The sequence below is a fragment of the Triticum aestivum genome, chromosome 4B (assembly GCF_018294505.1).
Source record: "Triticum aestivum cultivar Chinese Spring chromosome 4B, IWGSC CS RefSeq v2.1, whole genome shotgun sequence".
NCBI classification, from domain to species: domain Eukaryota; kingdom Viridiplantae; phylum Streptophyta; class Magnoliopsida; order Poales; family Poaceae; genus Triticum; species Triticum aestivum.
Window position 1 is genome coordinate 615,126,498 of NC_057804.1, and position 71,476 is coordinate 615,197,973.

The 71,476-nt window shown below is 47.9% G+C and overlaps 2 protein-coding genes, 1 non-coding gene and 1 pseudogene across 7 annotated transcripts; 3 read left to right on the top strand and 1 right to left on the bottom strand.

Annotated features, from left to right (window-relative positions):
* The first annotated feature begins 8,162 nt into the window (after nt 1–8,162).
* On the top strand, nt 8,163–13,845 carry LOC123093598 (probable serine/threonine-protein kinase PBL21). Of its 2 annotated transcripts, none has more exons than XM_044515587.1 (5): nt 8,163–8,941; nt 9,066–9,235; nt 9,344–9,533; nt 12,731–13,122; nt 13,215–13,845. In XM_044515587.1, exons 1-5 carry the CDS (start codon nt 8,845–8,847, stop codon nt 13,524–13,526), a joined length of 1,161 nt encoding a protein of 386 aa, XP_044371522.1. In that variant the 5' UTR covers nt 8,163–8,844; the 3' UTR covers nt 13,527–13,845. The 2 variants fall into 2 exon arrangements, with proteins under 2 accessions (XP_044371522.1, XP_044371521.1); XM_044515586.1 differs by having other exon boundaries at nt 8,164–8,941; nt 9,326–9,533.
* Nucleotides 13,846–15,981: 2,136 nt separating this feature from the next.
* On the top strand, nt 15,982–16,062 carry TRNAL-AAG (transfer RNA leucine (anticodon AAG)). The gene has a single exon. It is a non-coding gene; the product is annotated as a tRNA-Leu (tRNA).
* A 334-nt stretch (nt 16,063–16,396) lies between these two features.
* Nucleotides 16,397–34,922, top strand: LOC123093600 (uncharacterized; annotated as a pseudogene).
* A 97-nt stretch (nt 34,923–35,019) lies between these two features.
* LOC123093599 (protein NLP1) lies at nt 35,020–40,529 on the bottom strand. Of its 4 annotated transcripts, none has more exons than XM_044515591.1 (6): nt 40,406–40,529; nt 38,814–39,701; nt 38,547–38,594; nt 37,421–38,453; nt 35,481–36,885; nt 35,020–35,376 (listed from the first exon to the last, which is right to left on the bottom strand). In XM_044515591.1, the coding sequence occupies exons 2-5, from the start codon at nt 39,576–39,578 to the stop codon at nt 36,014–36,016; spliced, it is 2,718 nt and encodes a 905-aa protein (XP_044371526.1). In that variant the 5' UTR covers nt 39,579–39,701; nt 40,406–40,529; the 3' UTR covers nt 35,020–35,376; nt 35,481–36,013. The 4 variants fall into 4 exon arrangements, with proteins under 4 accessions (XP_044371526.1, XP_044371523.1, XP_044371527.1 ...); XM_044515588.1 differs by having other exon boundaries at nt 40,264–40,527; XM_044515592.1 differs by lacking the exon at nt 40,406–40,529 and adding an exon at nt 40,007–40,156.
* Between the last annotated feature and the right edge of the window lie 30,947 nt (nt 40,530–71,476).

A 71,476-nucleotide genomic window follows, 5' to 3' on the forward strand; every position in this document is an offset into this window, starting at 1 on the left:
AATTAACCTTAATTAATTAATCTAATTAACCTGTTAGCTTAATTAAACAGTAATTAGTTTAACTAAATCCTAATTAACCTAACAGAGTATGACAGGTGGGTCCCATTGGACCCACGCGTCAGTTTGACCCAGTCAACCCCTGTTGACTGCTGATGTCAGCATGACGTCATGCTGACGTCATAAATCCATTTTCCGAATTAATTAAATAATTAAATAAATTCCAGAAATTAATAAAATATTTAGAAAATCATATCTTTTAATCCGTAACTCGGATTAAAATATTTTCAACATGAAAGTTGCTCAGAACGACGAAACGATTCCGGATACGCAGACCGTTCGTCCGCCACACCCCCCTAACCTATCGAACCCGCAACTTTCCCCCTCCGGCTCCTCTGCCCGAAAACACGAAACACCGGGAATACTTTCCCGGATGATTCCCCCCTTAACCAGTACCACCTTATCCCACGTTAGGGCACGCCTAGCATCGCTTCTTGTCATGTCATGCATCGATATGCATCTGTTTACTTGGTATTCATTGTTTCTTCCCCCTCTTCTCTCCGGTAGACTACGAGACCGACGCTGATGCTGCCCAGTTCGACTACGGAGTTGACGACCCCTCTCTCTTGCCAGAGCAACCAGGCAAGCCCCCCCTTTGATCACCAGATATCGCCTACTCTTCTCTATACTGCTTGCATTAGAGTAGTGTAGCATGTTACTGCTTTCCGTTAATCCTATTCTGATGCATAGCCTGTCATTGCTGCTACAGTCATTGATACCTTACCCGCAATCCTAAATGCTTAGTATAGGATGCTAGTGTTCCATCAGTGACCCTACACTCTTGTCCGTCTGCCATGCTATACTACTGGGCTGTGATCACTTCGGGAGGTGATCACGGGCATATACTATATACTTTACACTGTTACATTACTGGTGATACTATTTGGAGATGGGGGCTGAAGGGGCAGGTGGCTCCATCCAGGTAGTGGTGGGCCTGAGTTCCCGACGGCCCCCGACTGTTACTTTGTGGTGGAGCGACAGGGCAGGTTGAGACCACCTAGGAGACAGGTGGGCCTGGCCTTGTTCGGCATTCACGGATACTTAACACGCTTAACGAGATCTTGGTATTTGATCTGAGTCTGGCTACGAGCCTATACGCACTAACCATCTACGTGGGAGTAGTTATGGGTATCCCGACGTCGTGGTATCAGCCGAAGCACTTCAGACGTCAGCGACGGAGCGGCGCGCGCCGAATTGGACTGGAACGCCACTAGGCTAGGTCTGTTTTCGGCCGCGTACGCAACGTGTAGGTGTGCTATGGGCGATGGGCCCAGACCCCTGTGCGCTTAGGTTTAGACCGGCGTGCTGGCCTCTCTGTTTTGCCTAGGTGGGGCTGCGACGTGTTGATCTTTCGCGGCCGGGCATGACCCAGGAAAGTGTGTCCGGCCAAATGGGATCAAGCGTGTTGGGTTATGTGGTGCACCCCTGCAGGGAAGTTAATCTATTCGAATAGCCGTGATCTTCGGTAACAGGACGACTTGGAGTTGTACCTTGACCTTATGACAACTAGAACCGGATACTTAATAAAACACACCCTTCCAAGTGCCAGATACAACCGGTGGTCGCTCTCTCTCAGGGATACGAGGAGAGGATTGCCGGGTAGGATTATGCTATGCGATGCTACTGGAGATGCTACTTGAAGATGCTACTTGGAGGACTTCAATCTACTCTCTCCTACATGCTGCAAGACGGAGGCTGCCAGAAGCGTAGTCTTCGACAGGATTAGCTATCCCCCTCTTATTCTGGCATTCTGCAGTTCAGTCCACTGATATGGCCTCCTTACACATATACCCATGCATATGTAGTGTAGTTCCTTGCTTGCGAGTACTTTGGATGAGTACTCACGGTTGCTTCCCCCCCCCTTTTTCCCCTTTCCTTTCTTTCTGGTTGTCGCAACCAGATGCTGGAGTCCAGGAGCCAGACGCCACCGTCGACGACGACCCCTACTACACCGGAGGTGCCTACTACTACGTGCAGCCCGCTGACGACGACCTGGAGTAGTTTAGGAGGATCCCAGGCAGGAGGCCTGCGCCTCCTTCGATCTGTATCTCAGTTTGTGCTAGCCTTCTTAAGGCAATCTTGTTTAACTTATGTCTGTACTCAGATATGGTTGCTTCCGCTGACTTGTCTATGATCGAGCTCTTGTATTCGAGCCCTCGAGGCCCCTGGCTTGTAATATGATGCTTGTATGACTTATTTTATTTGTAGAGTTGTGTTGTGATATCTTTCCGTGAGTCCCTGATCTTGATCGTACACATTTGCGTGCATGATTAGTGTACGATTGAATCGGGGGCGTCACAGATCATGAGGAGGATGCCAGGCTGGAGATGCCGATGTTGATGTCGAGGCACCAGTGGGAGGAGTGGGAGGCGGTGCTGCAGGTCGAGACGTCGGGGTAGGCCGCGGGGGGAAGTACATGGGGTTCTTCCCGCGGTAGTTCGGACTCGGGCGCCATCCAGGGGGTGGGTGCACGGGAGGTGGTGGTGCCGCCGGGGCTGCCGCGGCAGGGTTTTGACCAGTTTGCGCTGCCGCGGCAGGAGGGTGAGGCCGTGGCGAGGCAGCGAAGACCTGGGGCCGAGATCCCTTGCGCGCAATCGCGTCGGCGGTGGACTGAAGTAGGAAGCGCACCTCGGCAAAGGAGGGATAAGGCCGTATGAGAGGTATGAAGGCAGCTTGCGTCCTGAACTCATCACCGAGCCCTTGGAGTAAGATGTTGACGAGCTGACGATCATCCATGCAATCACCCATCGTCTGGAGGCGCTGACAGTAGTTGCTGAGAGAAGATGCTCCCTGGACGGTGTTGCGAATCTCGGTGTTGAGGGTGTTGATGCGAGCGTCGGCGTTGTCCTGGAAGAGACAACGAAGAGTAGCCCAGAGAGCGGCTGCGGTAGAGGCCTCGCGGAAGACAAGATTGAAAATCTCGGTAGACACGCGCGTGTAGATCCATTGGAGAGATCATCTTTGACCCAGCGAGGATCATCGAGGCGCGGAACGGAGTCGGCGGCGATGTGGGCGCGCAGATTGCAGCGGCCAAGGTGTATGTCGAAGAGGTGGCATCAATGGTAGTAATTGTGGGCTGCAAGGTCTAGGGTAATTGGGATAAGAGGGGTAACATCTGAGATTGTATCGGCGAAAGAAATTGTAGTGTGAATTGTAGGGGCTAGGGTTAGAGAGGTAGAGGAAGCTGTTTGGGTGGGGGGTGGAGCAGCGGCCATGGCGGCGCGCCACTCGAAGTAGCCGCGCGGCGGCAGCGGCGGCGGCCGAGGGCCGAGGTGGGACGGCCATGCCCTAGGACCGAATCTCTGATACCATGTAAGATTGTGTAAACTTGTATATTGCATAATTGATACAGCCGAATTACAATGTTTATATAGTGCATAGGGTAAGCAACCTAGGCTAAACTAACTTGGAGTACAAGTCTAATACGAGTCCTACTCGTATACTCTAACACAAAGCCACCATTGCATTGCACCCGTTGTAGAGCGGAGCGGGCAATCCGGCCTGATCCCGCCGTGCATCACGTCATGTCATGCCCGGCCCATGCCGCAATCCATGCCGCTCCGACAACCACTCGTACTACTCGCTTGGTTCTAACCAGGGTGGGTGGTAGAAATCCGCATGATCGATGCATGCATGCGCGCGTCCACGTTGCAATCACGCATGCGTACACATGTCATTTCCAAGTTTCCATGCATTATTCGTTCACTCACACTAGTAGAAAAATGGTCGAATGTGAAGCACATTAGTGCCGGTTTGTAAAAAACCGGCACTAATGTGATCAATAGTGCCGGTTCGTGGCTGCGATCAATAGTACCGGTTCGTGTTGAGCCTTTAGTACCGGTTCGTGCCACGAACCGGTACTAAAGGGGTAGTGGCAGGCTGGCGTCAGGCCGGGTCCCCACGAGCCCCTTTAGTACCGGTTTGTGTTACCAACCGGTACTAAAGGTCTAACCTATAGTACCGGTTCGTGCCACGAACCGGTACTAAAGGGGCCAATTTTCAAACTCTATCCCCCCGTGTATCACCATTACAGTTTTGAAAAAATCAAAAGAAAATGATAAAAACTTCAAAAAATAAAATCCTTCGAGAGGTAGTTATATTACTATATCTACTAGTTAGGAAAATTCGAAAACTTAAATTTGGACATGTTTTGCAAAAAGTGTAGGGAAAATGTAAAACGGCTATAACTTTTGCATACGATGTCGGAAAAAAACGTATAATATATCAAAAAATTCAGTTTTTTTAGAATCCTCAAATTCGAAAAGGAAAAAAAGATATGGTCAAATTTTAGTTTTTTTAAAAAAAAATTGGTTAAATTTGGTCAAACTACTTATTCAAGAAGTATTAATGTTACTACATAATTATTCAAGAATATTAGTGTTACTAAATAATTATTTCAATTTTTTGAATTTTGGTCAAACTATGATCAAACTTATTCAAGAAATATTAGCGTTACTAAATAATTAACTGTTTTTTTAGAATGTGTGACTTCATGCTCAAGCTAAGCCGCGGCATGCATGATTACGGATCAAGAGGAGTTTGGTAACACAGTGGCGATTTTGGTTCCGCGCACACCAATCAATCAAGGGCCTGGGGAGGCATGCATTGCATTCCAGGGGACACTTCCCCCTGACCTGGCCCAGCGGAGCAGACCACAGGACGGGAACTGTTCTCCTAGAGCAACCGAGGAACAGGGTGCAGGGAGGGAGGCAGATCGATGAGGATGCATGGCACCGACAGATTCTTTCTTTTTCTGTCTTGCCAAATGGTTAAGCAAGGCCTCCCAACAGAATCTCTTTTATTCCCAACCGTCACTGGCGGCAGCTGGGTTAACCGGCTCTCTCTTGTCCATTGGATATACTACTAGTAAACTACCAATTGTTCCATTGTGTCTGCTCCAAGTTTGTCCTTGGTGACTCGAGCATTGGAGTTGTGCCCGGCTCTCTTGTTGCCTACTCCATCCATTCAGGAATTCTTGGAAGACGCACTTTTGTCTTCCTTGAAGAGTACACGACATGTTCACTACTCACTATGCAATGCATGAACCAACCCTCCCCTATGAAGTCTCCAACAAGAAAACTATATATGTAACCAGGCTTGTAGTAGTATATGATGTCATGCGCAGCAAAGCATCATCCCAATTCTTTTTCTTTTCTGAGAGAGCATAACAAGTGCCAATCTTGTACTCCCTCCGTTTCAAAATAGATTTTGGCTCATAGCGTTCATGTGAGATGTATATATATTATACCTACTCCCCTGATTTCTGGATTTCAATACGGACCACAGATGTATATAGACGTAGTTTAAAGTGTATTCACTTCTTTTGCTTCGTATGTAGTCTATGTTGAAATCTTTAGAAAGACCTGCATAGTCATGCACTCGGCCAGTGCTCTGACCAGGCATGCATGCATCAGCACCAGCATCTTCCATGATTACTTCTGAAACAGTTTCAGGGCAGTACTGTACTGTTGTTGCATCCAGAGCACCTTCTGCATCTTCACTCCAGAGTCCATCAACAGTCGCAGAGGGCAGCCAAGCATGCATGCATGCACGTTCGTCTGAATGAATACAATGCATCTGCAAAAATTCAGCTATGACTCCCTGTCGACCGGTCAGTCAGTCCCGTTGTACCCTCGTTTAATCAGAGGGAGCATGGCCAGATGATATACACTGCACTGTGCATAACAGTGCAGGACACATACGCACATTGATAAGCCTTCAATTTTTGTTGTCCATTTGATTCTTTATCTGTAGTGTAACTGAAAAGAAAAAGACACGCTAAACTAGAAATCTCAACAATAAGCAAACCGCCGCAAAAAACCAAGGCAAAATCTACCACCCATTAACATTGTGTATTAGTGCAAATTATTCCAGAAAGTCAATTTAGCTCCCGGGAGCACATGCTCCCGGGGCCAATTTTTTTTCTTGAAATGCGAAAAAAAAATCATGACAATTTTTTTATGTGATCTTAGTCACATTCAAATGCTAGCTGCAAATTTCGAGACAAAAAGGTTTAGCATTTTGGGCTGTGCAGAAAAAAAATTGAACATCAAACATTACCCTCAAATGTCGCCCCAGATTTGTTTTTTCACCAGCGAAAAACCGCCACTCTGTTTCACACGGAAATTGTCAAGCATGCTTGCGACACTAACACGAATATTCACAAAAAAATTCAGAATATTTTGAAAACATTTAGTATTCTTTTTGCGTTAGTGTTCGCCTGGGAGCATGTGCTCCCGCAAGCCAAAACGCCAGCCCCAAATTATTCAGATATCTATTTGAATAACGATGGGCTGTCCAGCCGACTTCTATTAAAGAAACTGCCGAAGATTATCCAGATGCAAGTTATGCCAAAAATCACCATGGGTTTGTCGGAAAAATCCAACTAGATTTCCAATTACAATAATATTTCTTGCAATAAACATCCATCGCGGTATCGGCTAAGCAGCGTAGGCGCACCGATCAACATTGTATGTACATAATGCTTTATCCAAAATATTTTGGGGGATTAAAGTGGCTAAGAAAAATGTACTCCAAATACACCAGAGAAAGTTTTTGGGAAATGCACCAAAAAGGCACGTGTAAAAACGAGAGTGACATGTGAGCCTGCTGCTAGATTTTCTCACCCATGGCAAATCAAAGAAACGAATCATCTCACCGTCAAGAGGGAGGGTGGACAAATATCGTGCGGTGGAAAGAGAGGCAGAATCTACCACCCATTATCTTTTTTTTTGCGAGATACCACCCATTATCTCAGCACACACTATTCCCTCCGTCCCAAAATAAATGTCTTAACCTTAGTACAACCTTCTATCTTAACCTTAATATAACTTTGTACTAAAGGTAGTACAAAGTTGAGACACTTATTTTGTGATGGAGGGAGTATTTCAGACATCATTTAAGACAATAGGCGCTCCCGCTGATTTCTACTCCCTCCGTCGGGAAATACTCCTACTTGTCATCAAAATGGATAAAAGAAGATGTATCTAGATGTATTTTAATATTATTTTTTAATTCATTTTGATGAAAAGTATTTTCGGACGGAGGAAATATTAGAGAAACCTTTGAAGATCATCAAGATATGGTTCTCCCAAATATCGTTGTGGTGGGATAGCAAATGTTCGATTGCATTTCCAACTACAACAATATACACACACGCTGGATACATAAAAAAGGTCTTGTGGAATGTGCCAAAACAACACGTGTAAACTGAGAGTGGCATGCGGGTCCGATTGGATTTTCTCACATATGCCAAAGCAAAAGCAAGGAAACATCTCACCATCCACAGAGAGAGGGGTGGACAAATATTATCGTCGAGAGCACATCTAATCAGATTTCAACAATAGCCAGATTGAAAAGAGAGATGAAATCTAGCACCCTTTATCTCAAATACAAAGTTTATAGTGACTTTTTTAAACAATAGGCCCTCGATGATTTCTATTAAATAATTTGTAAGAAAATAAAGTTATGACAAATATATGCAATGCTTTGTAGAAAATCCAAGGTCATTTTTCAACCTTGTAATGAACATTCATTTGATATCTTAGCGACGTAGACGCACAATCGTCACACATTGTCTGTACGCACATACCATTTGATCCAAAAGAGTCAACGGGTTAAAGTGGCTAAGAAAAATGTGCGCCGCGCCGAATACATGAATAAAGGTTTTGTGAAACAACGGGCCTTCCCGTCGATTTCTATCGAAGAAACCGCCAGAGATTATTTAGATACGACTATGCCAAATGTCGCCGTTCCTTGGTAGCAAAGCAAAAATCCATTAGCACTTACAATTACAACAACATATCTTGCAACAAACATCCCTCGCGATATCTCAGTCGTCATACGTTATACGTATGCGCATACCGCTCTATCTCAAGAAAAATCCGACGGATCAAAGAGGGCACCACAAATACGCGCCGAAACCATCAAAAAATGGTTTTGCGAAATCGCGCCGCCGCCGACAAGGCGGCGCGTGAACTGAGGGTGACATGCGGGCCCGGCTGGAGAGGGGGGAGGGCGGACAAATATCATCATCGTGTCCTACGAGTAGGAGCACGAGGGAGAGCGGCGCTCGGTCATCAGATCTACTCCTCCGCCACCGAGCAATTAAGCCAGCACAGTCCACGCCAGGAAAACCGTACGCGCGCTGCAGTCACGCTCACGCTCACTCTCCGCTCTCTCATCCTCATCTCGCGGGAAACCCAGCCCAAGAAACCGGCCACGAGTCTCTCTCCCTCTCTCTCTCTCCCTCTCCGTCCGTCCGGAGCAAGAGCGAACAAGGCCGCGAGACTGAAGGCCGGCCGGCTTCCAAACCGGGATTCGATCTCGATTTTGGTTCAGGTTCCCCGCAGGAGCCTGGCCAGCCAGAGAGCCAGAGTGTGGACGGATTTCGTTTCGTCCCGCTGGTTAATGCTTTCCCGAATTGCTCGTCCGCCTCGCCACCGCTGGGGCCGCCGCTGTCCTCCTCCTCCTCCTCCCCACTGCTGCTGATGCCGGCGATTACTTCTTGCCTAATTTGCGCAGCCCCCCGGCGCGGTGTTGCCTGCTAGCCCCGCAAGGCCGCAATCCATCGCCCGCTTGTCGGCCGCTGCTCGATCGATCGGTCGGTCAGTCAATCCCGGCCCCTGGATTGGAGTTCCCCCGGGGCCCATGCCGACGGGTTTGGTCGCGCATTTATAGCCCCCCTCCCTCCCCTCCTCGCTCCCTGGGCGACCGAGATTGATCCTCCTCCCTGCCCTCGCGCCGCAAATATCTGACAGGTGTTCTGATTTGGGGCCGGCGGCCGGGATGGGCTGCTTCGGATGCTTCGCCCCGGCGGCGCGCCGAGGGGCCGGCGACCTCAAGCCCTCCAAGCTCGCCCACCACTGCACCGACGACGACTCAGGTTCATTCCTTGACTGATTTCTGCCCGTCCCCTCCCCGCCCCGCCGCCGCCTGGTGCAAAGCGCTCTTCTTTGTCTCGATTCTTTCTTATCCGTGTTGTGTTGTTGGGTTGGGTCTTGGAGCAGTCGCGGACGCGCAGAGGAAGGTGGCGCCGGACGTGGGGAGCGGCTGCGCGCACAGCTTCACCTTCAAGGATCTGCTCGTCGCCACCGGCTACTTCAACGAGGCCAATTTCATCGGCGAGGGCGGCTTCGGCAAGGTGTACAAGGGCAAGATCTCCAAGACCAACTCGCAGGCGAGTTCCCCTGCTCCGCCTCAGTTCCTCCGGCGGCCCTGGTTTCCGGTGGAAAAAAGATTCGATTGATTGTTTTCCTCCTTCTCACAGGGCGCTTCCGATGCGCAGATGGTGGCGGTGAAGCAGCTGGCCCGGGAGAGCGTGCAGGGGAGGAAGGAGTTCCTGGTGGAGGTGCTGATGCTCACCGTGCTCAGCCACCCCAACCTCGTCAGCCTCGTCGGCTTCTGCGCGCAGGGGGACGAGCGCCTGCTGGTCTACGAGTACATGCCCTTCGGCAGCCTCGAGAGCCACCTCTTTGGTAACACTTCTTCTCAGAATTCTTCAGACTCTCTCTCTGTTTTTGGTTCAGTTCATCTCTGCAATGCAGTTAATATCCCTGTTGATATGTATTGGCTATCCTTCATAATGTGTGTGCTATGGTACAGTTCAGTTTGTGTGGTAAACCTTCGCACTACCGGCACGCGCTCTCGAAAGTAATTCGTGTCGGTTTGGGAAATCAAAGGGGAAAATAAATGGTTCATAGAAGAAACCATCTATGGTTCCCCTTTCTCAGTTCTGGGAAAGAGGTGACTTTGAGGATTTTTGCTTTTTTGGGGTTCACTTTTGGGAACCATCCATGGTTGTGCTGCTGTCTGTTAGTCTATGCTAACTTCTGATAGTGGTGGAAAATAAAAAGTCGAGTTACTATCACCAAACAAAATAGAAGGTTGTACTTTTGTCGAGAAAATAGAAGGCCGTACGCCAACTGTTCGAAGATTCTTCTTGTCCGGTGCACCGATATGAGGATTTATTGGAGTTTCACTTTCTCAGTATCATGGTGGTTTTTACTTTGAACTATGAAACAGATCGTATTTTGACCGGGTTACTCAGTTCTTAAGAAAACAAATATTTAGTTGTCTTTATACCTAACCTACTCTTATAAAGATCTGGGTTGGTGGTGGTCCATTCACCCTCATCAAGATTTCCTGTTGTGTTATTAGGACATTACCTGTTGTCATCCATTATGTGGAGGACACAAGTTTCATTCAACTGACGTATACTTTGAGATATGTCTTTCTTTGTTTTGCACAAAATTGTGGATGTGATGGCACAAATGTTTAAATGACCGATACGATATAGAAAAGGGCAACCTGGTGCATGTAGCTCCCGCTTGCGCAGGGTCCAGGGAAGGGTCCAACCACTTTGGGTCTATAGTACGCAGCCTTTCCCTACATTTCTGTAAGAGGCTGTTTCCAGGACTTGAACCCATGACCTCATGGTCACAAGGCAGCAGCTTTACCACTGCGCCAAGGCTCCCCTTCCGTAGCAACACATGGGTATTTTTTGCTAGTACGAACACTGGAAGAAAAACATCTGAGCACCAAAAGTTAAACCTTCAAGTGTTGAAATTTTTAGTATTATGTGCATTCAGGCAATACATGTGGGTCCTCGCACATGAGAAAAAAGAAAGAAATAAAAATCGCCTCCATTTTCTCTTTTCCAATAAAGAAAAACTCGACCCATGCGCAATTGCACCCAGAGAATAAATTATATTAAGAAGAACCGAGCACCCTGCTGACGCCAGGCCTCGAACGCGGGTGGGCGAGCAACAAGCGCGCAGACCCGCGCTCCTAGCCAGGCGAGCGATGCTCGGTTCTCTTTCTTTTTAGCTTTTATTATCTGCTTTAATATAATTCAGGATGCCTATTCTTCTACATGTTGAAGTATTCATCTCTACAAAAATCATGAAGAAACAATAGGCAGATATTTTATCTGTATCAACTGTTGATGTATAAACCACCCTTGAGCACCCTGCTGATGCTGGGCCTCGAATGCGGGTTGGCGAGCACCGAGCGCGCAGACCCGCACTCCTAGCCAGGCGAGCGATGCTCGGTTCTCTTCCTTTTTAGCTTTTATTATCTGCTTTAATAGAATTCAGGATGCCTGTTTTTCTACATGTTGAAGTATTCATTTCTACAAAAATCGTGAAGAAACAATAGGCAGATATTTTGTCTGTATCAACTGTTGGTGTATAAACCACCCTTGAGCACCCTGCTGATGCTGGGCCTCGAACACGGGTTCGCGAGCAGCGAGCGCGCAGACCCACGCTCAGGATGCTATCTATCTTTCATATGTTGAAGTTTTAATTTCTTCAAAAATCATGAAGAAACAATAGGGCTGATATTTTTCCTGTATTAATTGTCGGTGCACCTAGACAATCGAGCGTTGCTCGGTTCTTTTTCTATGTTCCTTCCATTTTCTGCTTTAATAGAATTCAGGTCTATCTTTTATATGTTGAAGTTTCTATTTCTACAAAAATCATGAAGAAACAATATGGCAGGTATTTTTTCTGTATTAATTGTTGGTGAATCAACCAACCTTCCACCTCCAGTTTGTTAGTGCATGGATTCAGATTGGAATTTTGTGTTCTTTAGTACTTGATTGCAATCCGGATTTTGTATTTAAGAAAGTTAAAGTTGGGACAAAGATATAAGTTAAAAATGGTCAGACATAGTATAGTATATCCATGCACTATAATGTTCGAGAATAATAGGGGCAATAGCTCCCCATCGTTTAAAATATACTACAGTACTACTTTGCATTCCCCATATGTCCTCTGCCATCGCCTTTGTCCTCCTGATTTGTTTTCTTGTAAGGCTGAATACTTAGCAAGATTTCTGAAACTATGTGTATGCTGTCTCCTCTTTCAATGGATGAAAGTCAGGGGACAATGTAGTTTGTTATTGTCATTTATGTTCATGTCCATTTACAAACACTATTAAGTATTGAGTGTGATGGTAACGCCTCCTGTACTGGAGCGACTGACCCGAGTTCGAAGCCTGAGTCTCGCATAAAAAAATTCCCTCTTGATGGCACGCACAGCGACACCATCGCACGTGAGAAGTATTATTGGCTAATAACTTAGTTGGGTAGTGTGAAGTGTGAACCATCCATTCTGGTGTATTCTGGAAAACTACAAAATAAACTGGTTTCAGCGTGCAATCCGCACAAAAACTTTGTCATACTCGCTTATGAGTTTCTTACCTGAAAAGCAACCTTTTTGATGATTGACCATTTTCCTACATGCCAAAATTATTGAGCACATAATGCCTAAGGTTAGCCAGAATTGTCCCCACGGAAATTATTGAAGTTTTCAGGTCCTCGTGCTTTGTCTCATGCCTGAACATCACATGGTCTGTACAATGATAGCAGTACTAGGTGATGGGCATGATGTGAACCATCTGAACTTTTCTGCAAAGTTCCTTTATTTTCCTAATATGTAATCTGTTTCAGTGATGTGCTCTTGCTAAACTTAGGCCAATACTTCAAGTCTTCCAAAAATGTGTTATCGTAACTCGACTAGATTTTTTTTATCTAACCATTTGCGTACTTTCTGTTTCTTGTCTCACTATGCTTGATACATCTTTTACTTATACATCAATTTGGTTATTTGTATACTGAATGAAACATCATGTACACTTCCATTCACTGATAGAAATTTTCACCTTTGAACAGATGTGCCTCATGGCAAGCCACCACTCGACTGGAATACACGAGTGAAGATAGCTGTTGGGGTAGCAGAAGGGCTCTCATACCTGCACAACGTGGCAGACCCACCGATCATTTACCGCGACATGAAAGCTGCCAACATTCTGCTGGATGAGGACTTCAGCCCAAAGCTCTCCGATTTTGGACTGGCAAAAGTTGGGCCCGTTGGTGACAGGACTCATGTGTCTACCAGGGTCATGGGTACCTATGGATACTGCGCCCCTGATTACGTGGTGAGTGGCAAACTCACCATGAAATCCGACATCTACAGCTTTGGTGTTCTTCTGTTGGAGCTGATCACCGGGAGGAGGATCTATGATGCTTCGAGGCCTAAGCCAGAGCAGAGCTTGCTAACATGGGTAAGCACTTCCACCTTGTTGTAACATCAAATTTGGTTCTGTAAAGCTCTGGAGGGTTACTCACACCTTCATTTCATTTTATCTTTCTGCAGTCAAGACCATTTATGCATGACAAGAGGAAATTCCACCGGCTGGCCGACCCAGCCCTCCGCGGCAGCTACCCGCCGTCGGCGCTCAACCAGCTGGTGGTGATCAGCATCATGTGCCTGCAGGACCAGCCCCACGTCCGCCCCATCATCGCCGACGTCGCGATAGGCCTGAACCATGTCGCCAGCCAGCCCTATGCTTCCCTGGCCTCCATGGGCTCCCCGGCATACAGCGGCTCACCGCAGTACAGCCGCACGCCGTCCAGACGGCGAGGAGGCGGCGGCGGCAGCAGGAGGGTCTCGCAGCACGCGTCCTAGCCTCCTATAGGCCTCACTGGGCCTGGCGAGAGAGATGAGCGCGGTCGGTAGGTCGTTGAACAACCTGAAACTGTCGAAATGTCGTAGAGTCGCGGCAGAGGGCTGTATGGAAGAGAAACTGTCGAAATGTCATAGAGTTTCAGCTGACTGTGTGTGTGTGTGTGTGTGTGTGTGACTGTTGGTTTTTTCGTGTTGTTGGTTGGTTCTAGCAGCTTCATAAATTGTGTGGCGATTTTGTACATATGATCAGTCATGCGGATTGGTCACTCCTGGGATGATAGGGGAACAGCAATGTATTTGCTGTTTGGATTTTTGGTCAGGTTGTTTTTGTCATCATTAAGTCATGCGTATTACTCCCTCCGTCCCATAATATAAGAACGTTTTTCAAGCTAACATAGTTTGAAAAGCATTCTTGTATTGTGGGACAGAGGAAGTTAAGTTTTTTCTTCAAAAGAGCAATGCTATTATTGCGTAGGTGTTTTACATAAAACCTACTCCCTCTGTTCCTAAATATAAGTCTTTCTAGAGATTTAAATAAGGACTACATATGGATGTATATAGACATATTTTAGAGTGTAGATTCACTTATTTTACTCCGTATGTAATCCGAACTGAAATCTCTAAAAAGACTTATAATTAGGAACGGAGGAAGTAGTACGTAGACTCTCACAAGTCACAACACATAAGATTTAAGTAAAAGTCTTGCGTAGGAATAGGATTTCTGCTTCCAAACAAGAGAAAAAGTATCAATGTTGATGATCCAGTGGAAGATATTGTGCTCGCACATGTGGGCAGAGTTTCTTCAGACTTACAAATACTCTGTGTGACGCAAGACATATAGGGATGACGGACCAAATCTCGCAGCTAGGTGAGACAACATAGCGCCACAGTCACGGAGAAGAGTGCGGCCGCATCGACGAGACCAAAGCGCAAGGTCGTCCGCCGCGGCCATGGCAATGTGCTGAATGCCTAGAGTTTCATTGTAAAAAACTTTGGCATTACAACGTCTCCAGGAGTTCACTACCAGAATCAACCCCTATGCCGACGGCCCAGGCAATGTGGTGAATGCCTAGAGTTTCATTGTGAAAAACTTTGGCATTACGACGTTCCCAGGAGCTCCAAAGAATAGCAATTATCACTTTTCGTTCAAAGCTCCCCTCCAAACGTCTTCCAGGTTGTCCGGAGACCCATTATACATGCTTCCCAGCTCGTCCCAGAGAGGCCGGAGCAAAGGGCAGCGAAGAAGAAGGTGTGTGATGCTCTCACAGGCCCCGCAAATGGGCAAGCATCAGTGGTTGCGAACTTGCGATTAATTCCTTTTGTATTTGTTACTAAGATCAGGTCTCAGATAGTTTGTGCCTTGCATTTTTTTTAGAGCAGTGCTATACGGATGACAGCTCTGCACACAATTGTGAATGATGGATCAAATCATTCCTTAGATTGGATCATTTTGAAAATCAGCACCATTGAAGATAGGCATCGTTCGATTTCGTCCATGGACTGCCGTGTGCAGAGCAGTTTCGTTCTTTTAAACATTTACCGCTTTCTTAATTGTTGTACGTTGTAGGCAATGCAGTAAACGCCGGAGATACAGTAAGCACGGCGTATATAGACGTGGAAGGTGATGCTTTTGAAATATTGCTCCCAACTTCATGGATGTCAACTGCTGGTATATCTTTTTTTACTTATCAAAAGGGATTTTTCCCCGGTTCCATTTTATTAAAATAAACCCACGACAGTTCAGCTCATTCAAACTTGGCCAAAGTGGCAAGTGAGACCAACATAACAAGCAGGCAACCAGACGACTATCCAGGAAACTTGACGATTTTAAGACGTCACAAGCCACTGATTAAACGCCAATAGGCAATAACTAAGAGATGAGCTATGAAGCACATATCATATCGTGGATCGGCACGTCCTAGGGGCAGGATCTGAAAAGGGTAGACGCACTGCCTTTTCTTATAGAAGGAAATTGTTGAAACACAATTTACAGAGGGGCACGTGTTTTTAGGGGATGCGACAAAACCCTAAAAAAACCATGAAAAACCTAGAACCGGCTCAGCCCATACCGACAGATGACAAGGCCCCAACGAAAGCCAAATCACGTTGCTTAATGGCCTCGAAAGCAAGTAATGTCATCCGTTGCCCCGTGAAAACATCGTTTGTTTCTCTCATTTTCAGAAAAAAAAAGGCAGGCGATCAGGTATATCTTTCTTCTTCTTCTGTTTTGGAGTGGATATCTTTGCTCATCTCAAATAGTTTATGCACCATGTGACACACATGGTAAGCAATCCAAACATTTCAGAAATAGTTTTGCGCATCAGCTAGCGTGCGCCCGCCGAATAGTTTCTTGCGCGCACCATGCCTAACTTTTTCCTGGAGGTTCACTCTGCTATCTTCTCGAAAATGAGCACTCGCACTCAAGTAATGTGTAAGAACAAAAGAAGCAACGGTTGATCAGATGGCCGAGTTGGTCTAAGGCGCCAGATTAAGGCTCTGGTCCGAAAGGGCGTGGGTTCAAATCCCACTCTGGTCAAATTCCTTTTTCTATTTTTGTTTTCCTAAAAAAAAAGCACAATCAAATCCCACTCTGGTCAAATTCCTTTTTCTATTTTTGTTTTCCTAAAAAAAAAGCACAATCAAATCCCACTCTGGTCAAATTCCTTTTTCTATTTTTGTTTTCCTAAAAAAAAAGCACAACCATATACAGTATGTATCTTAAGTTGATGGAGTTTGAGTTAGCCACGAAATGGCTTTCCAATTTCCATGCATGCACACGAGTACTCACTTTTTACCGGAGGCCGTCCGTCCGGCGCGGGAGGAGTTCGTGCCTGCGCGCCGTCACTCTGTCCAGCTACCCAAGACGAATCAACCAGCGCGATCTAGCGAGGCGCACCAACCCCACGACACGAGGCACATCGAAGCAGCAGCCAGGAGCACTTGCACACTTGCACTGCCCAGCCAGCGCGCCAGGTGTTCCCCTCCAACGCGCACGTCACCGGCCTCGTCCCTCCTGTCTGAACACGGCCGTGGCGGTGAACTTGGCCCCTACTGCATCTCCTCGGCCACGACCAGTTCACTTCCCTGGCGCCATCGACCTCGCGTCCTCGCCTTGTGTCAACGTCGGCCGGAGGCCGTCATTTCGTCTCCGCCACAACCCGACTGCATATACATAATAAGCAAACGCGCGCACACGATCACCTACCACCAGTACACACACACACACGCACGCACGGAGGCAAGCTAGATCGGCCAGCATGGGGAACTGCTTCCGGTCCGGCGGCAAACCCCCAAGTCCACCGGCCAAAGGGAAGCCGTTGCCGTCGTCGTCGAGCGGCGGCGGCGGCGGGAGGGAGGAGGAGTCGTTGGAGCCGTACCGCGGGTGGCCGAGCGCGGGCGGGCGTGTCCTGGACGCGCCGAGGCTGCGGGTGTTCACGCTGGCGGAGCTGCGGGCGGTGACGCGCGGGTTCAAGCCGGAGATGGTGCTCGGGGAGGGCGGCTTCGGGCGGGTCTACAAGGGCTGGGTCGACGAGCGCACCCTCAACCCGGCCAAGAGCTCCGCCGGCGTCGTCGTCGCCGTCAAGAGGCTCAACGCCGAGAGCGTCCAGGGCCTGCAGGAGTGGCAGGTGAGCTCATCTCATCCTCCCGCCGCCGGTTTATGTTGCTTGCCTTGCCGGCCTCTCGGCTCCGTTACTGGTTGATCCAGTCAGTCTCTCCCGTCCATGCATTTTTCCTGGTCAATTTGCACTGGATTAATTTTGTCTCCGTCCCTTTCCGTTAGACGATAATGTCAATGGAGAACATTTCCCAGCGGCTCACCGCTCTTTAGCTACTCGTTGTCGTGGCCTGTCATCGGTTTACTAGCCTGGTCAACCCTGCATGTACCTAGCTGATAAGTAACTCGCGTGCCAATGCCAACACCAACAAGCAACAAGCTGCATTTTCCAACTCCATCCACGGTTTGCTTCCAACACGCATGCTTCTAAATCCATACTACTGTTCAAATCCATGATTCTCTTTAACACGATACAATCACAAATGCTTACTGCATACACGCACATGCATTCACTGTATGGAACGCAAATGCTTATTGCATACACGCACATGCATTCACCCTATGCAACGCACTCCTGAGATATTGAGTCGGCACACATTTTGAAGTCTCATCAAATTTTGAAAAAAAAATACACATGAACATTGAAGTGTATACTAAATTTCTGTAAAGTTTCAGAATCAAATGCGCTGGCAGGGAAGAAAAATCACATCCCTTTCTATGTGATAATAATGTCAATAATGGAGAACATTTCCGCGCTTCAGCTAGTCGTTGTCTTGGCCTGTCGGTGTACAAGTCTAGTCAACCCTGTGTGTAACCTAGCTGATAAGTAATTCGCGTGCCAATGCCAAGAAGCAACAGGCTGCACTTTTCAACTCCATGTGCTTGTTGGTTTGCTTCCAACATGCCGCTTCTAAATTCATACCAACCGTCTAAAACAATGATTCTATTTGAGTATTTGACGCAAAACACGTATTTCGACAGTCAAACTATAGCTTGTATTTTGAATTGTAGGTGCTAGTATGCATGTATCTTGGCTATGATTGGGACAAAACATGCAATGCCTGAAAATTCTATTGCTCGTACGCTTGCGTTGGTTGATTCATTTTCTTGCTCAATTTGCACTTCATTAACTTTGTTTGCCCCGAAATACTGCTATTTTTATAAAAGTAGCATGAACATATAAAAATCGTATGGATGACAAATTCATGAGTGGATTTCTTGCTGGAGCCCTGTTTTGGAGAAAACATATATTCAAAAATCATATTTTAAAGTGCTGATAAAACTCTGAAAGAAAATACGTATGAACAGTGAGTTGTACAATATATTTCTTTAAAGTTTCATGATCGCTTTTGTGTGAGCTGTATAAAAAAACAAAATCATAAACTTTTACAATGAATGGTGCATGTGCTAGAAAGACATGATTTTTTTTTTGCGTACCTTGTATCAAAATGCATTTCATCATGAAAATTAACAATGATGTAGTATGCATCCCTAGATTCATGCGTAATTTTTTTAAACTTGTTTTTTTTGTATTTTTCAAAAATCCGGACTTCATGGAGCTCGGGATGCAAAAGCCAAACAAAAATCCATCCCTTTCTGTTACTGTTAGAACTGTACTACATGATAATGTCAATGGAGGACATTTCCCTGCGGGTTCACACCTTTCCAGCTAGTCGTTGTCTTGGCCTATCGGTGTGGGTGCTATTCTAATCAACCCCCTATACTTTGACAAGTAAGGCTAGTCATAGTAAAGAGTAACTTATACTAAATCATCTTAGGTTGTGCACCGTGACCAGGGAGGAGGCGAAAACGAGAGACCTTAATGTTTATTTGCTAATTAATTGCATTGCATGCAATGAACTAACCAATGCATATCGTGTTTGGTAGTCTCAAGTCTTTAAAAGCATGCACACCCCTCATCTTTTATTGGTTGATATGTGAAAAAACAAGAAACGAGGTAGAAGTTAATGCACCGCGCCTAAGTGTTTTGGGATTATTTGATTTTCGTAAGATGACTTACCCACCTAGACAGAGGGAGTAGTGTCAAGCATATGATACTAGTCTAAGTTACTGCATCCATACTGCAAAGTAACATAATAGTAGTATCATAGATGGATTCATTTATTAGCTAATAGACTCATCCTTTCTCGGGAAGCGCTATGTTACAGAAACATACTCCCTCCGTTTTAAAATATAATGCATCCTTGGTTTTCGTGCTTTAACTTTGACCATAAATTTAACCAACAAGACAAACTGCGGGGGGAACAAACCGCAATCGGTCTCGTTGGTTAAATTTATGGTCAAAGTTGAACTTCGGAAAGCGCAGGCGCACTATATTTTGAAACAAAGGTGAGTATTATGTTACTCTAAACATCTCTTTTCTTATTAACTACATGTCACATAAACAAAAATTTCTTGGAGTGAACTATGTTGCTACCTAAGAGCAACTCTAGCAGACCCCGCAAAATCGGCAAACCCGCAAAATTCCGGCGAGTATACGGGCTCAGCCCAATTTTCTGGCCAGAACAGAGCCCATATACTCGCTCGACCCGTAAAAAAATTACTGCGGCCCGCAACTGATGGGGTTATGTACCTAGGGTAGGGTCATGGACCTGATCCAAGTAACTTACCCCAAGACATCCTTAGAAGAGGTCGCCTTCCAGTCGACCAATGAGGACTCACTCGACTGGTCTGAAGGACTCGACCACGAAGACTCACTCGACCACCAGGAGGTCAAGAGGCACTCTGCACTGCAACGGCCTGTAATCAAGTAGACTTTATGATAGTAAAGGCACTTTATGTGGGGCGTTACCAGTAACGCCCCAGACTTAACTCACCTTAAACCCTCTCCTGCGTGGGCTGGCTGGGGTCCTGGCGCACTCTATATAAGCCACCCCCCTCCACAGGCAGAGGGGTTCGGCACCTTGTAGTTCATACATTCATAATCCACTCGACCGCCTTCGGGCTCCGAGACGTAGGGCTGTTACTTCTTCCGAGAAGGGCCTGAACTCGTACATCCTTTGTGCTTACAACCTCTCCATAGCTAGGACCTTGCCTCTCCATACCTACCCCCCACTCTACTGTCAGGCTTAGAACCACGACAGTTGGCGCCCACCGTGGGGCAGGTGTTTTAGCGATTTTGTGGAGAAGTTGCGATTCTTCCGAGTACTCTCATCATGGTGTCTGCTGGAGTTTTGGTCAAGGGTCAAGAGATCCGTCTCGGCACTCTCACCTTCATCGCCGACGACTCCGCATGGCTCCAGGAGGCTCCACTCGACGTAGACGCGCTCCCCGTCCGCGGTGCGACGCATTTTCGCGCATGTGTCCGCGGCGTTCTGCTGCGGCAACCGTCGACCCAGTATCGGTCGGCTCCTCCATCGTCCACCCTCCCGGTCTCCCGCCAGCGCAAGCGCTCAGGCCGGTCGAGGCTTCAGCGGTGGGTGAGTCACGCGGTGGCTCGCCAATCGGCCACTACACAAGTTGCGGCAATCGAGCCCAACGAATCTCTCTACGGCTTGTTCGATCAGTCAACTGGCTCCGGAGAGACCGCATCCGAGTGCGGAAGCAGTGATCCAGCGGCGGAAATCTTGATGGTCGACGGGCCCCACAGCCCTCCTGGCTTCGCCCGTGGTGGTGGAGCAGGTGACGGCGGCGATCCTGCACGAGACTACGAAGAGTACCAGCCCGAGCCACTCGACTCTCTGCAAAGAGAAGAGCTTCGCCGCAGGAACGAGGATCCCCTGCGTATTCCCATCGCAGGAGAAACCCCCGAGGCTCGTGCCTTGGAGGAGGCGCGTCTGGCCAATTTGGCCGAGCGCACTCGACTGGAGAACCTTCAGCGAGCACTCGACGAGCGCGCGCGGCAACGAGTTCCTGACACCAGTCGACGTCAAATCTTCCCGCCGACTCAGGTATATCGAACCCCAATTCAGAATTTAGCAGCTGCGACCCGTATAGCAGAGTCCATTCAGCCTTCACAGTCGGAAGCTGGCAGAGGTTTGCTGCAGATTAGGGATCTGCTCCGGGCAGCAGGAGATCAGAATTCAGCCGTGTCTCAGTCGCGCAACAGAATTCACAGTCGATCTGTCACTGTGAATACGGTTCAGTCGGCTCACAGCCCCAGATCGCCTCCGCGGCGCGAAGGGCGTGAGAATCGGCGAGATCAATATGGCGACAGACTCGACCGAGATGATAGGCGTCGAGTGCCCTATTCCCCTCCGAGGGGTGGGTCTTACGCTCCTCGGCAGCCAGATGATAGGCGTCAGTACAGTACAGGGCGTAGGGTTCCAGTTGACCCCAGAGAACCAGGCTTCGACGCGCGATCCATTATCGTGCAGGGGTTGGTCGACCGGAACAGAGCCCATCGAGGCGCACTCGACAGAGATGTACCCACGAGCAGTCGAGTACATGTTTCTGGTCCTGAATGTTTCAGCAGAGCTATCAGAGCCGCAGTTATCCCCCCCAATTTCAGGTTGGCAACAGGAGTCAGCAAGTTCACTGGTGAGTCTAAGCCTGAAACTTGGCTTGAGGACTACCGAGTGGCAGTTCAGATCGGTGGTGGGAACGATGAGGTGGCCATGAAGCATTTGCCCCTCATGTTGGAAGGTTCTGCCAGGGCATGGTTGACTCAATTACCTCCTAACAGCATTTACACTTGGGAAGATCTGTCCCGAGTGTTCGTCAGAACGTTTGAAGGGACTTGCAAGCGACCAGCGGGATTGACAGAGTTGCAAGTCTGCGTGCAGAAAACTAATGAGACTCTCAGAGAGTATATTCAGAGGTGGATCACTTTGCACCACACTGTTGAAAATGTCTCTGATCATCAGGCAGTATGCGCCTTCAAAGACGGCGTCAAGAACAGAGAACTGAGTTTGAAATTTGGTCGAACCGGTGACATGACCTTGAGTCGGATGATGGAGATTGCTACCAAGTACGCCAACGGCGAAGAAGAAGACCGACTCCGAAGTGGCAAGCACAAGCCGAGTCAGTCGGAAAAAGGAAACACCAGTCGGAAACAGAAGCGGAAGGCTGAACCGGCAGCTCCTGGAGAGGCTCTGGCCGTGACTCAAGGAAAGTTTAAGGGGAAACCAAAAGGATCCTGGAACCCCAAGAAGGTAAAGGATAAAGAAGGGAACGGCGTGATGGATATGCCGTGTCATATTCACACGAAGAAAGATGAAGAGGGGAATATCATTTACCCAAAGCACACCACTCGCCAATGTCGACTCCTGATCCAGCAGTTTCAGGGAAAACAGTCTAAGGACAAGGAGAAGGAGTCGGACAAGGCCGAAGACAAAGAGGACAGTGAGGGAGGATATCCGCATATCAACTCCACTCTGATGATCTTTGCAGATGTGGAAAGCAGAAGTCGACTGAAAGTGATTAACCGAGAGGTGAACATGGTTGCCCCAGCAAAGGCAAATTATCTGAAGTGGTCTCAAACACCCATCACATTCGACCAATCTGATCACCCGACTCATATTGCCACCCCCGGGAGGCAAGCTTTGGTGGTCGATCCAGTTGTCGAAGGCACTCGACTGACAAAGGTGCTGATGGATGGCGGAAGTGGGCTGAACTTATTGTATGCAGACACATTGAAAGGTATGGGCATTCCGATGTCCCGACTGAGCACTAGTAACATGAGCTTCCATGGAGTTATACCAGGGAAGAAGGCCGAGTCACTCGGCCAGATAGCTTTGGACGTAGTGTTTGGTGATTCGAAGCATTTTCGCAAAGAAAAGTTGACGTTTGAGGTCGTGGATTTTCAAAGTGCATATCATGCCATTTTGGGGAGACCAGCCTATGCACGGTTCATGGCTCGACCATGTTACGTGTACCTCAAATTGAAGATGCCCGGTCCCAAAGGTGTGATCACTGTCACCGGTGATAGGAAAAAGGCAGAGGAGTGCTTTCAGAAGGGCTCCAAGATTGCCGATTCCCAAGTGACAGCGGTCGAGTTCGAAGAATACAAGCAAAACGCAGATCCGAGTGACTTGCTGCGAGCCAAGAAGCCCGCCACAGAGTCTGCATTCCAGTCGTCCGGTGAGACGAAGCCTGTTCACATTCACCCGACCGACCCCGAAGCAGCTCCGACCCGCATCTCCACAACACTCGACCCAAAATAGGAAGAAGCGCTCATCCAGTTCCTCCGTGAGAACTGGGACATTTTTGCATGGAAGCCCGCTGACATGCCAGGTGTTCCCAGGGGACTGGCTGAGCATCGCCTAAGAGTCGACTCGTCTGCGAAACCAGTCAAAGAGCATCTTCGGCGGTCCGCCGTCCAGAAGAGAAAGGCCATCGGTGAAGAAGTGGCTCGACTGTTGGCGGCAGGATTTATCCGAGAGATATACCACTCCGAGTGGCTCGCTAATGTCGTCATGGTTCCTAAGAAGGACAAGTCGCTCCGAATGTGCATTGATTTCAAGCACATCAACCGGGCCTGCCCGAAAGATCACTTTCCTCTCCCTCGCATAGATCAAATTGTTGACTCGACCGCGGGATGCGAGAGGTTGTCTTTTTTAGATGCTTACTCCGGGTACCACCAGATCCGTCTGTATGGGCCCGATGAGGTAAAAACAGCTTTCATCACTCCATTCGGGTGCTTCTGCTATATCACCATGCCATTCGGCCTCAAGAATGCCGGAGCCACATTTATGCGAATGATTCAGAAGTGTCTACTCACCCAAATCAGTCGGAATGTGGAAGCTTATATGGATGATATTGTTGTCAAGTCACGAAAAGGTTCCGACCTGCTCGCTGACCTCGCCGAAACGTTTGCCAACCTCAGAAGGTATGATATCAAGCTCAATCCATCAAAGTGCACATTTGGAGTTCCTGGTGGCAAGTTACTCGGTTTTCTCGTTTCCGAACGGGGAATCGATGCTAACCCAGAGAAGATTGGCACTATTCTCCGAATGAAACGCCCTGTGCGAGTGCACGATGTCCAGAAGCTTACTGGATGCTTGGCCGCATTAAGTCGATTCATCTCACGACTCGGTGAAAAGGCACTGCCTCTTTACCGACTGATGAAGAAGGCTGACAAGTTCGAGTGGACTCCAGAAGCTGATGCAGTGTTTGCCGAGCTAAAAGCTCTGCTCTCCACCCAGCCGGTGCTTGCTGCTCCAATCAGCAAAGAGCCTCTGTTGCTCTACATCGCAGCCACAGGACAAGTCGTCAGTACTGTGCTAACGGTCGAGCGGGAAGAAGAAGGAAAAGCTCTCAAAGTTCAGCGCCCAGTGTATTATTTGTCTGAAGTCTTGACTCCATCCAAGCAGAGATATCCTCATTATCAGAAGCTTGTGTATGGAATATACATGACCACAAAGAAGGTTGCTCATTATTTCTCTGACCATTCCATCACAGTCGTCAGCGACGCTCCACTATCAGAGATTTTGCACAACAGAGATGCAACTGGTCGAGTGGCCAAATGGGCGATTGAACTTCTTCCCCTTGATATCAAGTTTGAGGCAAAGAAAGCCATTAAGTCCCAGGCGATAGCAGATTTCCTCGCCGAGTGGATTGAACAACAGCAGCCGACTAAAGTTCACTCGGAGCATTGGACCATGTTTTTCGATGGCTCTAAGATGTTGAATGGTTCCGGTGCTGGGGTTGTCCTAGTTTCCCCCAGAGGAGATAAGCTCAGATATGTGCTCCAGATTCACTTTGATTCCTCCAACAATGAGGCAGAATATGAGGCCCTCCTATATGGGTTGCGCATGGCCATTTCACTCGGCGTCCGTCGCCTAATGGTCTATGGCGACTCGGATTTAGTGGTCAATCAGGTGATGAAAGAGTGGGACGTGAGAAGCCCAGCCATGACTGGATACTGCAGTGCAGTGAGGAAGCTGGAGAAGAAGTTCGAGGGGTTGGAGCTCCATCATATACCCCGACTGAAAAATCAAGCAGCTGATGATCTAGCAAAGATAGGTTCCAAGAGAGAAGCCATTCCGAGTGGTGTGTTCTTGGAGCATATACACACTCCGTCAGTCAAAGAGGATCCTTTCACCGAAGAAACTCCGCAGCCCAAGAGCGCCACAGATCCGACTGAAGTTGAAGTCCCAGCGGTGGTCGACTTGATCATGGAGGTTTTGGTGGTCATTCCCGACTGGACGATTCCGTATGTCGCATATATTTTGAGGAAAGAGCTTCCGGAGGATGAGGAAGAGGCTCGACAGATCGTCCGTCGATCTAAGGCCTTTACCGTAATCAAAGGACAATTATACAGAGAAAGCGTGACTGGAGTCGGTCAGAAGTGCATAACGCCAGAAGAAGGTCGACTCATCCTCAATGATGTTCACTCGGGGACCTGTGGTCATCATGCGTCCTCTCGGACCATCGTGGCCAAAGCATACCGAGCCGGATTTTACTGGCCCAAGGCGAATGAGATGGCAAAAGAGATAGTAGATAAGTGCGAGGGATGTCAGTTCTACTCGAATATGTCGCACAAGCCTGCGTCAGCTTTGAAGACCATCCCACTCGTCTGGCCTTTTGCAGTTTGGGGGCTGGACATGATCGGTCCTTTGAGAACAGGACGAAGTGGCTTCACACATGTACTGGTGGCAGTCGACAAGTTCACCAAGTGGATCGAGGCTAAACCAATCAAGAGCCTTGACACCGGTACTGCTGTTAGCTTCATCAGGGAACTAATATTCAGATATGGAGTCCCGCACAGCATCATTACGGATAATGGGTCGAACTTTGACTCAGAGGAATTCAGAGCTTTCTGCAACTCCCAGGGCACACGGGTCGACTACGCATCAGTCGCCCATCCGCAGTTGAATGGACAAGCAGAGCGAGCTAATGGACTGATTCTCAAGGGACTGAAGCCTCGACTGATGCGTGATCTCAAACACGCGGCTGGAGCTTGGGTTGACGAACTTCCATCTGTACTCTGGGGACTGCGGACCACGCCTAATCGGTCGACCGGAAGAACTCCATTCTTCTTGGTCTATGGAGCTGAAGCAGTCTTGCCGAGTGATCTTCTCCACAATGCTCCTCGAGTTGAAATCTACAACGAAGCAGAGGCTGAACAAGCGCGGCAAGACGCAGTCGACCTTCTAGAGGAAGAAAGGGAGATGGCTCTGATCCGGTCGACCATCTACCAACAAGATTTGCGTCGTTTCCACGCCAGAAATGTGAGAGGTCGAGCCTTCCAGGAAGGGGATTTGGTTCTCCGAGTGGATCAGCACAAACCACAAAAGCTTGCTCCCTCTTGGGAAGGCCCCTTCATCGTCACCAAGGTTCTCCACAACGGGGCGTACCGTCTTTACAACGTCGAGCATAATATCGACGAGCCCCGAGCTTGGAACGCGGAGCTACTCCGCCCATTTTACACTTAAGTTTTATCACTCGGATGAGTTGCAATAAAGCACTTGTGTAGTTCATGGACCTCAAAATAATAGTGTCATAGTTCCTCCATAATTTCTGTCACTTTTTATTTTTGTCCAATAAAATTCCCCCTCAGTGGGTGACTTAGCTGCGAATCCGTTTCGCCTAAGTTTGTCAAAATCCTACCGAGTGGTGAGCCAGACTTCCACTCGGAGGCTTAGCTGCGAATCCGTTTCGCCTAAGATTATCAAAATCCTACCGAGTGGTAAGCCAGCCTTCCACTCGGGGGCTTAGCTGCAGTCCAAGGACTCGCCTAAGTTTATCAAAATCCTACCGAGTGGTAAGCCAGCCTTCCACTCGGGGGCTTAGCTGCAGCCTCGTGCTCGCCTAAGTTATCAAAATCCTACCGAGTGAAGAGCAACCCTCTCACTCGGGGGCTTAGCTGCAGCCTCGTGCTCGCCTAAGTTATAAAAATCCTACCGAGTGGTAAGCCAGCCTTCCACTCGGGGGCTTAGCTGCAGTCCAAGGACTCGCCTAAGTTTATCAAAATCCTACCGAGTGGTAAGCCAGCCTTCCACTCGGGGGCTTAGCTGCAGCCATGTGCTCGCCTAAGTTATCAAAATCCTACCGAGTGGAGAGCAACCCTCTCACTCGGAGGCTTAGCTGCAGCCTCGTGCTCGCCTAAGTTATCAAAATCCTACCGAGTGGTAAGCCAGCCTTCCACTCGGAGGCTTAGCTGCAGCCCAGTGCTCGCCTAAGTGGACTAAAGAATAAGTCGATTGCAGTACAGGCACCTTGCTTTGAACCTGCAAAAGACATTCCGAGCCGAAGGCGATCATATTCAAGCGCCAAATTCAAGTTTGAATCGATATCTAAAGGAACCGAAAGTGCTCAGGCGTCAAGCCCGTTAAGGTTTGTCGGTTACAATTCCACTCGGCATACCGAGGCAAATTTAAAGTGTCGAGCCAGAAGAAGTTTTTTACCCCTCCTGTGGAGGGCTGGAAGGTGCAACAAATTCATCAAGGTCAATCCCGTCGGCGATCCGAGTGGCAGCTGCAAGGAAAGTTTCCATAAAGGATCTGAAGTCGTGCTTCTTGGTATTGGCCACCCGAAGGGCCGCCAGCTTCTCTTCTCGCGCATCTTTGCAGTGGACTCGGGCCAGACACAGAGCGACATCTGCACCACACCGAGCCGAGGACTTCTTCCACTCCTGCACTCGACCAGGGATCGTGTTCAAGCGGGCCATCAGCGACTCAAGGTCATTCTAAAGTGTCTCCTCAGGCCAGAGCGTCGAGTCGATGCGAGATGTGGCGGCCTTCAGCCTTGCGAGATAGTCCACGACAGCTGCAACACGAGACTCCAGTCGGAAAACATCCATGGCAACTTCGTCGTTCACCGGAGAATTGACGGGGTCAAGGTTTGGCTCTAGTCGGCTGGTTTCTTCTTCAAAGTTTTGACAAAATTCTGCAAGGGTGATCACTAAGTCAAGGGGATAGTCGAATGGAAAAAGCCACAATTGGAAATATTTGCCGAACATGGAGGTTTACCTTCAAGCATAAGAAACAGCTTCTTAGCAAGGCCACTCAGGAAGGCCTCCAGTTCAGTTTTCTTCTCAGTCAATTTGCTGACTTGGACGGTCAGGGCAGCTTTATCAGTTTTCAGTCGACTGACCTCCTTGTTGGCAATCCCAAGAGCAGCTTTCAGATTGGTATTGTCTTGTTCGAGCTTGGTGACTGAAGCTAACTTCTCGTCAGCAAGCTTGATCTTCTCAGCTAGCTCAAGGTCTTTCTTCTGCTGGGCCTCCCTTACCTTACCTGCAAGTTACAGCAAGATCAGATTTTGAAACAAGCAAGGGGAAAAGCAGTCGTCAAGGTCTCACCAAACATACCTTCGGTCTCCTCCTTTGCCTTTGTCAGCTTCTCCTGAACCAGCTTCAAGCTCAGCTCGACTTGGGTATGTTTTTGTTCCAGCTCTGAGTAGCGAGCCACAAGATCACAGGAGTTCTGCGAAGAACCAATCGACTAAATGTCAAATATAATTCACTTCTGAGTGAAAAAGGGAAAAACACACGTTTCTAAGACTACAGCCGAATACAACCATTCGACCGTAGTCTCGGGGACTACACCCAGTGGGTGCACTCAGCGTGCCCCCACTAATCCTGTTGAAGACAAAGTCGACCAGTCGACCTCAAAAAAAAAGAAGTGTGCGAGATGCATTCTCTAAGACTGTGATCAACTGCAAGCAGTCGACCACAGTCTCGGGGACTACACCCAGTGGGTGCACTCAGCGTGCCCCCACCGGTTTGTGAAATCCAGTCGACCAGTCGACTGACAGAAAGATTGACATCATAAAGCCTAAGGCCGACTGCCAGCAGTCGACCTTAGCCTTGGGGACTACACCCAACGGGTGCACTCAGCGTGCCCCCGCTAACACGGAGTTTATTCGACACACCCAGTGGGTGATTACTATAAATTCCGGAAAAGAAAAGTTTTCGGTAGCATATCCAACAGAACAAACAGCGGTCGACTGACCTGGACATTGCTTTGGAGGGCAGAGCTGGCGTCATAAGCTGCCTGACTCGCGTCCCGGATGGTCTTCAGCTGCTCCATCATGAGTCCCGCCTGGCGTATTGCCTCCTTCGCTGCGCCAGCTTGGTCCTCTGGGACGTGGTGCGTCGTGAAGAGGGAGGGCTGCTGAGCACTCGTCAGTGGATTTGCGAAGGACACCGTGTGTCGAGTGGTGTTCCCTTCCTCCACAGTCAGGATCTCAGGCGCCGTCACATCCTGAGGTACCTTACTGGTGGTCGCTTTCCGACTCCTCCTGCGTGTCAGTGGTTCTTCATCCTCGTCGTCGTCAGGGAGATCGATAACAGTGTTGGGTGGAGCTGCGGAGAAGGATCAGGATCAGAGATCGCGAGTCAGTCGACTAAAAACAGTGTTAAGAATACAGTACCTGGGTTCGAAGTCGCCGCATCCTCCATCTCGTGGTCATCGGCCCGGGCCGAGGTCTCAGAAGTAGCAGCACTGCAACTCCAAAGGATCAGTCGACTAACTTCAGCGTCGACCAGAAATAAAGTTCACACAGAATAAGAAAATATGAGCAGCACAATTACCCTGATATGGTGGGGATGGACACCTTCATCTTCGGCAGGAGCTTGGTCGGCTTTGGCGGAGCCCCCCTAGGCTGCTTCGACGCCTTTTCAGTCGGCGCTGGAGAAGTGGTCCTAGGGCGCTTGGTCGACTGCGTCGCAACCCCCTTGCCACGTTCAGTCGAAGGGTCGTGGACGAGCTTCGACCGCCTTTCCGAGCGCGGTGGCACGACCTCCTCCTCTTCCTCCTCGTCTTCGGCGTCATCATCATCGCCGTTGTCATCATCATCATCGTCGTCATCATCCTCTGCAACATCCGAGTCCCATTCCTCCTCTTCCTGGCTTTCGCCTCCGCTCGCCTCGCCCTCCTCAGTCGAAGCTTGTGCCCCATTGGGCATCGAGTACAGCTCAGTGAGGGCCTAACAAATGCCCAGACAAGAATCAGTCGACCAGTCGGCAGGATTAACAGAAATGAATACGACAAGGGCGCAGTGGAGAGCAGAGCAAGTGTACCTTGTTTGGGTCGCTGTTGTGGTCGAGTGGAGGAATCCTTCTGGCTCCGCGCGGGTTGTCCTTGTTTCCGGTAACGGCTACCATCCATCTTTCCAGAGTGACGTCGTCGACTGCTTCTGGATGGACTCTAGTCTCGTCTTCGGTCCCACAGTACAACCACATGCAGTGGCTCCGGAATTGAAGGGGTTGGATGCGACGCCTGAGGAAGACCTCCAGAAGATCCATGCCCGTCACCCCCTCCCGAACCAACTGCACCACGCGCTCCATCAACATCTTCACGTCGGCTTTCTCCTCCGGAATCAGCTTCAGAGGGGAGGGCTTGTTCACTCGGTCCATGGTAAACGGAGGGAGTCCACTCGACTGCCCTGGCGTCGACTGGACCTGGCAGTAGAACCAAGTCGACTGCCAGCCTCTGACGGACTCGGGAAAGGTCATGGGCGGGAAGGTGCTCTTATTCCTCACCTGGATCCCCAGGCCCCCACACATTTGGACGACTCGGGTTTTCTCATCACCTGGGCTCGCCTTCTTCACGGTCTGAGAGCGACACGTGAAGATATGTTTGAACAAACCCCAGTGCGGTCGACAGCCCAAGAAACCCTCACACATGGACACGAATGCAGCAAGATAGGCAATGGAGTTTGGGGTAAAGTGGTGAAGTTGCGCTCCAAAGAAATTCAAGAAGCCACGGAAGAAAATACTTGGCGGCAAGGAAAACCCACGATCAACATGAGTGGCCAAAAGCACACACTCACCCTCTTCTGGCTGTGGATGCCACTCCTCCCCCGGCAACCTCGCAGCTCCGTGGGGAATCAAGCCCTCGTTGGCCATGTCGAGGAGGTCCTTCTCTGTGATGGTCGACTGGATCTAGTCTCCTTGGACCCAGCCCTTCGGCAGGCGGGACCTGGACGAGGACCCTCCGCGGCTGGTGGATCTCCCCTTCGCCTTCTCCGACGCCGACGCCTTCTTGGCGCGCTCCAGCACCGCCGTCTTCTCCTTGGCCATGGTCGCCGGAGAGATGCGCGAAGGGAAGTGGTGCGGGGGCGAGAGCGAGCACGCTGAGCAGAGAAGAAGGAAGCAGAGAGAGAGGGAGAATGCTGAGGCGCAGCACAGAAATCCTCGCCGGGCGCATTTATAAGGTCCCTTCCGAGTGGCTGACATGCGGGCCCGGTCGATCTAATCATATCTGAGAGCAGTTATGCAGGCTGGATACGTGGCGAAAAAGGCGGCGCGGAGATCGAGGCGCCTATGCCCCGTCCCATCCGAACGCCGCGGTCCGCCCCGCTTCGCGCGCGCCCCCAAATTTCGCATCCCGCGGAATCCGCGAGCAACAAATCAGTCTGTCAGACGCGGTGTTTCCGGCGATCCGTCGCTCGGAGATCGTCGAAGCCCGAAAGATCACTCGACGTAAAAACAGAATGGATCGAGTCGACTGAAGACAAATTGCTCCCTGTCAACGAAGAGATTCTTTGGTCCAGAACAGCGCACAACTAGAGCGCAAAGGTCAATCGGAAACGACATCAACTCCTTCACTCGAAGGCTCAATCCATTCGGGGGCTAATGATGGGGTTATGTACCTAGGGTAGGGTCATGGACCTGATCCAAGTAACTTACCCCAAGACATCCTTAGAAGAGGTCGCCTTCCAGTCGACCAATGAGGACTCACTCGACTGGTCTGAAGGACTCGACCATGAAGACTCACTCGACCACCAGGAGGTCAAGAGGCACTCTGCACTGCAACGGCCTGTAATCAAGTAGACTTTATGATAGTAAAGGCACTTTATGTGGGGCGTTACCAGTAACGCCCCAGACTTAACTCACCTTAAACCCTCTCCTGCGTGGGCTGGCTGGGGTCCTGGCGCACTCTATATAAGCCACCCCCCTCCACAGGCAGAGGGGTTCGGCACCTTGTAGTTCATACATTCATAATCCACTCGACCGCCTCCGGGCTCCGAGACGTAGGGCTGTTACTTCTTCCGAGAAGGGCCTGAACTCGTACATCCTTTGTGCTTACAACCTCTCCATAGCTAGGACCTTGCCTCTCCATACCTACCCCCCACTCTACTGTCAGGCTTAGAACCACGACAGCAACCCCCCCTCCCAACAGTATATCTACGGGTTCGCGGTGCATTTGCGGGTCGAAACCATATCCCCCCGCCGCCGCCTCGGCCCGCAATTCCCCACTCCCATCCTCACATTTCTCGTCGCAGGTGAGCCCCTTCCGCCTCCAACCGCCATATGGGGCCGCATGTGGAGCTCCGGCGGCGGCTCCGGGAGCAGATCCGACGGCGGCAGCGACCCCGAGCGCGAGCGGCGTGTTCGGTCGGACGGCGCGGGAAAGCGCGGGGCGAGGAAGTGGACGAACAGGGGCCTCTCGTCGCCGCCGAGATTTCGCGTCCGTGAGACGGAGGAATACGACCGTCGGCACAGGCGTACGCCCTCCTCCCCCGCGAGGCCCTCTTTCGCCGCGAGCTCTTCCTCTTTCGGCGCGAGCCTTCTCCTCGTGAAGAGGGAGTGGTTGGAGGAGCCGGAGGAGATCGAGGTCGTCGCCGTCAAGCAGGAGCCCGAGGAGGCGGAGCGCCGGGGCGTCGTTGGGCCCGAGGACTTCGTCGCCGATGTCGACGCGGTCGCGGCCGCCATTGTCGAGCGCAGCTTGCGCGAGGAGGCGGAGCGCCGGCGCCACCACGAGGAGCTCGAGGACCTCGTGTTCCAGCAGGCGGTCGCGGCGAACCTTGCCGCCAAGGAGAAGGACGACGAGTAGCGGCGCATCCACGAGGAGCAGAAGGCGAAGTACATCGACCTCAGCAGCTCCGACGAGGAGGATTGAGCTCCTCCACCGCGTTGTCCATGGCCGCGAGCTCGCCGCCGTTAGATCCTCACCCCCTCTAGTACTAGTAGTGAATGTAGTATGTAGTATGAACTAGTGTTTGTAATGAATTAGTGTTTGATCATGTAGTATATGTACTATGTGATGAACTACTACGGTTGCAATTTCTCCTGCGAAACTTCTTTTTCAAATTATGCAGTTTCATATACGGTTTTTGTTCGGCTACGCAGATTTTCGACCCGCAAACAAGTTCCGCGTCGAACTGCAAATGCATTTTGCGGGTCGGGATTTTGCGGGGTCTGCTAGAGTTGCTCTAAGTTACTCCCACTATGACCTAAGTGTGCCAATGCCAGCAAGCAACAAAAGCTGCATTTTTCAACTCCATCCATGTAGTTCATCGATTGTACCTCGTGTATGTACTCCCTCCGTTCCAGATTCTAGTGCGTATAGTTTTTTGGCTTCGATTCCGATATGTAGTGCGCATAAGCGCTGTGAAGCTGCTTTGGACGAAATAACCCTCAACTGGTTCACGGCAGTGCAGCAGCAGGTACCCACGTGCGTGACAGACCAAGCAGGGGGGGGGGGGGTAATTCTTGTCCAAACAAAGACGCCAGCTCATACATTGGTATAAGTGCCCCAGCCAAAGGCGCACTATAAAGAGGAATGGAGGGAGTATTAGTTAGTCCCAGCTGTCCATGTTCATCTGGGTTGGCGCTCTCTGGCACTACTGGCCAGCGCATGAGCTGGGTTTCACATTTAGTTTCAAAAAAAATTCAGCACCAACCGAAATCACCGAAATTCAGTGATTTTGGCCAACGCTTGAATTCAATTAAATGTTTGAAATTTGTAAACTATTTTAAAAAACATTTGAATTCATGTGTACTAGTGAAATTGCTGAAATATTTGGGTCAAAAGGTAAATATTTGAGTGTCTACTGAAATTATTAAATTCAGTGAATCTGATTGGAATTTCACTGAAATTGAAAACCTCACCGGCGTGTTGTGCTAACGTGGCAACTCGTTTTTTTGTGTATGGCAAGCGCAGTCGGAGGTGAACTTCCTGGGGCGGCTGCAGCACCCGAACCTGGTGAGGCTGCTGGGCTACTGCGGCGACGGCGACGACCGCGACCTCCTCCTCGTCTACGAGTTCATGCCCAAGGGCAGCCTCGAGAACCACCTCTTCCGAAGTACGTAATCCACTCCACCATGCATGCATCCATCGCCATTGATCGATCTCGATCCATCCACACGCCGCACTTTGCTCTTCGCTGACCATGATGCATTCTCATGGCGCAGGGGGCGGCTCGTTCGAGCCGCTGTCGTGGGCGACGAGGCTGAAGATCGCCGCCGGGGCCGCGCGGGGGCTGGCGTTCCTGCACTCGCCGGAGACGCAGATCATCTACCGGGACTTCAAGGCGTCCAACATCCTCCTCGATCACGACTTCGCCCCCAAGCTGTCCGACTTCGGGCTGGCCAAGAGCGGGCCGGCGGCGGGGCGGTCGCACGTCACCACGCGGGTCATGGGCAGCTACGGCTACGCGGCGCCCGAGTACGTCGCCACGGGCCACCTCTACGTCAAGAGCGACGTCTACGGCTTCGGCGTGGTGCTGCTGGAGCTGCTCACGGGGCTCCGCGCGCACGACCCCAACCGGCCCAGCCACCAGGCCAACCTCGTCGAGTGGGCGCGCCCCTACATCGCCGGCGGCAGGAAGCTCACGGGGCTCATGGACCAGCGCCTCGCCGGTCAGTACCCGCCCAAGGCGGCGCTCCGGGCCGCCAGGCTCGCGCACCGCTGCCTCTGCGGCGACCCCAAGGCCCGGCCCTCCATGGACGACGTCGTCGCCAAGCTCGAGGAGATCGACGCCAGAGGGAGCCGCGACTCGCTGCCGCCGAGGCCAAGGACTGTCCCGCCGGCGGCACGAAGATCGCCTTACCGCGGTTCCTCCAAGCCCGCCTGACGACGAAGTGATCGAAACTGTTAACGACGCTCTTTCATTATTTGTTTCTTTGTTAGCTAGGCAGTCTTTTGTAGCTTGATACTTGCATCTGATTTATCCTTTTGGTTAACTACTACTAGTACTAGTAGGTTTTACTGCCCCACTTGTGGCTTTGTATTATTGTATACTTTTTTGACTTGAAATATGAAACGACCGACATTTCGATGCACATTCAGAGAGAAAAAGAAGAAAAGAAACATCAGTCTATAAAGCAATCACATACGGTTGCATACAGGTTCTGATTTCTGAAGCAAATGTACAGCTGTAAATTTGATGCTAGTAATTTTACCTCCAAAAACTCTAGCATTCCATTGTTCTCAAAGAAAAAAAATATGAGAAAAGGAAAACATCTTTATGCACCATTGACGGCCTGAAGCTGTGTCTAGGAGTCTAGACGGCTCCTGCCTTACACATGACCAACGCTGCGAAAAAGCCTTCACTGATCTGGAACAAGCAGGATTGCAGTTTCGACATGAGAGATGAGCTTGATCGATGAATGCATTCTTACTGTCAGCTAAACAATCCGACTGCTCATATCATACTCATCTGCAATATGTGGATGCAAGTAAGATCAGTTAACCGTGCCATCGGATTTTACAAGGGAAATGATTTATATTTCTGAAAAGAAAATTCAGTCCAGCAATACTTACACAAGAGAGAAGGCATTTCAGCGCCGTAAAGGATGCATCTTCGTGGCGCTCAAACTGACCCGTGAAGGCACGAGACATAATTCTCTCAATTCCACGGCGCATGCCTTCAAGCAAGCTTTCGAATGTTTGAAACCTTGAAGGTGCTTCAGAATTGCAAGACGGTTCAAACAAGCCCAGAAAGAACTTACATTTGCCAGGTAACCTGAACATGAGTTCTAGACCTAATGCGAAGCTTCATTTCGACAAATTCCTATTCTTCCCTATTCTGTACACTAGTTTGGTAACTGTGGTAAACGAGTTTCCCTATGGCCGAATATGACCTAGTCTACAAGTACAAAGTGTCATATTCAGTTATCACAGACCAGGCTGACAGATAACTCACCAAGCATCTTGACCACAGACTCCAAATATTTACAAATGTGGCCTGTACCTATCACCATGACCGAAAACCGAGGCGATATCAACGCACACTGACTACTTGGAAAGGTGGGATGGTTGTTTTTGAACGTTGAAGAAGCATTGTATACATCGGGTTAACCGAAGGAACCACGGAGTATCGGTTGAACTGCAGGATTCACAGAGATCCTGACTGTTTTAGCACTTGATGACTTGTATACATCGATACACTCCAGAAGGTCTGCATCACATGTCAAAAGAACCCACTCCGACTCATCATCCAAGTACTTGAGGTCATAAACTTCCTGAGAAATGCCGAACCGCTTTGCGATTTCTTCCTTTAGCTTTTCAAAGCCCCAACTCGGCTGAAGCCGGAATATGCATCTTTCCTCGCCATACATGGCCTTTATCTTGAGAGAATCAGGCTTAGCTTCTTGCATGCCTGACATGTTTGCCATTGGTTTGTGTTCACTGAATAGCATGTGACTCTGAGACCTACAAAGGGTGACGGGTTTCTCTTCAGTAAATAACCGCAGTTCGTCATGGCTCGCAGCTTTCATCTGTGTCGAGCTCTGATTCTCCTCCATGAAAAATTCCTGCTTCACCGCAAGCTGAGGAGCGCTGCTTTGCTGTTGTTGAGGCTTTGGCTCGCTGGAACAGCCAAGGCTAGAATTTGAGCTCTGGCTGTAGGTGGAGGAGAGGGAATTTGAGCCGGAGGTATGCGGACTGAATCTGCTCTCGCACTGTCGATCAGGAACTGAAGGCTCCAGCTGAACCTTTTGCTCTGATGCTGGATAACTCAGATCTCCCTGCAACTCCCTTTCTGACCATGTAGTCTTGGTGAAATTTTCATAGAGCGAACTCAGCCGAACTGTTCCTTCAGCTCCATGTACTGAATCAATGACCATTTGCAATTTCTTGAGAGAGTGCCCAACTTTCTTGATCTTCCTTGATGGCCAACGATCAATTCCATGATGTCTGCATATTCTCTTCAATGTAGTAGGGCACACTGGAGCAAATGGTAGAAAGAAAATAGCTATAGTTAATCATAAACAGTGGCAGTTTATATGTATGGCAAATAGTCAATGAAGAAACAAGACCAGTATGTCTTTCAGTTGCAAGCTGCTGCAATATCAGCGTCAGCTGAATTATTGAGAATTAATTTTATTAGAGGAAGTCTGTTCCTAAATCTGCCTGCTTGATAACGCACTCCCTTTTTCTGGTAAAGGGAAATATATTGACTAAACGTTGATCTAGGCGATACAACAGCAATAAGGACAAAATCTGGCCATTGCATAGCAAGAAGCAGACAGCCCAATTATACACTTCTTATCTATGTTAGATCCTAAAACTTAGCACAATTACTGCAATCCAATATAAGCTACTCAAGTAAAAATACGGGTATTAGGACGGAACTGTGGTGCCAACTTTTTAGCAAGCTGTCTAAATCTACTGACTACTCGTCCAAACCGAGAAAATGCAAGTCAACCAACAAAAAGAAAGGTAAAGAACAATAGAGAAACTTTGAGAGAGTCATAAGTTACCTCCTAAATTCTTTGCAGCTTCTTTCAAACTACCAGCAAAATGCTTCCTAAGTTCTTGCAGGCTCACAGTTTTCTCGATTTTGGTTCGCCGCTTCTCTATTACTTTGTCCGAGTTTGAGAGGCTTCGATCACTGGAAAAAGGTGAACCCTTGACCTCATATTCTTCATGCTTTGTAAACCCTGGAAAGAAACTTTTATCTTCAGGTACTAGCACCGGTGAAGTTGGCCAGCCAGCTGTTACACTAAACCCTTCATCCTCTTGTTTCCTTAATCCAAATGGCAGGCCACAATCTGTTTCTCCCTGCGCCCCACTATTCTGAACATCCACAAGGCTTGCAATCCATGAAGATACCTCCTCAGAAGCATCCACTGATCTTGTCCTTGCAGGAATATTGATGCCACTAGTATGGAGCTCATCCAAGATTTCAGCAGGCTTGTCACAAACTTCTGGGGGGGTCGGCGAGCTAGATTCAGGCGATCCGTCATTCGCCAGTTCTTTCACGCCGACAACTCGCAGTGTGCAGGAGGCTTGTTGTATGGTATTGGACAGAGAATTGAGCATGCTCCCTTGCTCTTCACTATTTATGCAGTTGCTTGGCAAGAAAAATTCCAAGATAAGATCCATACTCCCGGTCTTGACGCTTCGCAGCCGAATTGCCACCGCGGCCCTTAAGCCGAAAAGTTTTGCATAATGCGAGAGAGGGTATTGGACCTTGCTGTAGGCAGTTATGTCCGGGCAGAAACACGGCTCGTTTGTCCCGAGCGCCGTGCCGACAACACCCTCGCCCCTGAACAGATGATGCTCAGAGCAAGCCTGGTGAAAGCCAGTCATAGCGGCATCGCGGACATAACACGCCTCGTCCACGGTGGAGACACAGTACTTGTATTTTTCGTCGGAGTGGCGGCTCGCCCTTTTGGCCTGGCAGACGCAGGGTATCCATGTCTGAGCCAGTGGCAACTTATGGGTCTCGCAAACAGCTCGGAGAACATGAACGAGCTCTGGTACAATTGCTCGGTGGGAAGCATCGATCACCTGACAACAAATGAAGCAGAGCTTATGTCAGGGATACCAACATTTCGGCATTACCCCGCAAAACAACCATGAACTTGGTGTCTTTGAGCCCACCTGTGCGCGAGGATCGCTCGAAACATCAGAACCTCTGAGATCAACCTCCTGCAAAATTTTCACAGATGTAGTTTTAGAACACAAGGGAATCATCAAGGAAGGAGGAGCGAAAAGGCTGATTACTTCGGGGATCGGCGTGCCCGGTAGTTATCACATCTCCCCCCTAAGGGCATTTCATCGAACAGGTTAAGCGCATAACATGATACGCACGGTTGTCGATCTCGGCGTTGTAATGAGAAGGGATTTGCAATGAGCCATGATCTCTACCTTGAGAGCGTTGCAGATGTTGTCGATCTCGGCGTTGTAGTTGATCTTCTGGGTGGTCATGACGAGCTCGACGACGCCGAGGCACGCGCCGGTGCGGCGCTCGAAGACCGGCATGGCGACGCTGCCGCGGATGTCGAAGTGCTGCGCGTAGCGGACGCGCGGGTACTCGTTGTCGGTGAAGAGGCGCACGTCGGGCGTCCACTCGGGGACGCGGCCGACGAAGACCCGGCCGGGGAGCCCCAGCTCAGCGCAGGAGGTCTCGTCGGCGGAGAACTGGTACTTGACGGACACGGTGCGGTAGCTCTCGAGGCGGTCGCTGCGGCGGTCGAGCCAGAAGGGCTGGCCGCAGGTGGTGAGCACCTGGCGGTCGCCGATGCACGTGGGCACCCACACCTGCACCAGCAGCTCGCCCGCCGCGCCGCGCGACCGCGACGCGATGCCCTGCAGCGCGCGCCCCAGCCGCTCCTTCACCGAGGCCGGCGCCTCCTGCGGCTGGATCAGCCACGCGCGGCGCGACTCCTCGCCCCCGTCCTCGCCGTCGTCGTCGCCGCCTCCGGCGGCCGGGGCGGTGGTGATGGTGCTGCCGAGGTCGAACAGCGGGGAGAAGGGGCTCGGCGAGGCGCCGCCGGGGTGCAGGAACTCGGGGAAGTCGGGCCCGGGCGACGCCAGCAGGAACTCCTCCATGAGATCCAGCTCGTCCATGTCGGCACGCATGCTGCTGCCCCGCAGGCCGCCCTCGTCGCTCCTTTGCATCGGATGCTCCATGGCCACAACCAGCTCGCTCGGCAATCCTCAGACCCTCCGCCGCATACGCACCAACCAAGGAACCGGCCGGCGACGGGGACGGGGCGGAGCGACGGGAGCCACGAACCTCGGATCAACTCCTCGCTGGGCACAAGGGAAAAAAGAGAGGAGAGGGAAAATCTCGTCACGATGCAATCCAAGGAATCTAGCAGCAGGCAGGCAATAAGATTTGATGCGCATGGCTGCCACGACGGACGCCACTAGCTCGCGGGAAGCCGTTCCCGGCCGCACCACTCCATTGGCAGGCAGGAGCAAGTAGCGGTAGCGGACGAGACATCCCCATCCACATCATGGAAAGCGAGACACATCGCCGTCAGCTAGCCCCGCCCCGCCCCGCCCCAGCCACGCCCTGGGAAGAAAGTGAAGAGAGAGACGAGACGGTAGACAACCTCAGCTAAGCCTCCCTCCCCGGTGAACCCCCACCACGTTGTCGTGGTCGTGCCACTAGCTGGCCGCCGGCCGACTAGCGCGCGCTAGTAGTGCCCCTCCTACTCCTGGCTATATAGCCATAGCCGTAGCCATGGCCTCTCATCTTCCCCACGGAGGAGGAGGAGGAGGAGGAGGAGGAAGGAAACGACAAGGAAACACCAGAGCAGGCCACCAGATCAGATCGGGCGCCGAGGGCCGGTCGACGAACCCAGCTCACCTAGCTCGGAGGCGCGCGGAGGCGATCTCCCATGGCGATAGGGCCCGGCCGACAAGCAGTCAGTCGATGAGCGGCTCCGGATCACTCTCCCGTTCCTCTCGGGCACGCACGGCACTAGGAGAAGGAGTACGCGGTGCGGTACCAGATGGATCCCGCCGCCGATGCCGCCGCCAGGAATAAAGTTAGCCGCGGCTGCGCGCGAGTGGGGAGGGCACGTACGTACGTAGTAGAGTAGTACGGGAGGATGTGGGTTGGTGGACTGGCCGGGGTGGGGGTGGGGGTGGGGTGGGGGTGGTGGATTTGTACTTGAGGACGGCGCGCAAGTAGCCTCTGCCTCTGCCTCTCCTCCTCGGAGTGCGCTCTCAATTTCTACTCCTACAACGAGCTGCTGACATGCGCTCCTCGGCTGCATCTTTGTTTGTGCATCCGCACGACGACGACTGCGACGGCGACGGAATCTTCGAGCGCGCGCGCTCGGCGGGGAGGGGAGGGTTGGTTGACGGGAATGGGCCTGGCTGGGGGCCCGAAGTCAACCGGGCCTGGGCGTGGCGGGAGGGGCAGGACGGGAATTCCCCTCATACGGCTGACGTGGGCAGAACGTGCATCTATTGGGCCCCGCCCGTGGCTGTGACCGCGAACCCGTGAGCCGTGATTCCGTGGGTGAAAGAAAGATTCTCCCTCGCTCCTCTGCTGTTATTTTTCTTTCTTCTTTTTGACGAAACGGCCTTTGATTGAACTTCTTCAAACAGCAAAATGAGTTTGCTTGCTAGACCGCGTCAAACCAGAAGAAGCTATATTACACTACCCTAGTGTAAAAAGCGTTCTTATATTATGAGACGGATGGTGCACTCCCTCCTTCCATCTCTATAGGGCCTAATGTGTTTTTCGAGGCTAACTTTGACCAAGTGTTAGAGCAATAATATATAACATGCAAGTTACACAAAGCATATGTCAAATTCGTACGTGAAAGGAGCTTCCAGTGATATAATTTTCACATTATACATCTCATGTATTATTAATCATATCAATAGTCAAAGACGATCTTGAAAAACGCATTAGGCCCTACATAGATGGAAGGGGGGAGTATATGTTTGGTGTTTTGGAAGGTGCTCCTTCGTTAGTTGCTCCTTCTATAGGGCACGGCCTTTCCCTTGTTTGTGAGTTATACAATTAATTAGTACGCAATTGTTGTTATTATTGTGTCGTTGATAGGTGTGTCATGGCCACACATTACATCTTTCCTCCTCAAAGTCCTTCACAACAATACCTACATTATGTAACGAATAAACTAATGAGTGAACATTCACCCGCTGGTCTTAGGGAACTATCACTCGCTCATCGTTGATTTATCAGAAGGAGTAGGCGATTGTTACGCGTGGATGCACAAAGGATTAAGGAGAGTGTTGCGGAGAAAGTAGGAATATGACCGATTTCGAATAGTGAAAACATTAGGGGTGCACTAGAGGTGGCTAGATGGGCTCACCAACTCCTCGGCTCGCTATTGACAAAGGTGACCGATAGTCGACAACAATAGGTGAATAGTGCCTAACAATGGATGAAATGAGATAAAGAAAGAAGACCAATAGGAAAAACATGCGAGGAAGGAGATGACCAAGGTATAGTGAGGGTTTCTGCAAAAAAAGGGTATAGAGAGGGATAGGGCTGGATTTAAACTCGAAACTCACGAAAACGAGTAGCATGTGACTCGGCTCAACTCGACTCGAACTCGATGACTAATGCGTCGAGTCGAGTTTTGATTTGAATGTGTTAACAAAACAAGTTTAACGAACAGAGCTAGCGAGTTACTCATTTAGCTCATTTATCACAAATGACGTGCAGTAAGTTCCAACATCGTTGTTGATTGCCATCATCTGTGAAGTGCACCAACTGTTCCTGTAATGCAAATTGTTGATTGTCGAGATTTGTGAAGAAAAAATATGTGTCTACAAATTTCCGAGCTAGCTAAGATAACAAGCTCTAAAGCTCGACTCAACTTGAATTCCAGCCCTAGAGAGGGACGAGGTGAAGGAAGAAAGAGCTGAGACCGTTCTCCACCTAAATCAACAAGGCGAACACCGGGGGTTCCCTTCCATGGTTCCATTGTGTGAACCACGAGGTGGGCGATGGTGACGAGAGGACCTGAACCTCACGCTGGTGTACTTGTGTAACTGGTCTGTCATTTCTTAGTCATCACAGACGGCGAGATGGATGCATGATACATACTTTTCACCAGAAAAATGTACCAACGCGTACGGAGGCAAGCCACTGTCCTCCCCTAACTGGGTAGCATGAGTTTTTATTTTTATTTTTGACGGGGACTGGTATGAGGAGTTTATAACTCTCACGCTAGCTCCATGATCGTAGGAGGTGGTGTACAGACATCACTCACTCACTTAAGTAAGTTCGGGCCTATAAAACTCTGATGCGTTCTTGTCATCTAGCTAGCCAGCAGAGTCTTTGATCGAGACGGTAACATTTTACATGGAGTTTCCTGGCCGATATTATGCTCTGACTATTTGCGGTATGTACGTACTACCGGAATCTGGCTGCTGCACATGGGGATCCAGCCGGCTGGGATACGTCGACGCACAGGACAAATATGAACACCGGTACTGTCACATCAGCGCAGTGGTGTCATCGAGCAGCAGCACTACAAAACTCCGGCGATGTGCGTGCGTACGTATAATACGGCGCGGTGTACGAGATACGTGAGCGGTGCTGGCTGTTGGGCGGGTTTGCTTTTGCTCTATGATTAGCTGTCGTGGATCTCGAGACATGTTCGCGATTCAACTCTCCGGGCGATCAACCTGATTCGTCCGCTTATAATATGCACGAGAGGCGTGATCCATGGGGACTGGGACTGGGAAGTATAGTCTAGGTAATGATCGAAGCAAGAGGCTAAGCTGGCAGCCGAGAGGGTTGAGATACGGATGGATTTGGAATCGTGGTGCTTGCTGTTGTCGACAGTGACGCCATTGTTTTGCTTGACGGGAGATTCAGATACCGCCGGGCTGGCGCTTTGGACTTATCGTAGCTGTGGTATACGTGGGTGGGTGGCAGCGAAATATCTATACAACAGTGCCTATACGTAGCTGTTGCCACCACTGTTTTGAAATGTGTGACTTTGAAAAGAAAAATTGGACTCCGGTTTCTTTATTTTCAATCGTTGTACTAGGACGTGTACCAAGGTGATATAAGCAAACTATAAAAAATGTCATATTGTATTTCTGATGAGTTGGAAAAAAAGAAAAGATGAGAGAGAACAGAAGCATGTGTAGAATAAAGCAATAATAATAATAATAATAATAATAATAATAATAATAATAATAATGATAATAATAGAGTAATGCTACACCTCCAAAGGGTTTTACACAATTCTTACGTGATTAGACAACTGTCAAGTTATGACCGGGGTTAGGCTAAGTTATGATACTCCCCACTATGACCAGCCTTAGGGAGAAGATGACCCCATCCCACTTAAATTTTGGGAAGAGAAGTATTGATGGAAAGTTACATAAAACTCGCGTTAGGCTACTTATAGTGGATATATCATATACTAGTATCATGTTTATGATACTAGTGTATGATACTATCTTTATAGTGCATAATATCATAGAATAATATCATATATTATCTTATTTATTGCCATGCAAGACATAAAGTATCATAATATTTAATATGATACGGTATCTACTATGTTAGCTAAGATACCACCACTATGGCCAGCCTTAGTCTTCGTAGGTCTAGGATTACTGGTAATAATATAGCCAACTACTTGATATAGCTCTACCGTGCCATAACATATAATTTGATTGGCTATTAGGTTAGTATTTTTCCATTTTCTATATTTCTCCTTCCTCTCATTAATTTACTCATTTTGCTTAGCAATACGTGTAGAAATTGACTCTTGCATTAGAGCTCACTCTTCTCTTTTTTGCATTGTAGGTGTCATGTAAGCAGGTTATAATTAAAAGAATGAACAATAATGGAGCCAACTGTTGGCTATATCTTGTTGCCATGTGATCTACAACCCAACCTTATAGCCAACATCCATATTAGTTAGCTATAAATGCATGAGAAATAGAAAAAGCAGTTTGTACACTAACTTAATATCCAACATTGTTGCCAACTCTTTTATCTATACTACTAAATCTCTACTATCAAAGGGGAGTTGGTAGCGTCATCTCCACCTGCGTCCCTATGTTTTCCTCTTCGTACCTCCCTCTTCACTTCGGTTTTATTTTGGTTTTTTGAATAGTCTCAACAAATGCCACACAAAAGAAAAACCAATGTAATTAGAGTAACTTGAAATAATCGATACAAAATTGATACTTTCCAAAACCACGTCAAGCATTAACTCAATAAAACAAAAATAAAATCAATTATTACCAAAAACTCAACTCAATCAAAACTCTTCTTGCCTTCCCACCCATACCCAAATAAGATCAAATCTTAACAAAACCTCAACTAAATCAAACATTTTCTTGCCTTCCCCTACCCGTACTCAAATCAAACTGAATCTTTTCAAAATCTAGAATACGCTGAGTGTAAGTGTAAGGTATATGCCGGACATGATTGATGTTGAACCACTAGAATATTTATGCCTCGTTGCAACGCATGGGCAAATAGCTAGTATACTAGTAACAAATAAAACTAGCATTTGATGACATGGCAGATTTATATATCCAGCTGGCTTTAATATTGTGTGATTGTGAGGAATTTTATCTCATGGGATGACTGGTTTGTAGTCGCACTTTTGTCGTGTAGCCCGCACACACATGTCTTTGCGACAACCACAAAAGGCAATGTCACGATGAAATTGCTTATTTGTGTGGGGATTAGGATTCAATGACATAATGGCACATGACTTTGGGTCACAAACACGTGGCTCATTTAGTCACTAGCCCACATGTCAATTGCCCAATGTCAGGTGACTCTATGTCACGAAATCTGCGTCCATTGTCAGGACATGTGTTGAAATTAGTATTCAATATGTGTATAAAAACTAAAATTACACTTGGTGTATATGGAGGGTTAGGTGTGTAAGTCATACATATGTAATATGACCCTATTATTAAAGAGCACTGTGTGGTAGGTAAAATAGACTAGACGAAGCTGATATGCCACACACGAAATTGCAAAGGGAACGACCCGCATGCTCGTGGCAGGGGTGACCTGACCGACCCTGGCGCGATGGTCGAGATGCATCTGATGAGCTTGACGGGCTTGCCTTCGTCTGTTGTATTTCGATTTAATGCATTGGACGAGCACTTACAATCATGGGAATGTATCTGGTGCACCCACCTTGTGGTGCCACCGGTGTACTGAATGTCGTAGCATATTTTAAAATGTTTAGAAAATCTAGAAACATCTAGCACATTGACACACCATCAATGTATGTTGTTACACAGATTTCATATCAAAATTTGAAATATTTCATGAGCCGTACAAAAATGACATTTTCACATCATTGCCATAACAAATGGGCCAAATCCAAGCCCAACTTATGTTATGTACTATTCAATGCTGAAATTCTTATTTTTGTGTGTTTTGGGCTATGTTTCAAATTTTCATTTCATATTGTGTGATAACATGCATTGATGTGTGTGATGTGTCTCGGACCCCTGGATGGATTAGCGCGAGGGCCCAAGAGGTATCATGAAGAGGCGAAGATAAAGCAACGAGGAAAGAAGCTCCCTGGAGAGTCGATAGCACCTCCCCTTCCGGGAGAAGGTGTCCGGGAACCTCACATGGGGCGAGACAAGATGTTCCGCCGGAAGGTACGGAAGTGGACTAAGCCTGCAAACAAAGCTTGGAGCAGAAGCGATCAAGTCTGACTTTGGAAAACCGGTTGACGTTGTCTGGTTAGTGTGCGGTCATCAACAATGTGCAGGACGACCAATGGACAAGTCAGTCAGGTAGGCTATAGACCCCTACGGAGGCTAGAGAGTACTCCCTCCATCCGAAAAATCTTGTCCCTCAAATGGATGTATCTAGCACCAATTTAGTACTAGATACATCCATTTGAGGGACAAGCTTGGGACAAGTTGTTTCGGACAGAGGGAGTACCTTTTAAAGCTAAGGTAGGGATATAGATATTCTCCTGAACCACTCAAACCGCCTTACCTTTCAGGTTGTGTGGTAGAAATAAGGGAGGATCGGGACCTCGCTGGAGGTCGATCTTTCCCACCTTGTAAGAGACACATTGTAGCCTGAGACCACAACAATAGAAAGCAGAGCAGGTGTAGGGTGTTACACCAAGATGGTGGCCCAAACTTGGATAGCTCTACGTGTTCATCATAGTTCTTCCACCAACTTGTTAGTAGCGCGGGATCGCTCAATGTGTTCGGTCCCTGGCCGAACTTTGTAGGATCGAAAGTAGGTCTAGAGGGGGATGATTAGACTACTTGGCCAAATAAAAATCTAGCCTTTTCCCAATTTTAAGTCTTGGCAGATTTTAGCAACTTAGCAAAAGTCAAGCAATCAACCTACGCATGCAATTCTAAGAGTGTGGCCGCGAAAAGTAAAACATTGCATATGAAGGTAAAAGGGAAGGGTTTGGAGAGGGCAAACGCAATGTAGACACAGAGATTTTTGGCGTGGTTCTGATAGGTGGTGCTATCATACATCCACGTTGATGGAGACTTCAACCCACGAAGGGTAACGATTGCACGAGTCCATGGAGGGCTCCACCCATGAAGGGTCCACGAAGAAGCAACCTTGTCTATCCCACCACGGCCATCGCCAACGAAGGACTTGCCTCACCTGGGTAGATCTTCACGAAGTAGGCGATCTCCTTGCCCTTACAAACTCCTTGGTTCAACTCCACAATCTTACGGAGGCTCCCAAGTGACACCTAACCAATCTAGGAGACACCACTCCTCCAAAAGGTAATAGATGGTGTGTTCATGATGAACTCCTTGCTTTTGTGTTTCAAATGATAGTCTCCCCGACACTCAACTCTCTCACGATGGAGCAGAACGCGTCAAACGAAGTTATGAGGAGAAGGTACCAGAAGGCTCAATCTCGTCTGCCTCCGGTTTATGATCCTAGGAACCTTTTCCAGACACCCGGAGCGGGACCCAGTAACCCGCCGGGAGTAAATCAGGTCACATCGCCCGGGACCAACACGCCGATTCAACCACATGTTATGCGACCCCCACGTCTGAATACTGCTCCGCCCCGTTATGTGCCGACGCCACCGGGTCATTACTCTAACCCACTGGAAAACATGATCGCGGCGGCAACATGACTGGCGGCTCTCCCAGCTGATGGCGATTCACCGATGGCGGTTGAAACACAAAGAGTCAGAGATCTTCTTCAGACAGCCTTAGCACAACAGGAGGCATACTCTTATAGTAGAGACAGGATTCATTCAACCCCAAGTCCGAGCCGGAGCAAGAGTTATAGCAGGCATCTAGACTTGCCGGCCATTTCAAGCAACGCCCAGCGCCGCAATCAGCCGTGCGGGTATGACCCGGCACAGGGTGGGGCTCCTAATGTGCATAATCAGGACAGAGTACGTCAGTAAATTCAGCAGGCGGCTCAATAGGCAGCAGAAATAGCAGCTCAGCAGGCGGCTTATCAACCCCTGCCGGTTTACCCGACATCGTCAATGGAGTCAGGTGTGGTCACCAGGACCGGGGGTGTGCCTTGGTTAGTGCCGGCTCTGCGTAACGAGCGGTTGCCCAAGGATTTTAAGGGGCCTCGTAAGGTACCTAATTACACGGCCGATTTGCAGCCGGCGGCGTGGATTGAAAGTTATGAGAGGGCCATGGAATTGCTAGAAGTTAGTGCTGCTGCGATGGCCAAGTACTTCACCATGATGCTGGATGTAACGGCTCATAATTGGTTGAAGGCATTGCCACCTAATTCTGTTAATTTCTGGGTAGAGTTAAAGGAGAAGTTTATCCAGAACTTTAAAGATACATGTAAGCAACCCATGTTGATTGTGGATTTAACTAGTTGCAGGCAACATGAGGGTGAGTCCATGACCCATTGGGTGCGTCGGGTTAAGGAGATAATACATTCATCTGATAAGATGGATGCCGGTTCTGCAGTATTGATGTTAGAGCAAAATTGCCGTTTTGAGCCTCTGAAGATGAAACTGGGGCGACTCAAGCGCGATTGTTCTGACATGGGCCAGCTGATGCCAGCTCTCGTTAAATATGCTAACTCTGATAGTACCAAGGATCCCGAGTCTGACTACGAGAAGGCAGGGAAGGGAAAGAAGAGCGTCAATGTTAAGGGTCCTCAGCCTGGCCCGATGAATCAAGGCGGCAACAATAAACATAAGGCGGATGGCAGCTCAGAGTTTGTGGCTAACACCAATGCGCAGGGCAACAATCAGCGGCATAAGGGGAGGCCACCTCCTCGATCGGGCGGGTCAGGTCCTACCCTTGAGCAGTTGTTAAATGAACCTTCCCCGAAGCATGGCACTGAAGAAAAGCCGGCTACTCACCTGTGGAAGGATTGCACTATCATGAAGGCCTTCAAAAATTCCAACATATTCAATGGTAATCACGGGTCGGGTGGCGGTTCAGGAGGTGGCGGCTTTCATGGCCCGAACAATGGAGGTGGCGGTTCTGGCTCCGGCATTCGGGGCCACCAGAACAATCAAGGCAATTTCAATCAGGGTGGTCAAGGCGTCTACAATCAACATTCTGGCCAGGGGGTTAGCAGCAGCAGCAGAAGTCTGGCTATCAGAGTCAACCAAAGCAATTGAGCAGTGGGCAGTATCATGTTTTCACCACAAGTTTATATAAGTGGGATCAGAAGCTTCATAAGAGAGCAGTGAACGCCGTTGAGCCGACAGTTCCTCGATACTTATGATGGTCTGAGCAGGCCATTATGTGGAGTCGGGAAGATCACCCGCCCCGGGTTAACAATCCGGGTCACTTGGCCTTGGTGGTAGCACCTCAAGTTGGGGGGGTATAAGTTCACTAAGGTGCTCATGGATGGAGGCAGCAACATCAATATCCTCTATTATGAGACCTTCCGTCGTATGGGGTTAACAGATAAAAATCTTAAGCAGTCCAATACTGTTTTCCACGGCGTGGTTCCTGGTAAGTCAGCATACCCAGTAGGCAAGATCTAGCTGGAGGTATCCTTTGGAGATGAGTATGATTCCAGAGCCGAGAAGTTAACTTTTGAGGTGATCAAGATCAGGAGCCCGTATCATGCTCTGTTTGGGCGACCGGCTTACGCCAAGTTTATGGCATGGCCGTGTTATGTTTATCTGTAGCTGAAGATGCCGGGTCATAAAGGGACCATTACGATTCATGGCAGTCGAAAGGTGGCTTTGGAGTGCGAGGAAGGCGACGCTGCTTATGCTGAGTCGGTCTGTGCTGCGGAAGAGTTAAAGTACTATAAAGACAATGTTGACCTGGCAGACATGACATCCTTGAAGAAGCCAACCATAGAGCGTGAGCCGGAGATGAAGTTTAAATTGGCTGAGGACACCAAGATGGTTGATTTCGTTCCTGGCGATTCATCTAAGCAGTTCAGTATCAGTGCCAATCTGGATCCCAAATAGGAAAGCACGCTCATCGAGTTCATCCGTGAGAATCGGGACATCTTTGCATGGAAGACTTCCGACATGCCGGGTGTACCGAGAGAACTCACTGAGCACACTCTTAATATTGATCCTAAGTATAAGCTGGTCAAGCAGTTTCTTGGGCAGTTCAATGAGGAGAGGCGCAAGGCCGTTGGTGAGGAGGTGGCCCGGCTCTTGGCGGCCGGGTTCATTATTGAGCTATTCCATCCTGAATGGTTGGCTAACCTGGTGCTAGTGCTCAAGAAGAATGGCACTTGGCGTATGTGTGTGGACTACACGGACTTGAACAAAGCTTGTCCAGCTGATCCCTTTGCTCTCCCGCGTATTGATCAAATTATTGATGCTACGGCGGGATGTGAGCATCTGAGTTTTTTGGATGCTTATTCTGGATATCATCAGATCAAGACGGCGGTTAAGGACTAGGAGAAGACGGTGTTCATTACTCCTTTTGGAGCATTCTGCTATGTTTCTATGCCTTTTGGGCTTAAGAGTGCCCAAGCGACTTATCAGTGTCGCGTGCAGAATTGCCTTCATACTCAGATTGGCCGTAATGTGCATGCTTATGTGGATGATATTGTGGTGAAGTCCAGAGAGAAGGAAACACTGATAGATGATCTCAAGGAGACCTTTGATAACCTTCAGATGTACAACATGATGCTTAATCCGATAAAGTGCATCTTTGGTGTGCCGGCAGGCAAACTTTTGGGCTTTCTGGTTTCTAACAGAGGCATTGAGGCTAACCCAGAGAAGATCAAGGCTATCACATCTTTGGCAAAATCCAAGTGAATCAATGATGTTCAGTGATTGGCGGGTCGTATTGCTGCTTTAAGCCGGTTCATAAGCCCGTTAGGTGAGAAGGCCATACCACTGTATCAGATGTTGAAGAAGACAGATGAATTTGTCTGGAGTGATGCTGTTAACATTGCCTTTGAGGATTTGAAGAGATAATTGGCTGAGCTGCCGGTCCTTGCTGCTCCCATTGATAAAGAGTCGTTGTTGTTATATGCGGCTGCTAATGCACGCGCTGTCAGTGTGGCTGTTGTGGTGGAGCGTAAGGAGTCTGGTAAGGAATATCCGGTTCAACGGCCGGTTTACTACATCAGTGAGGTGCTTATTGAGTCCAAACAGAGGTATCCACATTGGCTGAAGCTTGTTTATGGGGTATTTATGGCCAGCCGGAAGCTTAAGTAGTATTTCCTGGGTCATCCTATCACTATGGTCAGTTCTGCTCCTTTGGGGGATATCATTCAGAACAGAGAGGCTACAGGACGAGTCGCCAAGTGGGCCATTAAGCTTGGGCCTCCTGGTTTAAAATATGTGCCTCGCACTGCCATCAAGTCTCAAGCACTGGTGGATTTCGTCAATGATTGGACAGAGTTGCAGACGCCTGAGGAGAAGCCAGATAACACATACTGGACAATTCACTTTGATGGATCCAGGCAATTGGAAGGCTCGGGGCTGGAGTTGTTTTGGCTTCCCCTCGAGGTGACAAATTTTGTTATGTGCTAAGGTTGATGTTTCCCTATACTAACAATGCAGCTGAGTAAGAGGCCTTGCTCCATGGTCTTCAGATGGCTAAAGAGATGAACTTAAGCCGGGTAAGGTGCTTCGGCGACTCAGATTTGGTAGCTCAACAAGTCTCAGGCAAGTGGGATTCTAAAGATCCTCTCATGGCGGCTTATCGCCGTGAGGTTGATGCTGTGGCTGGACACTTCAAGGGTTATCAAGTGGAGCACATCGATCGCATGAAGAATGAGGCGGCTAATGCTCTAAGCCGGCTTGGATCTCAGCGTAAACCGGTACCCCCGAATACCTTCTTGGATGTTTTGCATAATCCTTCTGTCAAGTTACCTACAGAGGAAGACTTGGCTGTGCCTGACCCGAAAGTGCAGTTGGTGGCGGCTCTTCATGTCATCCCAGATTGGACAATGCCATACTTGGCTTACATGACCCGGGGAGAATTGCCTGAGGATGAAACCTTGGCTCGACAGATAACCCGGTGGTCTAAGTCAATAACGATTACCAGTGGTGAGTTACATCATCGCAGTGTCACTGGGGCGTTTCAACGTTGTGTATCTCCTGAAGAAGGTCAAGAGATTCTTCATGAGATTCATGAAGGGGATTGCAGCCATCACGCCAGTTCAAAGTCCCTGGTGGCCAAAGCTTTCCGTCACGGATTTGTTGGCTCATGGCTCATGCTGATGCTGAGGATCTGGTCAGTAAATGTGACGGGTGTCAGAAATTTTCACAGCGAGCTCATGTGCTGGCTCAAGAATTGAGGATGATACCAATTACTTGGCCGTTTGCTGTGTGGGGGCTTGACATGGTTGGGCCTTTCAAAAGATCCAAGGACAAAAAGACTCACCTTTTGGTGGCAGTGGATAAATTCACAAAGTGGGTGGAAGCAGAGCTGGTCAGTAAGTGTGATGCGGTGACGGCGGTTCAATTCATGAAAAAGGTGATTTTCCATTTTGGCTTCCCCCATAGCATCATAACTGATAATGGCACTAACTTGTCCAAGGGAGCTATGGAGGAGTTCTGTCAACGTGAGCATATCCGGCTTGATGTCTCATCAGTATCTCACCCCCAATCCAATGGTCAAGCAGAAAGAGCCAATCAGGAGATTTTAAAGGGTATCAAGCCCCGACTTTTAGTTCCTTTGCAACGAACGCCGGGTTGTTGGGTGGAGGAGTTACCATCAGTGTTATGGAGCATCAATACTACCCCCAACAGATCTACATGTTATACCCCTTTCTTCATGGTTTATGGAGCAGAGGCGGTTCTTCCTAGTGACATCCGCCATGACTCCCCTCGAGTGGCAGCTTACATGGAAGCTAACAATGAGCAAGCACGTTGGGAGGCACTTGACCTGTTGGATGAAAAGCGTGACTTGGTAGCAGCCCGCTCGGTGATTTACCAACAGGACCTGCGGTGTTATCACAGCCGTCGGGTTAAATCCAGATCCTTTCAAGAAGGCGACTTGGTGCTCTAGCTCATCCAGGATCAGACTAATGCACGCAAGTTATCCCCACCTTGGGAAAGGCCCTTTGTGGCCAGCAAGAATTTAAATAACGGGTCATACTACCTTATCGATATTCGAGAGCACAAAGACTCACGTGAGGTACCGACAGCTATGTTCTTTTTGGTTCGAATACAACCTATGTTCTCTTTGGTTCCTCCGACTTATGTGAGTCTATGTGCTCTCGAATATCGATAAGGTAGTATGACCCGTTATTTAAATTCTTGCTGACCACAAAGGGCCCTTCCCAAGGTGGGGATAACTTGCGTGCATTAGTCTGATCTTGGATGAGCCAGAGCACCAAGTCGCCTTCTTGAAAGGATCTGGATTTAACCCGGCGGCTGTGATAACGCCGTAGGTCCTGTTGGTAAATCACCGAGCGGGCTGCTGCCAAGTCATGCTTTTCATCCAACAGGTCAAGTGCCTCCCGACGTGCTTGCTCATTGTTAGCTTCCATGTAAGCTGCCACTCGGGGGGAGTCAAGGCGGATGTCACTAGGAAGAACTGCCTCTGCTCCATAAACCATGAAGAAAGGGGTATAACCCATAGATCTGTTGGGGGTAGTATTGATGCTCCATAACACTGATGGTAACTCCTCCACCCAACAACCCGGCATTCGTTGCAAAGGAACTAAAAGCCGGGGCTTGATATTCGAGAGGTTAAGACCCGCCGACCGTGGAATATAGCTCATCTTCGGCCTTACTACACTTGAGCCACCGGCTCTCATGATGTACATATCTTGGTGATGTATATATTATGAATAATGAAGCAGGACCTCTGTCCTTTTCATCCCCAAAGATCATATGTCTTCACTGTCATTCTTTCAAAAAGACCATTGGGGGCTGATCGTATTCGGATCTAGCTTAACCCCTTTGGCACAGCTTCCTGATCGTATTTGAATCATAGCTGTTCAAACAAACTTGATCACTTGGGGGCTGGATCGTATTCGAATCATAGCTTAACCCCTTTTTGGTCCGACTCAGATCGTATTCGAATCAGAGTAGTTAAATATTCTCAAGGTCACTTGGGGGCTTCCTGTTCAAACATAGGTCGTATTCGAACCAAAGAGAACATAGCTGTCGGTACCCACTTGATCAGCACAATGCCAAAACTCACTTGGGGGCTTCTTGATCGTATTCGAATCATAGCTTAACCTCTTTTGGGTCCAACCCAGATCGTATTCGAATCAGAGTCGTTAAATATTCCTAAGGTCACTTGGGGGCTTCCTGTTCAAACATAGGTCATATTCGAACCAAAGAGAACATAGCTGTCGGTACCCTCTTGATCAGCGCAATGCCAAAGCCACTGGGGGCTACATGGTCGTATTCGAACCCTAGCTTAACCCCTTTGGGATGGTTTACTGATCGTATTCGAATCAAAAGCCTTAAGTTTGTCTTTTTATTCTTTTTTGCTTAAGTCTTCTTTGAAAGCCTTCTTTGAATTTGTCTCAAGACCTTTTCGGTGTTTATGATTTAAGACATATGAGGTTTTTGATCGAACCGGTTAACTTTGAAGCAATCAGTTGTCCAGCGTGTGACAAATTCCAAGAGAAGGTCATGGTTTATAAACTTAGTCATCACCCTTACTGTCCAGGTCATTTAAACCGTCAGTAAAAATTTGATATCTCAGGTATGATGTTATCATAGTAATATTACAAAGTTCTGATCAGAATTGTTTATAACCTATATTTCACATTTATAAATATGTGGGATAATTATGACCCGCCCTGCGGTGAGCCGCCGAGGGTCTCTATGATCTACCTCTCTGTGCAGGACTGATTACAGGATTTCTTATGCACAAAGGAAATAGAAAAGCATAAGATGGAGTAAATATATGATGGTGATTTAAACAGTGTTAAGGCATCAAAAACGTGCACGAAGGCATGACACAACAAAGTCGTCTCTATTCCTGTTACATGACTCCTCGATTCAAAATGATTAAGCATTGTTTTTTAAGCAAGGCTACAAACGTGAGCCGCCCAACAGATTAGTTCTCTTGGTTACCTAAAGCTTCCGGATCAACCCTTTCCACTTCTTTGTCCTGCTCCTAGGCTTGGAAGGTTGATGACGACTAGTCAATGCCACTCAAAGCTTTAAATTCAGCTTCGTCATCAACTAGCCCGGCCGGGTCAATCTCAGGAGCGAAGGTATGCTTACGAGTTGTTGGAATCAGGCTTGTCAGGGTATATTGTGGTTTTGGGATTCTCTGGTTCTCTGCATCATAACCCGCCTGGTACTTGGAGAGGTCTGCTTCTTCAGCAATTACGATAGCCACAGGGCGTATTGCCTTCACACAGGCAGCAAAATCTTCTTGTTCAAAGGGCGCACCGTGTTCTTTGTGGCTCGGATACCCAATGGCAATGTCAGCCAGGTCTAGTTCCGGAAGCCAAGCCTTGGCCCGGCTCAATGCAGTTGCAGCACCGGATCTCACAAACGCCCACTTCAGCTCAGTAATCCGTTGGGGGCAACACACAAGGCTTCCTTAGCACATCCGCCAAAAGTGTAGGAACTTCATTGGACAGAGCCACGGTGGCCAAGGCGTGCTGAGACCCGGTGTAGAGTTGCTCCACCAGGGTATAAACCGCCTTCAGCTTTATCAAAGAGTCCTACACAAGCATGTGAAGGACCGGCTCATTCACTTTGATTAAACCGGCCCTTGGGGGCTACGGGTTAAGCCGGATTATTTACAACATATTTATCATATAAGCAGTAGACTTGGGGGATGGATAATGAGAACGATTCAGAGAAAAGAGGAGATCATACCTCAAACTTATGATGGATCTGCTTCACCATGTCGATTTCAACTTCACGACTGTTGTGCACTTGGCTGAGATAGCCAGACAAAACATCTTCGGCACTCATGTGAGAGTAATCCGTAAGGTCAAATCTAACCTTACGGCGTTCCAGGAGTTCTTCTTTGGCAGTGCATTTGGCAAGCACAGTAGGCCTTCCTGACTCAGTGTAACTGGTCTTGGTAACCTCAAGTTCAGCTTCTTAAGGATCATTTGTCTTGGCGGGGCTTGAGACTTCAGGATTTTCGGAGCCATCAAGAGCGTGCTCGGCAGATGGGTCAGCGGCTGATGTTGGCAATTCATGCATTGGTTCAGGCGGTGGCTCAATAGTAGAAGTCTCCGGTATAACCGTCTGAAGTACTGGTTCTTTGAGAGTTGGCTCCTCAACCAGTTTATCCTTCTTGGCCTTCTTACTAACCTTTGCTTTACCCCTGCATAAGATCAAAAGGTCAGTATAAGCATGAAAATTCAAAGTACAAGATAGTTAAAATCATCATTACCCTAGAGGGGTCTTGAAAGCCGGCATATTTGATTGAATAGAGTCGCTGGAAGAAGGAGAGGTTTCCTGGTAATTCGAGTCAGAAGGATTCAGTGGCTGACGAGTGAGACCCGCCAAAGGATAAGAGGAATCTAAGACGGAGATGACCTCATTACGGTGTTTTCTTGGAGTATTGGGAAGACCGGAGGAGAGCTCTGCATCTTTGGTGGTCCGAGTCTGCCTCCGGCTCTCATGAATCTGTCGCTTCAAAAGAAATCGAGGATCTTGATAAGCTAAGGGATGTGAAAATCTTACTTTCTGGGTTACTTGGCAGATTTTTTGGCGCGCCAAAGGCTCTGAGTCGCAGGAAATGATAGTTACCTCTTCATCCATCCCGCGGCTCGCGCCCGTGTCATCCTGATCATAATCAGTGTCAATAAGCTGATTAAAAATAATCCAAGGGAGTCAAGGACTACCTCTGACTCAAAAGAGTCATCTAGCTGAAGCTTCTCAGAAGCACTGGGTTTCTTTCCGCGTTTCTTTGCGGTGGCTCTCTTGGACTTCCTGCCCCTTTTAGCGGCTTCATAATCATACTTAACCTTCCAAAACCTATCATCATCCTGTGAAAGTCAGCAAAAGTTTGAGTACAGGTAAAAGCATCAATATTGGAGATAATTTGTTCAGCTTGGCGACTTACCTTTGGAGCCGGATTAGTTTTGCAGAAAGGGCGTAAGCCCACCTTGCCGCAGTCTATCAAGCTTTCATTGAGAAGACATTTTGTCATGTCATTGACGACATGATCAGGAAGATCGTCAGGACTATGTCACTGAGGGTCATCTTTCTTTCCTGAGTAATTGCACATCAGATCGGAGCGGCGGCTTAGTGGGATGATCCGCCAGGCATGCCAGACCCGTACCAAGTCAATACCATTTAGTCCGTTCCCCAGAAGAGCCTTGATTTTGGCCAAGGTGGGGGCGATTGTTTTGCACTCGGTGGGTGTTATCTTGTTAGGCAGTGGATGATTGGAGTCCAGACGCAGGGCACGAAAACCGGGGTGAGGGTTCTCACTAGCCGGGGAGGTGTCTTGGCAATAAAACCATGTCTGATTCCAGTCCTTTGGATGGCTCGGCGGGTTGGCATAAGGAAAAATGACGTCCCTACGGTGTTGGATTGAGACGCCTTCGAGTTCCAAGCTCTGTCTGCTAGCACATTCATTTTGGCGGTTTAAGTAAAATAACTCTCTGAAGAGTAACATGTTGGGTTCTTCTCCAATATACACCTCGTTGAACACTTGGAAATTGCAGATATTAGACACAGAATTGGGTCCGATGTCTTGAGGGCGGAGATCGAAGAAATTCAGGACATCTCTAAAGAATTTGGAGCCGGGTGGTGAGAAACCCCGGTTCATATGATCTGTATAAACAATCACCTCCCCTTCCTTGGGTTGAGGTCTCTCTTCTATCGGGTCAGGAGCATGGTAAGACATGACATCCTTTTTTAGCAAATAACCCACTTTTACAAAGTCTTCGAGAGTCTGCTCGGTGACAACTAATGGGACCCAGTTGCATGAAGTGCTTGTCTTAGGTGCCATGATGATGAAAGCCTAGGAAAGGATAAAATTTCCGGTTCAAATTTAAGCCGGAGGAAGTGTCAATATTCAAGATGGCGGCTTATCTCGGGGCCTAATGGTATGAGGATAAATATGATAGATTATTTAAGTCGCCATAAGCATCATTGGCAGTTCAGTTATTTAAGCCGCCATGGGCGGTCAAGATTATCAGCTAAAGCATTATCTTCTAAACCGGTGATAAGAGTCGCCATGGCTAGGGGGATCTAACTGATACAAATTTTTGCCTAAGTGCGGCATAAACAAGTTTCACAAAGTGCAGTTGCTATTTTGGATCAAACAGCTGTTCATAAAAGAAAATATTCTAGACCTAAAAACAGAGCACAGATGAGTTCATCAGTTCTAAGAAGGCCTCTTTGCAATATAAAGGGATCGCATAAGTTCTATACTATTTTTGGATCAGAGGAGGTTGCAGCATTAGAACTATGAAGAACGGAGATGAATGGTGAAGAACACAGGAAAAACCTACGAACCCTAATGCAGATCTGGAGCAAGGGAAGAGGAAAGCTTACGGTTGCAGGGTTGCTGCAGAGGTTCGCAGCCGTTTCTCTGGACAGACTTAGGTTGATGCAGCGGCCAAGGTCGACGAAGACGAGGGGCGCGGCGGTGGCGATGGAGCTCGAGCATCAGTAGGAGTGCGAGGAAGAAGATGCGGAAAGGAGAAGAATGAGAAAGGACTCGGTCGGGTCTATTTATAAGGAAAACTGAGGACTGGGCGCGAAAAATGAGGAGGCCAAAGGCATAAGTTATCCAACTACAAGGATGCCTCGATTTTCGGGATGGTCTTTAAGATAAGGATCCATTGAGATACATTGGATAAAGCGTAAATTGATGACTGATGACGTCACGGTGGGTTATCCAAAATCCAGAGGATGACATCACGGCAGGTTAAAGCTATCAGACAAGCAGGGAGCACATGATTTTTTAAAGTGTTGAAGATTGACATGAACCAGTTCAAATCAATCTGGGGCCTAATGTTGGGGATATAACTATTAGGCATGACCCGCCCAAGAGGGGCCGGGTCACACCTACAATGAAGCCCACGAAAACACTTGAAGATGACGGCTCACTTAAAGGCTTAAGGCCCAAAGGCGATTTAAGGCCTGTAGAGATAAACTGCAATGTATGCATAAACTTGTATTGTAAGTAAGGAATAGAGAGAGACCGAGCCGGACGTTGTTTATGAACCGGGCGGGACTCTGTGAGCCACTGGGCGTCGACCTCTATATATAAAGGGACGACCCGGCGACGGTTCAAGGCAAGTAAGATCAGATCGAGAACTAGGTCAAGCGGATTCGCTCCCTAGTTATCGATTCATAAGCAATCCCACCCAAAACTGGATCGTAGGCTTTTACCTTCACCGCAAGGGGCCGAACTAGTATAAACCTCGTGTCCTTTGTCCCGTTAACCCCTTTAAGCTTCCTAGTTGCGATGGCTCGATGGCTAAGTCCTTACGCTAGGACATCAGACGTGACAATTCCACGACACTCATCATAGCTGTTGTTTGAGGGACTAGTGCCCTCACTCAGATTAGCCTACTCCTCTGACCTATTCTGGCTATCACTGTACTCTGACATCTCTGAAACTAAAATCTGACCCTGTGAATAGATAGGTTGAGATAGAGTAGATGAGCATCACAAAGCACAACCATTTTGCAAAACAAGTGAGTCAAAAACTTAGCTTCAGTTTTCTACATAAAGCATTTCATAGCTACCAATATTACAAACTCAGTGACACCGAAGCAGTTCTGGAGTCTAAACATGCAAGATCAGTTAGACCAAAATGCAGTTCAGTGACTCCGAGTTGCTAGGGTTTCACAGAGAAATGAACTCAGTCACACCAATTGGTATGTTTCGGTCAGACCAAAAAATACTTGTGCTATGGCCTGAGCCAAACCGGTGAGACCAAAATCCTAATATCGGTCGATCCGAGATGGGTTCGGCGGAAACCTAAACCTAAATTTTTGAATCAAATCTAATCTAACGGAGTTTGCAGTGGATAGAGTAGTCTCAAAAGTGGCAAGAATATAGGCATTGATCATTGTACTCGGAATCGGAGTGCGGATGGCACAAAGGGACGAGTTCATACCCTAACATGGCGATGAACCCGCTATGACGACAACGACGGTGAAGATTCCCGTTGACAGCGACGGAGACCAGTGGCAGAAGGACGCTGACAACAAGGAGACGATTCAGAGACCTCGAGTCGACAGAGCTGGACAAATGCGGGCAAAGCATTTGGAGGAATTTCCAAATTTTCTGCTCATGGGTATATATATCCAGACTCTGTCGGTGTGACTGAGTGGAATGACTCGGTGGCACCGAGATGCAGAATCACAAGTGGTTGCTACAACTTGGTGTGACAGAAAGGTTCAAATTGGTTGCACCGAGATTAAAACCTAGATCAACTTAGTGAACTCGGTGTGACCAAATGGGATGAATCTGTCAGACCAAAATGAACTAAGAAGTTTTGGAAGTTAAGTCTATGATGAATGGTGGCTCTGAGTGCTCCTCACTTAGAGGGTCGGTATATGACTTGATCAAACTGTGTGATGTAGCATGAATAGAGTTGGAAGACGAGAAAAGCATAGATAGCTAGAGGAGTACTTAGTCATTCTTGTCCATCCATTTGGCAAAAATAAAAAGGCAAACAATCAAAGCAACAAATGGATGTCCTCGAATGGAGAAAATAATGCAACCAACATGCTCACACAATAAGATAGCAAATGAAATATGTGGCAAAGCATGCACAAACACTCTAGCATCTATCAAACAATTGGCGATGACTAGGTCATCTATATGTGAGTATATTGACTTAGGAGTCAAAAGAGAACATTTGATCATAGGTCATACTCATCATTTAAGCACAAGTGGGGTTACCAATTTTACATAAAGCATTGTTGTGTTCACACCATTAGAGTTGCTTTAGCTCAATTCTTAGAGTAAAGCTCACCTTAGATGTGATATCCCCTTTTAGAGGAATGAACTAACCTTGGGTTTTGTCGATGATGACTTCATGTAGATGTTGAAGATGTGGATGCTCAAAGCTGATGTAGATTATTTGGAGCAATCCATTGGAGTGAGTTGCACTTTCAATACCTACATGGGTTAGTCCCACAAGGAACAAACAAGGATATACATAGACATAGAGTGAAGTACACATATGATGAAGTCCATGAAATAATTTGGTTACCTTGTCCCTTGACTTACTAACAAGAGGGTTTACGACTCCTTGAACTAGTGCAAGATGTGGAAGTTGATTTCACTTGTCCTTGCCAATATGAATATGAGTGAAGTATGTTGGCAGAGTCACCCTCAAGAACACTCTAGTTCTTCTTCTTTGGGATACACATCAACTTGATGGGAATCCTTGGAGTTGTAGTAGTACTTGATGAAGTAGAACTTGAAGTAGTCTTGGGAACCCACTTGACCAAGGCCTTTGGAGCTTCTTCAAATGCATCAATTTCCTCTTGAAGCTTGTCCTTGCCTTTTAGCTTGTGGTCTTGTGGTGGAAGATCATCTTGAGCTTGTGTTCCCTTGAAGGAAGTAGGATCATACTTCTCCTGTTGAGGAACAAACTTTGTATTGGGCTATTGATCTTCTTCCCACTCAACTCCATTGGCATTGAACGTTCATTCAAAACCAACACCTTGATTCTTCCGGTGCCTTCCTTGTTTGCGTACAATTTCCTCAAATTGCTTACTTCCGGCAAGGCTCTTGTAAACACATTTCTCTATAATTCCCTTCAATAAGCTATTTTCTTGATCAAGTGTAACTTGGCTAAGAGAATCATTAGTGGAATCAAGATAACTACTAGAAGCAACAATATTGGAGTTAGCATGATTATTGTTACTACTAGAAGGAGAATATTTCTTACTCTTGTTGCTAGATTTTACTTGTGGCATGTAAGTAGACAAGAGTAAATGCTTGGCAATGTAAGAAGAACTTTTCTTATGAAGATCATCATTGATTACTTTTAAGAACCCATTGATGACCCATATGTATATGCGATCAATTGTAGCCTGTTTGATAAGTAAGAGTGTCGAACCCAACGAGGAGCAGAAGGAAATGACAAGTGGTTTTCAGCAAGGTAATGTCTGCAGGTGCTGAAATTGTAAGTAACAGAGTAGTTTGATAGAAAGATAATTTGTAACGAGCAAGTAATGGTAGTAGTAACAAAAGTGCAGCAAGGTAGCCCAATCCTTTTGAGGCAATGGACATGCCAAAATGGTCTCCTATGATAAGCAAAGTGTTCTCGAGGGTACAAGGGAATTTCATCTAGTCACTTTCATCATATTGGTTTGATTCGTGTTCTCTACTTTGATAATTTGGTATGTGGGTGGACCGGTGCTTAGGTGTTGTTCTTACCTGAACAAATCTCCTACTTATGATTAACCCCCTCGCAAGATCCGCAACTATGATAAAAGTATTAAGAATAAATTCAAACCATATCATTAAACTTTTGGATCCAATCAGTCCCTTACGGAATAGCGCATAAACTAGGGTTTAAGCTTCTATCACTCTCACAACCCATCATCTAATAACTACTCCACAATGCATTCCCTTAGGTCCAAATATGGTGAAGTTTCATGTAGTCGACGTTCACATGACACCACTAAGGGAATCACAACATACATATCATCAAAATATCGAACACATATCAAGTTCACATGATTAATTACTTGCAACATGATTTCTCTCGTGACCTCAAGAACAAAAGTAACTACTCACAAATGATAATCATGCTCAAGATTAGAGGGGTATTAAATAGCATAATGGATCTGAACATATAATCTTCCACCAAATAAACCATATAGTAATCAACTACAAGATGTAATCAACACTACTAGTCACCCACAAGCACCAATCTATAGTTCCAGTATAAAGATTGAACACAAGAGATGAACTAGGGTTTGAGAAGAGATGGTGTTGTTGAAGATGTTGATGGAGATTGCCCTCCCCAAGATGGGAGATTTGTTGGTGATGATGATGACGATGATTTCCCCCTCCGGGAGGTAAGTTCCCCCAGCGGAATCGCTCCGGCGGAGGACAAAAGTGCTCCTGCCCAAGTTCAGTTGGGGAATGTAGTAATTCAAAAAAAATTCCTACGATCACGCAAGATCTATCTAGGAGATGCATAGCAACGAGACATGAGAGTGTGTCCATGTACCCTCATAGACCGAAAGCGGAAGCGTTTAGTAACGCGGTTGATGTAGTCGAACGTCTTCATGATCCAACCGATCCAAGTACTGAACGTACGGCACCTCCGTGTTCAACAGACGTTCAGCATGATGACGTCCCTCGAGCTCTTGATCTAGTAGAGGGTTGAGGGAGAGTTCTGTCAGCACAATGGCGGGGATGGTGTTGATGATGTTACCGGCACAGGGCTTTGCCTAAGCACTACGACGATATGACCGAGGTGTTAAACTGTGGAGGGGGCACCGCACATGGCTAAGAGATTGTCTGTTACGCTTTGGGGTCCCCCCTACCCCCGCATATAAAGGAGGGAGGGAGGAGGCCGACAGCCTAGGAGGGGCGTGCCTATAGTGGGAGTCCAACTAGGATTCCCAATCCTAGTTGGAGTCCCCTTCCTTTTCCAAGAGGGGAGAGAGGGAAGGAGTAGGCGAGGGAGAAGGAAAGAGGGGGGGGGGGGGGGGGCCGCCACCTCCCTAGTCCAATTCGGACCTGCCATGGCGGGGGGCACCCTGCGGCTCTCCTCTCCTTTCCACTAAGGCCCATTAAGGCCCACTACTTCCCCCGGGGGGTTCCGGTAACCTCCCGATACTCCAAAAAATGTAGGAAACCTTTCTGGTGTCCGAACATAACCTTCCAATATATCAATCTTTATGTCTCGACCATTTCGAGACTCCTCATCATGTCCGTGATCTCATCCGGGACTCCAAACAAACTTTAGTCATCAAAAACACATAACTCTTAATACAAATCGTCATCGAACGTTAAGCGTGCGGACCCTACGGGTTCAAGAACTATGTAGACATGATTGAGACACATCTCCGATCAATAACCAATAGTGGAACCTGGATGCTCATATTGGCTCCTACATATTCTACGAAGATCTTTATCGGTCAAACCGCACAACATCCGTTGTTCCCTTTATCATCGGTTTGTTACTTGCCCGAGATTCGATCATCGGTATCATCATACCTAGTTCAATCTCATTACCGGCAAGTCTCTTTACTCGTTCCGTAATGCTTCATCCCGAAACTAACTCATTAGTCACATTGCTTGCCAGGCTTATAGTGATGAGCATTACCGAGAGGGCCCAGAGATACCTCTTCGATACACGGAGTGACAAATCCTAATCTCGATCTATGCCAACCCAACAAATGCCTTCAGAGACACCTGTAGAGCATCTTTATAATCATCCAGTTATGTTGTGACGTTTGATAGCACACAAGGTGTTCCGTTCGGGAGTTGCATAATCTCATAGTCAGAGGAACATGTATAAGTCATGAAGAAAGCAATAGCAATAAAACTGAACGATCATTATGCTAAGCTAACAGATGGGTCTTGTCCATCACATCATTCTCTAATGATGTGATCTCCTTCATCAAATGACAACACATGTCTATGGTCAGGAAACATAACCATCTTTGATTAACGAGCTAGTCAAGTAGAGGCATACTAGGGACACTTTGTTTTGTCTATGTATTCACACATGTAATAAGTTTCTGGTTAATACAATTCTAGCATGAATAATAAACATTTATCATGATATAAGGAGATATAAATAACAACTTTATTATTGCCTCTAGGGCATATTTCTCTCAAGTTCCACCTCGAGACGGCGGCGCTTCGTCCCGAAAGTCCTCTCCTTATTTTTTTTTCTAGGTCAAAATAACTTATGTACCAGAAGAGGGGCACCGGAGGTGGGCTGAGGGGAGCACAACCCACCAGGGCGCGCCTGGGCTCCCTGGCGTGACCAGGTGGGTTGTGCCCACCTGGTGCCCCCCTCCGGTACTTATTGGCTCCAATAATTCTCATTTATTCCATAAAAAATCATCTTGAAGTTTCAGCTCATTTGGAGTTGTGCATAATAGGTAGCCTGGCATAGCTTTTTCAGGTCCAGATTTCTAGCTGCCGCAGTTCTCCCTCTTTGTGTGTACCTTATATATTATGAGAGAAAAGGCATTAGAATTACTCCAAAAAGCATTAATATGCAATAAAAAAACATAAATAATAGTAGGTAAACATGATGCAAAATGGACGTATCAACTCCCCCAAGCTTAGACCCTGCTTGTCCTCAAACGAAAACCAAAATCTAAAAACATGTCCACATGCTTAGAGAGAGAGGTGTTGATAAAAACAAAATACGGACATAGAAGCATCATGTAACTTATTATGACATTAACAAACTTTGACATAAAACTTTTATCATAGAACTTTTATCATAGACTTCTCATGAATAAGTAACAATTCATCACAACATCGAAGTATAAAGTATAAACTCTATTGGAAACCAACAAACTATGTTCTCAGTCAACTTTGCAACTACAATTCATCATGTTTTCAGGAAGGGTCACGTATCGGAGCCTTTTTGGCAAGTCCACATACTCAACCATCATATAGTCTTCTATGATTGCTAACACTCACCGTGTACATATGAGCAAAACGTTTCAACCAGACACATAGAAAGATAGGGGCTTATAGTTTCGCCTACCAACGTATTCACCTCAAGGGTGACACTACTGCAGGATGCTGCTAACGTGACACTATGATCAGAGACCCTTCGAGAAATTTTGTGCGATGCAATAATCGCAAAGGGTGGTGTAAGAAAACCGTCAAAAATGTGCAAAAGGTTTGCAATGACGGATGCATCAAACACAATTCAGATTTTAGTTGCGTGTGCGATGGAGGGCATACGTTCAGTTCAATTAACTGTTTGCGATGAGGAGGAACAAAGGAAACGGGCAGCCAAATGAAGGCGTGTGTGATACACAATATACGGTTCACTCAGATGAACTGTTTGTGATTAGGCAACACAAAAGCAATGGTCAGCCAGATCAAGGTGTGTGCGATATACATCATGCGATTCACTCGGATGAACTGTTTGTATTGAGACAAGAGAACATAAATGGTTCAATATAACAAGATGTGTGTGATACGCGACAAACAGGTCTATAGTCAGAAATGTGTGCGAAGATCGATAATAACACAGACGATTGCTTCTAATAAGACGTATGTGATATGCTCTGTCTACACAACATGTATTGGCCATTGGGGGATGGGCAGTCATTCGGGTACACCATAAGGATGAGAAGAGAGGCATCTTATATCAGCAAGGACTAGCTGCTCCACTAGTAGCTCATCTAAGAGAACTCTCAAGTTAAGTATGCTCAGGCTGGAGCAGCCATCAGATGGGTGACTGGATGGGAAGTTGTGTTGATGTTAAATTAACTGATAGGATGGGTCATTTCGGTTCAAATGACCGAAATGACCCATTCCCTAAGATAATTTAACCTCGAGGTCCTTGTTTTTTATTTTAATTTTATTTTTTAACATATGTTAAAGATGGTCTACCGCATTACTTTTTGACAATGTGTATACGTGGTATACAGTTGATCCATCCGAGCTGTTTGTGATGAAATAAGCCGTGTGTGTTGTGGGCAAATGCTTGCTAGTGTACATCCATTTGTGATTGATGAATTCATCACCGACGGGTTCCCTAGTGTGGTCCGTGTTCATCTCATCATCATCTACTTCTTGTGCTAGCTTGATGTTCCTTATATGCTAAGTTTCCATTAATAGATGGTGTTCTATGAATACGCCACCGTTTCCCGCCATTTCCTCACCCGTTTCCCACCACCCAGCGATATTGAACATAAACCTAGGTGCGGCGCGACGCACGGAGGCAACAAGCACAGCCTGTAGCACATCCACCTTTTCCAAGCATGCCAACGCACTAAAGCGCCGCCTCTGCCATCAACCTCGTCGACGAGGAAAACTAGAAGACGCCACGTCCGTCGAGGCCGCGGCACTCCCCAGCAATGTGATGGACGACACCGTGATGCGCGTCATCGCCAAGGTTGAGCAAACCAAGGTCATCGCCAAGGCATGTCAGCACCGAGAGGCTGCAGCTCGCGGCACAACATGATCGATGGCGCGCCACACGGCGAGAGCGTTGGAGCGCCGCAGAGCAACAAGTGCAGTATGCCGCACAGCAAGAGCGGATCCATCGGCGCTTGCCTTCTATCGACAGGGCGTCACAGCTGGGTACACATCTCGTCAGTAACCCCATTCCTCGCCAGGAGTGGGCATAGTCCCTCTGCGTCGTACTTGCACCAGAGGCCGGCCATGCCGTACTTGCACCGGACGCCCACCGCTCCGTTCGCATGGGTCGCGCCGTTCGCCTTGTCCGCGACCTTCTTGATGCGACCATGCTGGTCGGTAGGCTCGACTGCCTCCTTGGCCCAGGTGTCCACCTGGCGCAGTTGATGAACATGGCCGTCGAATCCTCGAGGTGGCGATCTCTGATGAAATAGCCTACTTGGAGCTCGAGATAACGCTCCAAATGTACCATGAGTGTGTCGACCACTTGGACGAACGCCTGCACGAGTTCAGACAGAGCCAAGAGCAACCATAGGCAAGGGCTACTGGTCATGGTCCCATGGACGCGCTTGATTTTGTTGAGTCATTTCGAAGTGGATAGCTATGTATTCACATCAATCATACTATTGCTCTGTTTATTTCTCTGTTTCAATTTTTTGTACTCTGTTTTCCGTTCATATAAGTTCTGTTTCAATGTGTGTTTATACGCTGTCCATTCTGCATATGTGGATGATAACACATAGATTCAAATTAGTATACAAAAATAGATAGAAAATGGAATTCATAATATATATAATATTAATTGTTCATTAGTTCATCACAGAATATATAAAATATCATCACATATACGTGATGATACTTAACTACTAGGTACAATGCATAAAATTGAAAACGAACAATACTAAAACTAATAGTCCCTCCTAGGGCCAGTATTCCGGCAGCCCCTCGCCAGCAGCTCCCTGGTGCGCGGCGTCTTCGCAGAGCGGAGGCAGTACTCTGCCTCCTCCGCCTCGCAGCGCTTGACGTGCCGATATGCCTCTTGCAGGCGGACGCGCGCGAATGATCTTGCCATTTTGTTGGGCGCCCACCTGAGCTCCTCGTCGGTGGCATGCTGGAGCTTATCAGCCGAGCTCCACATAGCGATGAGGCGCCTAGCGCCTCTGGCCTTCCTCGTGAAGTACCCGTCTTCGTACACCTCCTCCGCACGACGACGCGCCCGCCCCCAAAGCTCCGCTGCCTCCTTTTTCCAGCCGGCATCACGAGCTACACAGGCCACCTAGTACCTGGCATCCTCCTCCGCCATCTCCTTCTTGAAAGCCACTTGCCTGGGTTTCTCAGTCGGCGACAGCGACTCCCAAAGACAAAGATCGTACTTGACCCCAAACCAATCCAAAGTTGGGGGGTCCAGCACAACCTTATCCGGCGGCGCGTAGGTATCCTCGTCGCTACTCTTTAAGTGAGCGTCCTCGGGGGGTGGTGACTCCTCACCAGCGTGTGGGCAGACCGGCGGCACCATGGCAGAGATTTGAGAGAAATAGAGAGAGAGAGAGAGAGAGAGTGAGTGAGAGAGAGAGGGCGAGCAAGGGAAGGACCTAGATGAGAATGCAGGCAGGACAACGTGAGCAAGTTAGTATTTATTGGCATCCGGAATCTAGATCGACGAGAATAGTACACACGCCGGTCACCGGAATTTACGAGTACTGTAGTGTGAATTACACACGATTCCCGCAGCAAAATCCGCGTGTGAACATAATAGTTGACGGTTCCCAATACAGAACCGTGTCTGACTAATAAAGCCCGCCACTCACCTTCCAAACCTTGAGGCGCGAAATAGAGTGCCAATCATGTGGGGCCGGTTGTCTTGCCAGATTTTACATTTTCTTTTTTGAACACCAGATATTTACATCGTGTGATGATTTTTTTAACTCGCACATAAGTACACAAATATGATTTTTCAAACTGTTATGGTTAGCCATTGCATGTAGATGTAGTTCAAATTTGAATTATGATCATTAAAGGCTAGAAAATCACTGAAATGTCCTCAAATGGTCAAATGACCCCTGAAATTTTCCAAATTTTCACATGACAGTTGTATTAGTGCATGTTACAAGTAGAAAAAAAATTGAAGGTCGTAAGAGGAAGCTATCTGCCGTTCGTCATCAAACATGCATTGTTCCCTTCTCGGAACCACGAGCCTTCTAGTGAGTTGCTCTGGTTTGTGAGGGGTGTGTGTCCAAAGTTTCGTTAAACAAGCCAATCTTGGTGGCATAACATTACATCAAGTTTTCTGATCATTTTTTATTTTTTGGAATAAAAATGCCATGGCACTCCATGAATGTACATGTGTCCATGCCATGAGACCAATATGTTTGAAAATTCCTTCTAATTTACTTCACATGGAATTAACTCGCACACAAGTACACAAATATGATTTTTCAAACTGTTATGGTTAGCCGTTGCATGCACATCTACTTCAAATTTGAATTACGGTCATTAAATGGTTAGAAAATCACTTAAATGTCTTCAAAAGGTCAAATGACCCCAGAACTTTTCCAAATTTTCACATGACAGTTTGTATCAGTGCACATTACACGTAGAAAATATTTGAAGGCCGTAAGAGGAAGCTATCTGTCGTTCATCATCAAGCATGCCTTGTTCCCTCTCGGAACAACAAGCCTTCTAGTGATTTGCTCCTATTTGTGAGGGGTGTGTGTCCAAACTTTCGTTAAGCAGGCCAATTTTTGTACCACATCATCTTGGTGGCATGATATTACATCAAGCAAGGTTTCATGTTTTCCTGATCATTTTTTATTTTTTGGAATTAAAATGCCATGACACTCCATGCATGTGTCCATGCCGTGAGACCAATATGTTTGAAAATTCCTTCTAATTTACTGCACATGGAATTAACTCGCACACAAGTACACAAACATGATTTTTCAAACCGTTATGGTTAGCCGTTGCATGTACATCTATTTCAAATTTGAATTACGGTCATTAAATAGATAGAAAATCACTTAAATATCTTCAAAAGATCAAATAACCCCTAAAATTTTCCAAATTTTTACATGACAGTTAGTATCAGTGCACATTACACGTAGAAAATTTTTGAAGGCCGTAAGAGGAAGCTATCTGTCGTTCGTCATCAAACATGCATTGTTCCCTCTCGGAACCACGCGCCTTCTAGTGAATGGCTCCGGTTTGTGAGGGGTGTGTGTCCAAACTTTCGTCAAACAGGTCAATTTTTGTACCACATCATCTTGGTGGCATGATATTACATCAAGCAAAGTTTCATATTTTCCTGATCATTTTTTATTTTTTTGGAATTAAAATGCCATGGCACTCCATGCATGTGTCCATGTCGTGAGACCAATATGTTTGAAAATTCCTTCTAATTTACTGCACATGGAATTAACTCGCACAAAAGTACACAAACATAATTTTTCAAACCGTTATGGTTAGCCGTTGCATGTACATCTAGTTCAAATTTGAATTACGGTCATTAAATGGCTAGAAAATCACTTAAATCTTTTCAAAAGGTCAAATGACCCCTGAAATTTTCCAAATTTTCACATGATAGTTAGTATCACTGCACATTACATGTAGAATTTTTTTGAAGGCCGTAAGAGGAACTATCTTCCGTTCATCATCAAACATGCATTGTTCCCTCTCGGAACCACGAGCCTTCTAGTGAGTTGCTCCGGTTTGTGAGGGGTGTGTGTCCAAACTTTCGTTAAATAGGCCATTTTTGTACCACATCATCTTGGTGGTATGATATTACATCAAGCAAAGTTTCATGTTTTTAATTTTTTGGAATTTAAATGCCGTGGCACTCCATGCTTAATTGTGTCATAGCCATTAGACCAATGTGTTTGAAAATTCCTTCCAATTTACTGCACATGGAATTAAATCGCAGACAAGTACAGCAAATATGACTTTTCAAACCGTTTTGGTTAGCTGATGCATGTACATGTAGTTTAAATTTCAATTAAGGTCATTAAATGGCTAGAAAATCACTTAAATGTCTTAAAAGGTCAGATGACCCCTAAATTTTTCCAAAATTTGACATGACAGTTGTATTAGTACTACAAATTTTCTTGTACATTTAAAACACCATCTGTTGCCACTTTATTCCAAATTCGTCTTTCACAGCTAAAAAAATATCTACAACATCACACAGTTGTTTTGTAGGAATCATTTGCGATGAAAAATTCTGGGTCTATTTAAGTCTTCCTCCTTAAGCTTCGCCGGCTCGTCTGCTCCAGTGCCGGCAACCCCCGAATCCACAAATCCCGATCCCCATTCCCGCACCCCCTTCTTGCAAAGATGACACCATGGAAATGCTTCGTGAAGGCCCGTACGATGGCCAACCCCCCCCCCCCCCCCCCGAGGACGGACGCCTACGCCGAGAGTGCCGCTGCATCTGCATTGAGCGTTGCCTCTTCCGCCGAGAGGGCGTCTGCGACAGCCGATAGGGCAGCTGTAGTAGCCGAGACGGCTACAACTGCTATTGCGGCGGCAGCTGCAAATGCTGAGAGCGCTTGAGCTACCGTTCGTGTTGCCGATGTCGCCCTGGCCCGGGTCGAGGCCATCTATGCCCAGATATTCTAGGCCACCTTGGAATCCAGCATGCAACCCATGTCCGAAAAGGCGGCGGTGGCCATGGTGCACCTG

Bases quoted from the DNA above. Each gene is read 5' to 3' on its own strand.
- LOC123093599 (XM_044515591.1), bottom strand. From the start codon at position 39,578: ATGGAGCATCCGATGCAAAGGAGCGACGAGGGCGGCCTGCGGGGCAGC. The intron at 38,454-38,546 runs GTGGGCTCAAAG...ATTTGTTGTCAG, and splicing joins CGAGCGATCCTCGCGCACAG to GTGATCGATGCTTCCCACCG. The intron at 36,886-37,420 runs GTAACTTATGAC...CATTTGCTCCAG, and splicing joins AGCTGCAAAGAATTTAGGAG to TGTGCCCTACTACATTGAAG.
- LOC123093598 (XM_044515586.1), top strand. From the start codon at position 8,845: ATGGGCTGCTTCGGATGCTTCGCCCCGGCGGCGCGCCGAGGGGCCGGC. The intron at 9,534-12,730 runs GTAACACTTCTT...ACCTTTGAACAG, and splicing joins CCTCGAGAGCCACCTCTTTG to ATGTGCCTCATGGCAAGCCA. The intron at 13,123-13,214 runs GTAAGCACTTCC...ATCTTTCTGCAG, and splicing joins AGCAGAGCTTGCTAACATGG to TCAAGACCATTTATGCATGA.